This window comes from Sciurus carolinensis, chromosome 6, assembly GCF_902686445.1.
Source record: "Sciurus carolinensis chromosome 6, mSciCar1.2, whole genome shotgun sequence".
Classification (NCBI taxonomy): domain Eukaryota; kingdom Metazoa; phylum Chordata; class Mammalia; order Rodentia; family Sciuridae; genus Sciurus; species Sciurus carolinensis.
The window spans coordinates 99,500,473-99,572,561 of NC_062218.1; the positions used below are offsets into that span (position 1 = coordinate 99,500,473).

The 72,089-nt window shown below is 36.7% G+C and overlaps 4 protein-coding genes and 2 pseudogenes across 4 annotated transcripts; 5 read left to right on the forward strand and 1 right to left on the reverse strand.

The window, feature by feature from the left end:
• Positions 1 to 14,538: 14,538 nt before the first annotated feature.
• On the forward strand, positions 14,539 to 17,681 carry LOC124987573 (protocadherin beta-5-like). The gene has a single exon (XM_047556856.1). It carries the CDS (start codon positions 14,719 to 14,721, stop codon positions 17,104 to 17,106), a length of 2,388 nt encoding a protein of 795 aa, XP_047412812.1. The 5' UTR covers positions 14,539 to 14,718; the 3' UTR covers positions 17,107 to 17,681.
• Positions 17,682 to 24,782: 7,101 nt separating this feature from the next.
• On the forward strand, positions 24,783 to 28,440 carry LOC124986845 (protocadherin beta-5-like). The gene has a single exon (XM_047555649.1). The coding sequence runs from the start codon at positions 25,244 to 25,246 to the stop codon at positions 27,593 to 27,595; it is 2,352 nt and encodes a 783-aa protein (XP_047411605.1). The 5' UTR covers positions 24,783 to 25,243; the 3' UTR covers positions 27,596 to 28,440.
• A 12,913-nt stretch (positions 28,441 to 41,353) lies between these two features.
• Positions 41,354 to 45,885, forward strand: LOC124987635 (protocadherin beta-4-like). Its single transcript, XM_047556939.1, has one exon. The coding sequence runs from the start codon at positions 41,736 to 41,738 to the stop codon at positions 44,076 to 44,078; it is 2,343 nt and encodes a 780-aa protein (XP_047412895.1). The 5' UTR covers positions 41,354 to 41,735; the 3' UTR covers positions 44,079 to 45,885.
• Positions 45,886 to 55,671: 9,786 nt separating this feature from the next.
• Positions 55,672 to 59,352, forward strand: LOC124987640 (protocadherin beta-5-like). Its single transcript, XM_047556946.1, has one exon. It carries the CDS (start codon positions 55,839 to 55,841, stop codon positions 58,209 to 58,211), a length of 2,373 nt encoding a protein of 790 aa, XP_047412902.1. The 5' UTR covers positions 55,672 to 55,838; the 3' UTR covers positions 58,212 to 59,352.
• Positions 59,353 to 66,186: 6,834 nt separating this feature from the next.
• On the forward strand, positions 66,187 to 69,152 carry LOC124987644 (protocadherin beta-5-like; annotated as a pseudogene).
• Positions 69,153 to 71,801: 2,649 nt separating this feature from the next.
• LOC124986366 (protein FAM104A-like) overlaps positions 71,802 to 72,089 on the reverse strand; it is a 529-nt pseudogene continuing 241 nt past the window's right edge.

The window sequence follows — 72,089 nt, forward strand, 5'->3', positions numbered from 1 at the left end:
TGGGTTCAATCCCCAGAATCACAAAAACATTAAATAATAAAACCCATGAGTCAAAAAGAAATCCCATCATAACTTTCCAAATAGTTTTGGCTATGTAAAACAGCTCTTCCATCAACTTCTATTCTCCCCAACTATCTTATTGTGTGTTACTTTCCACATACTAGAGAAAACATCTGACCTTTGGTTTTGGGGGGATTGGTTTATTTCATTTAGCATGATAGACTCCAGATCCATTAATTTACCAACCAAGGTCATAAAGTCATTCATCTTTACGTCTGAGAAATACTCCATTGCCACATTTTCTTTATCCATTCATCTGTTGAAGCGCACCTAGGTGGGCTCCATGGCTTAGCTATGAATTGTGCTGCTATAAACATCGATGCGACTGTGTCACTGGAGTAAGCTGATTTTGAAACTGATGAAATATCCCTATGTACATGTAGGAATATATCACATTGAATCTCACCCTTGGGTACATTTGTAAGAAATTAATTTTTAAAAAATATGGGTAAATGGCAGAAAGATCAATGGAGGGAAGGGAACAGTAGTGGGGAGAAGGAAGAGGAAGGAGAGGTACTGGGGTGTCGCGTCCCTCGCCCGCAAGAAAGCACGACACAGGAAACTTCCTTCAGCAGTTTAATCAGGACCTTATTATTAGATAACCATGGTTTCTCTTTTCTCTACCTCTACTAAGAAGTCACGGTCATATTTATATGAATTATAAGCCAATCAGGTTACAGAATATGCGGGGAGAGCAAGATTACAATATAATACAATCAGAGCAACTAAAGGGCGTGTGCAAGCACGAGTCACTTTTGTCCAATCAAAGCAGTTCCTTCTGGCCCTGGCTCAATGCCGGGGCCACTTTATCAGCTGCTGGCTTAGTGCCGGGGCCAGTTCTTTCGGCAGCGTCAGCCATATGTTGCAAACCAGGTTGCCCCGGCTTTGTGCCAGTCCTTGATGTTGCAGTCTATGTTGCCCCGGCTTAGTGCCAGGGTACAGTCTTTTCAGCCTTCAAGCCGGAGTGGGGTCCGCGGCCCCCGACAGCTCCCCCTTTCTTTTAATATAATAGAAAGCATACTTTAGCAATAACCGATCTACTCCTGTCACTTGGCCCATGCTCATAGGTGCTTTTACGTATGACAGTTGGCATAACCAGATATGGGCTTGTTTATTAAAAAAGTGCTTCAGACCCTAGCGGAAACCAGCGCCATCTTGTCATGGCGGCGTGGCGGCTTGCCACAGCGCTCCCCCTTTATTATATTAAAAACACAGGTGAAGGTAGAGGCCCTATCCTACTGTGCAAAAGTGGCAGATAGTGAACGTCAGTCCCAAAGTGGCGCCTTCTCTAGGCCTGACATCACCCAAGCCGATGCCTTTTTTCGTAGGGTGGGACGTGGACATCAAACCCACATGCAATAGAGCATGCCTTCCTTGAGGTTTAAAAATAAAACTCTCAAGTGCAGTGCTTTGCCTCGCATCCTGTGTCTATGAAGTCATAGCGGTATGGAAAACCATACTTGGGGGAGCTTATCCAGCTTGTGCAACCGCAAGGGCCTGAAATAGGAAAATCGCCCTACTTGCCAATGCCGTACAATACAGGGGCACCATAATGAACACAAGATACACAGTAACAGTTCATCTCCTCCAATATCATTGTTACAGTTCAAGATTAAGGGTGAAAGTTACAAGGCAATTAAAGCTTTAGTTACTGCAAGGAATCTGTAGTATGTAAATACACAATCCCCAAAGAAAAGTATAAAGTAATAACAGCAGTACCTTGTAGACACCTAGCGTGAATGATAATTCTAACTCTAACAGAGATATACTAAAAATGTCACTTATTCCCATGCCAGATTAGCCAACCACACAGAAGGTGACACCCCTTGTTCAATGGCTAACACAGCTTGAATTAACATCGCCTTTTCACGTGCTTGACGCACTCTTAGCTTGCAAATAAACCAAAGGCAAAGGCAAATACCTGCAGAACAAATACATTCAAAGATCCCCACATTAACCCATTCTTTAAAATAACTAAAGGCAGAGGTGAGCCAGCTAGAGAACTGACTCAAAGTAACAGGCTCAACACGAGTGTCATTTAAAATCGCAATTTGCAATAATTGTTGATTCATCATCTTCTCAGCTTCTAGGGACCAGTTGCCTGCAAGAAAGGCGGAAATCAAGTGGCTTTGATTCTTTGCTTCTTCATATCTTACTGGAGTTATACACATGTGTTTATGATTCCCAATGCATCCAACTTGTGCAATGTTGAAAAGTTCATCCAACTGTACTTGTAGTAAATCTATCCTTTGATTCGCCGCCAAGATCCTTGATAAGATATGTCTGTTGACGCAGTCCTGGGATTCTAGCACCTGTGCAGTTTGCTGTATGACTTGATTAATGGTTTGTGCTGTTTGAACTTGATTGGTCATGGCTAGAGCAGCGGTAGTGGCTGCAGCAGCAGAGACAGCAATAGCAGTTATTATGGCTGCGGTAATGCCAAAGTCTCTCTTTTCTCTGAAGAGGTTCACCAACGGAAAATTATCTGGATTGACCTCCACTGGGACAGGTACAAAGGTGGGTACTTTTACAATCACAGCAACAGATTCACTACCGTTCCAACACTCTGAAAGCAGGCAGGTAATATTGTCATTAGAACAATTTAAAATCACTTCCGAACTGTTTGATAATAGAAATAGAAAAAGGGGGGGAAGGCGGCGAACAATGTCTGTCAGCCGCAGAATTATCATGTGCATCTAAAGTTAAAAAATTAATGGTAAAAAAAGCCAAAGACAAACGCTCTTTAGGAGTACAGCTTGCTCCTATTCCCCCTTTTTGTCTTTGTAAAAGTTCTTTAACCGTTCTATGAGCTCTCTCCACGATTCCCTGACCTAGAGGGTTGTAAGGTAAGCCATGAGTCAGTTGCACTCCCATAGTGGAGCAGAAAGAGGTGAATTGTTGACCAGTGTACGCCGGCCCATTATCTGTCTTTAAGGAGCATGGAAGGCCCCAGGCGGCCCAAGCCTCTAGGCAATGGGAGATGACATGATGGCCTTTTTCTCCTGCCAAAGCAGAGGCATGCATAACTCCAGAAAAAGTATCTATTGAGACATGAACATATTTTAGGAAACCAAACTCTGCAATATGAGTAACATCCATTTGCCAAATCGTAAGAGGTCACGAGCCTCGGGGGTTAACATCAAAAGAAGGGAGATGACGAAATGGAACACAATGAGAACAATCTAAGACAATCTGTCTCGCTTTTGCTCGAGGAATAGAGAAGCACTTATGAAGTGTTTGGGAGTTAACATGAAACTTATTATGAAAGTCTCAAGCACTGTCAAGAGAAGAAAGAAAACAAATTGTGCGGGTAGTGGCATCTGTCCTTGCGTTTCCTTCAACAATAGGTCCAGGGGGAGCCGTATGAGCTCTTATATGTACAGGATAAAAGGGTGCAGAATGGCCCAAAATCAAATTTTGTAACTGAGTAAATAAAGATGAAACCTTGTTGTTAGGATTGATGGCACCTACCGTTTACAACACCTTAAGTGTTCCTTAGAGAAGTCCTCTTATTCCCTGGGTTCAGGCTGACTGAGGGCAAAAGATCCAAATACTGGTGTATCTTGCCTTCTGTACTCCAATCTCTAAGTTTGATCTTAATCATCCAGCAAGCCAGTCTCACCAGTCATAAAGTAAGAGTACTGGGCTTTAACTTTAATGTCCATAACTTTACAGTTATTTACCCTTTTATCTAACTGGAGTCTGCATTAGTTCTGGAAGTTACCACTATTTGTTTTGGTATCTGTTACCACTATTTGTTAGGTGATGGCTTATTATCACAAGTTACCTAGGTTGCGTGTTCTTGAAGCAGCTACTTCTGCAAAACATTAATAGGTAACAGTTTTACAAAATGAAATAAGTAAGAGTAAAAATATATTCTGCTTGTATCATAGCTATTTTGAATTTTGACTGAGAACCACATTATATTCCCTATTTGAGATCATAGTAATTTTACAACAAAAAAAAACAATCTTTTGATCATAACTTTAAATAAGCTGAAGTCTGACTTATTTTGGAGTCACTTTAACATGCAGTAAGGTGGGAGGCAGAGCCTTATCTCAGGTAAGGCGTGGCTCCTTACAAATCTTAAGTGTTCTAATTCTACAACTAATTTTTGTCCCTTTTGCCATGACCAGCATGACCAAATTTTTAAGTTCAGTGAGGGTCAAAGGAGTATTAGAAAATAAAGGTTTATAAACACAGATTTTGAAGATTAAGCTGAGATCAGATGGAGCTCTGTTCTCTGATGGAAATGTAGATCTAAAGAGTTATGTTAGCAACATTTATACATGTCTTATTATTAAGTTAAAGACTATGTAAGCATTATTCTTTGTTTTTAGGAGAGTTACAGAGACTAGACCATCTACATAACTTTTTCTCACAACTGCAAAGTGCAATGTTAGGAACTCTGTGTAGTTCTCAAAGAAGTTCACTGTCCAAAGTTACTGTAAGGTGGGCAGGAACTAGAGAAGGGAACTGATGAAACACTGGTTATCTAGCAAAACAATTTCTTTCTGCCCAAGAACTGTGTGCTTGATATCAATGTAAGAGCTGATAGGACTCCTGTACAGAGCCTCCCCAGGGAGGTTACTGCCACAGCAGTTAGGCATCTTGTGCTCCTACATAGGAACACTTCCAGGCACCAGGCATGCTACAGTCATGAAGTCAGGGACCCCAATCTCAGTCATTGTTGTCCCATTTTTGCTATAATGCATTATACTCTTTCTTAAATGTCATTTTAAGAAGTTTATATATATTGATTTCTGAGTTCATATAAACATCAGTTAACACAGTCTAACATTATATCCAAAACAGGAATCAATCAAAGAAAGGCTGAGAGAGCTTTTAATTTTTTTTGTGTGTGTAGCAAAATGCTTTTACCTTCTACAATATGAACCTTTAAACAAATCAGGCTGTCACTAACTCTTAGATATATATTTACATTTAAATTTTTATCTCAGTGAAATAAGTAACCAATGTTACATATACCTTACTGATAATATGTCCCATAATAGAACATTAAACGATAGAAATAAATCCCCAATTAAAATTTACTCTTTATAAGTTTAAGATTACCATTACAGACAAGTTTAATCTGGAGAATAGCAGAGCTTAATAAATTCCTTGCTTTAAAAACTTGTGTACCTGAAAAATATGAACACATCTCATATACAACTAGTGACCATTTCATAATTACCTTGACACTTTTATCTTACCAAATTCAGTTTTTAAAGAAAAATGTAGACTCTGTAACATAGTACAATACTCTAACAGTTGTTTAACCATAATTGTATAAACCCCAATTTTTAAGACTAATTGTTTTAAAGAATAAAACTTAATAGACACAAAGTTAAGAGTAAATTAGTGTTTCTAAGAAATCCTTGCCATTTTACCATGTCATTTTACCATGTAGATTAAACTTTGGTGTATATCAGAACATTAGTATTTCACCTTAGGAAAAACCTTTAATAGCTTTAGCTGTCTCACATACACACAACCAACTCAGTTTCACACAAACATGTTGAAACTTGCCCTTTACTTACATGGACTTTCTTAGCACTTACTTAGCCCCTCATGTATTTCATCACACAAGCACTTTCTTACCCAGAAACATTTCCTTTTCCCTTTTACTAAATATATTTCCATACCCAGACCCTTTTATTTTCTCTTTCCTACCTGTTGACCCCTTTTTGTTCACATTCTGAAACAACTCTTATGAAATTTCTGAATTTAGATAAATTGCTCTATTTTTAATAAGATTAAATATTTTGTTGTTTATAGTACTCTAATTGAAACACAGTTGAAACCTTTAGAACCCTTTGTATATAGAATTGTACTTGTTAAGACATAACTCTTAGTAACCTTGTTTTTAGTTTAGTGATGACACAAAGCAAGTTTAAACCCTTTTTATTTACCAACCTATGAAAACACCAATAATGTTTAAGTATGATACTCCATGGAATTTAAGGAGTTAAGAGTACATGATGTTATTTAACAATGAGCATTTTAATTTTGTAAATTAATCAGATGTCTCTACAAACACATTTAAGTAATCCCATATATGTTAACTCTAATTTACTTATTCTGTAAAAACCAAGAAAGCAGGCAGGTGTCCTGAACAGTATTTGCTGTCTCTTTCCTGTTGAAGAAAAGTCCTAGAAACAATTGATATTAGACATTGTTTTTCAACATTTCATTAGTTTGACCACCTAGAGACTTGCAAGTTATTTTTAAAGACATGTCACTTTTAAGTTTACTCAATTTAAATTGAACCCTTTTAAATCACGTGAATAAAAGTATTTGGATCCATTTTTAAATTTTAATTTTAGGAGCACTCAGTTTTGATGCAGACAAGACATGACACCAGACAGCACAACATACAAATAACACAAAATCAAAGGCCTTGTAACTTTATAGGTGAATCTCCATTGCAATGTAACAGATGTTCAAAAACTTTAGTTGAATAAAAAATAGAACTGATCAAAAAGAGAAAAAAAAAATCATTAACCTAGGTATGCAAGATCAGAATTATGAGCTCAAAAATACAGCATTAAAGAAAAACAAAACAAAACAAGAATCCTGGAAAATGAGTTAATTCTGTGTAGCAGTCCAGAAATTTAAAACAGACACCCTTTTGTTTTCTTTTTCTTATCTTCAGGTTACCCCCCTTTCCCGCTGAGACTGTTGCAGTTTACATTCCAATGCAGGCTTCAGCAAGGCCAGGCAGGGGGGAGGGAGGATCACCCAGGACTTTTTTAACCCTTTTTCTTCCTGGTTGAGAAATCAGGTTAGGTTTGAATGCAGAAAATCACAAAACATTATTTCTTACTACTTTTGAGGAATGGAGCTGCTGAGATCTCTGCCTAGGGGGAGGACTGCTTCAAGGACATGGGTGTTCCCTCCCTAGGTGGCCATGGAGCTGCGTGGAAGGGATCAGGAGGGGGGCCTTTTTCTGTCTCTTGTGATAGTTTCTCTTGATCCAACAAGCCCTTATCTAAAAACCAAGGGGCTTTGTCTTCTACAGCTTTTAAAAACTTCCTAGCTGAGGAAACCTCTAAAGGTGCTCCATTAGCCTTTAATAAAGCCTTTAATAGTCCTTCCATGCGAAGGAAGGCAGCAGCTAAGCCTGCATTTGTTAATGGGCCACCTATTTCTCTACAAGCTTTCATCCATGCCTCTATGTCTTTGCTTTTAAATGGATTAATAGCATTTCTGCATTCTCTTGTACATTGTTCATATACTAATTGTTTAATTAAAGGCATAGCTGCATCAGCATTCCCGAAGATCTTCCCTGCTGCATCTACCATTCTAGCCACGAAATCTGAAAAAGCTTCTGTGGGGCCTTGGACAATTTTTGTTAAGTTACCTCGCACCTCTCCTTTATTAGGAAGTGCTTTCCAGGCAGCAATGCAGATCTTATTAATTTGTTCATAAACCTCTAATGGAAAGCCTGTTTGCTGATTGGCAAATCTACCCTGCCCCAGAAGCATATCCACATCCCAGGCAGGTTTGCCCATAGCTTGGTTTTGTGCAGCCTGTTCATTGGCCCCCTCTAACACGAAGGCTCTCCAGTCTAAATATTTACCTGGGGAAACACAAGCTTTCACTAAACTGGCCCAGTCCGAGGGGGTCATGCAGAATCTATTGAGCCCCTCTATTTGGGCGATAGTAAAAGCAGCATCCACACCATAAGTGCGGACAGATTCTGCTATATTCTTTATCGTTTTAAATTCTATGGGTTCCTGATGTCTTCCCCCATCATTGTCCTGGAATACAGGACAGGCAAACCTCAACTCTACATGGGCAGCCCTCCAAGCTGCAGAATTAAAAGCTCTACCCGTGCCTGGAACCCCTCCCACATATGGGGGAGGATCATAGGCTAGAGCTGGCTTCTGTTCTTCCTCATAGTCCTTTTGTCTAAAATCTTTTTGCCTCTTAGTTCCCCCTTCTTTTATCTTCACCTTCCGTAAGTGCTGCGTTAGCTCTTTTACTTTCTCATCACCGTCTGATTCTGACTCCCCTGTATCTTCTGGTGTTCTGAGGGCTTTTAAATCTGGGTACAGTCTCCTCTTTGGAATAGTTCCATAAACCTGCTCTCCTGCACTATGTTTACTGGAAGTACTCATAGAATCCTCGGACTTCTCCTCATGTAGTTGTTCAAGAACTGCCTGTCCTTTATGAATAGCTTCCTGACATCTACCATCAAGAATACATCCTTTTATTAATTTCCATAGCGGTATCACCCCTTTCTCCAATTGTCCCTGCTCCTGAAGAAAATCCAAATCTCTTCCCAACTTATCCCAACTAGCAGGAGTCAAGCTCCCAGAGACAGCAAACCATGGAGCCGCTTTATCAATTCTTTCTATGAATGTTTGTAAAGTACTGTGTTTGACCTTGAGCTCTTTAGAGCGCAACAAAATATCTAAAGGCTGTACTAAATCCAAAGGCTGTACTAACGAACTAAATGGAGAATTGCCCATAATAAAAGCAGTGTTCAGAGCCAGCAGAATGAAAGCGAAAGCAAAATTATGTAAAGTAAATCCCTGCTCTCTCTTTGTCTACAGAGGAGCGTCAATCCCCGCTCTCTCTATGGAGCGTCCCACTTACCTGTGGGATTAATCCCCGCTCTCTCTATGTCTACAGAGGAGCGTCCCACTATATGTGGACCCCACTTACCTGTGGGGCTTACCGGTGCACCCCCTGACCGCTGAAGGTTCTGAATTCCCGGGTTTCGGCACCACTTGTCGCGTACCTCGCCCGCAAGAAAGCACGACACAGGAAACTTCCTTCAGCAGTTTAATCAGGACCTTATTATTAGATAACCATGGTTTCTCTTTTCTCTACCTCTACTAAGAAGTCACGGTCATATTTATATGAATTATAAGCCAATCAGGTTACAGAATATGCGGGGAGAGCAAGATTACAATATAATACAATCAGAGCAACTAAAGGGCGTGTGCAAGCACGAGTCACTTTTGTCCAATCAAAGCAGTTCCTTCTGGCCCTGGCTCAATGCCGGGGCCACTTTATCAGCTGCTGGCTTAGTGCCGGGGCCAGTTCTTTCGGCAGCGTCAGCCATATGTTGCAAACCAGGTTGCCCCGGCTTTGTGCCAGTCCTTGATGTTGCAGTCTATGTTGCCCCGGCTTAGTGCCAGGGTACAGTCTTTTCAGCCTTCAAGCCGGAGTGGGGTCCGCGGCCCCCGACACTGGGGGTCTGCATTAGAACAAGATATATTCCATGCTTCTATAATAGTGTCTAAATGAATTGTACTGTTATGTATAACTAAAAGGAACCAATAAAGAATAATTTCACAATGGAGAAGTGGTGTACAAAATTTTAAAAAATGAACTGACACATCACAACAGAACTTGGGTTTTGAAACCTGAAATGCACATAATAGAGAAGCAAGACTAAAAAAAGCAAGAATACAAGCTTTCATCTTAAGAAACTAGAAAACAACTGTAAATCAAATGTGAATAAAGAATGAAGGTACACGCAAAACACAACAAGCCAAAATATGTAAGAGAGATGAGAAATATACAGTGAAAATCTGCACACCTGAAAGTCGGTTTCTTTGTAATTTTTAATAAAATGTAAAACTTTTTAGAAGCAAGAAAAAGAGAAAACACCAACTGTCAGTATTGTAAATGAAAAACAAACATCATTACCAATCCTACAGATATTTTTTAAAAAACTTAAAAGGGAATATTATGAACAACTTCATACCAATTGACAACTTATATAAAATATTCTTTATAAACCAAGTTTTCCAAAATTGAAGTGAGAAAAAAATAGAAAATCTGATAATTCAGATATATTAAATAAAGATTATATTAATACATTTTTCCTCTGAATGATAAACTCTTTTAAATAATTATGTAAAAATTAATGCCAGTTTATACAAACTAAGAATTGAGAAATTAAAGACATTTATGAAATAATTTGGGAACCAGCACAATTTGAGTAGTTATGGCATCCAAACCTGAATTTGACAGTATAATAAAGAAAAACAACAAACCTGTTTCTTTTACAAACATGTATGGAAATTTTATTTTAAATATTAATCAAATAAACTTCAGTGATGTATAAGAGGAAAACAATAGGTTAAGAGAAAATGGTGGTTATTTCAGGAATTCAATGCAGGTTAATATTGAAATTTGATGTATATAATTTACCACATTAACAGATATAGGAATAAATAAATGCAAATGTCATTTGATAAAATTCAGAATACATTAATGGTAAAATTGTTAGCAAATAAAAATGGAAAGGAACTTTCAAAGTGTCTTTTTAAACTCTCAATAAATATCATTAGTGATAAATTATTGAAAACTTTCTGCTGGAGGTCAAGAATGAGAATAGGATTCCCACCCTTACTACTTCAATTCAGTAGTTAACTATAGGCCTCAATCAGTGGAATAAGACAAAGAAGGACCAAAAGGCACAATGATTGAGAGGGAAGAAATCCTCTTTTTAAAAAAGGTATGATTATCACATAAAAAAGCGTGAAGAATCTCTAATTTATTAGCAATCATTAATGAAGTTAGCAATGCCATGGGATACAAGGTCAATACACAAATATGAGTTGTCTGTCTACATACCAACAATAACAAAAAATGAAAATTTTAGATATGATTTACAATGTTTCCAAAATATCAAGTACTTGGAAAGAAATCTAATAGAATATTCTTAATACTTCTATACTGAAAACCACAAACATTGTTGAGAAAATATAGAATATCTAACTAAATAGAGGAATATACAATGTTCACTAGTTGAAAGACTCGATAATGGGAATGATGGGAATGTTAGTTCTTCTCCAGTCAATCACTAGAGAAGACAAAATCCTAAACAAAATTTTAGCCAATTTCTTTTTGAAAAGAGATGCATAGACTATAAAGTTGTACAAAAATACAACAGGACAATAAGAACCAAAGTAATCATGAAGAAAAAGAATAAAACTAGAGATATCACACCTAAGGCATGATCCATGGAAGAAATAATTGATAGGCTGGACATCATTAAAATTAAAATTTTCTGCTCTGCCAAAGAGTCTACCAATGGAATGAAAAGACAGGCCACAGGCTAGGAAAATATTGACAAAAGGTATATTATAAAGGAATATTATCCAAAATATACAAATATTATAAACACTGAACAATAATAAAATCATCATTCTTATGTAAAACTGGCCAAAATAACAATTTACTGAATAAAATAGCTAGATGGCAAATAAGTATGTGAAAACATGCTCAATATTATATGTCATCAAGGAAATAAAAAATAAAATAACTTTGAGATACCACTGCAAAACCATAGAATGTCCAAACTCTAGATCATTGGAAAAACCACATGCTGAGGAAAATGGGAGCAAAAGCAATTTTCATTCACTGCTGATGGGAATGAAAAATGGTTCAGCTTGGCATCTTCTTACAAAGCTAAATATACTCTTACTATTTGATGCAGTAATCATGTGTCATAATATTTATCCAAAGTTGTTGAAAATTTAGATCCTCACAAAAACTTGCAAGGTGAAGTTTATAGCAGCGGTAATCATAACTGTCAAGATGAAAATGCCCATCAATAATTGAATGGATAAGTAACTGTGATGCAGTCAGACATTTAATATTATCATTCAACACCAAAATAGTCATCAAATTATTAAAGGCATGGAGAAAATCTAAATGCATTTTACTAAATGAAATAGTTAATCTCAAATGACTATATAATGGACTAATCTGATTACATGACATTTTGGAAAAGGCAAAACTGTGGAGACAGTAAAAATATCTGTGGTTTCCAGGGGGTCCAGATGAGGGAGAGATAGGTGGAGCCTAGGAGATTTTTAGGCTAGTGAAACTATCCTCTGAAGGTGAATACATGTCATTTTACATTTGTCAAAACTCATACAGTGTATAGTACCAGGAATGAACCTTAATTTAAACTAAAGACTTAGTGATAAAGATTAATGCAGGTACATAAATTGTAAGACATGTACAACTTTGACAGAGAATGTTGATAATGGGGAAGGTTGTGCCTGTGTGGGGATAGGCGTATATGGAAAATTTTTTGCCTTCTGATTTTTTTCTGTGGGTAAAAAACTGCTTTTTAAAATAGTCTATTGATGGGGCTGGTGTTGTGGGTCAGTAGTAGAGTTCTTGCCTAGCATGTATCAGGCACTGGGTTCAATTCTCAGCACCACATATAAATACATAAAATAAAGGTTCGTTGACAACTAAAAATATTTTAAAAATGAAATAAAATAGTCTATTGATTCTAAAATGGAGGACTTACCTCTCATAACAAACTCTGTTATAAGACTATGGTAAACAATAGAATGTGGTATTGTAAGATAAATAAGTAGAAAAATGGAATACTTGAGCCAAAATGTGGTCACCTGATTTAAAAGGACTATGTCATTTCAGAAATAATGAGGATAATTTTTTCAAAAACTGGTGTAGAGACATTTGGATATATATATATGAAAAATGACCCTAATATTATTCACTTGAAGAAAGTAATTTAAAATAGATTATAACTTTCATCATGCAAATTATAGTTATTAGTTTTTCAAGATACATCATAAAAGAATATTTTTATGCTTTGGAGTATGCAAAATATTTAAATCATACACACAAACTGCTAACTATAAATGAAATATGTTGACAAATCAGACCAAATTAAAAATTTCTTGATCAATGTCACTATAATAAATTTTAAATACAAGCATACAACCTAACTACTATGTATAGCCACTAAGCTTTTAAAAAATTATTTTAAAAATATAGGCGTGGAGTAGGAAACGATATTTTCAACACATGCATCTGAAAAAGATATTTCCAGAATACAGAAGACACTTCTCCAGAGTAATAAGGATACAGACAAATGTCCCAAATAGAAAAATATAAAAAGAATTTAACAAGCACATCACAAGAATGTAAACTAGTGGACAATGAATTTGTGAAAATGTGCATGATTTCATGAATCACTATGGAAATGCTAATTAAAACCACAAACATGATATTATCACACTTAAAACTGAAAAGAAAACATCAAATGTTGACAAGGATATGAAGAAACTGGAACTCCCAAACTTTGCTGGTATTACTACAACTACTTTTGAAAAATATTTCACAATATTTGAAAAATCTAAATATATGTGCATGCATTAATGCACAACAATCCTATTGTTGGATTCTACATACAACAATCCTATTGTTGTATATATTCAAAGCCTATGAATATATACAACATATATAGCAGTAGTACCAAAAAAACTCAAAGCTGGAAAAACCCCAATTTTCAGCAAGTACAGAATGTATAAATTATCAAGGTATATATTCCTACATCTGAAAAATATAAACCAATGAGTACAAAACACATTAGAACAACATGACAGATCAGTTTCACTTAATAATATGTTAACTGAAAGAAAGTTGACAAAATAGTAATACCCTATAGCTTCATTCACATAAGAGTTCAAAAGAAGGCAGAGATAGCTACAAGAACAGAAGTCAGGATAGCCCTTACCTTTTGGGAGGGAGGGTAAAACAACCAATGGAAGAAGGGGAATTCTTAGTTTTTGGTAGTGTTTCAATTTTCAATCTAGGATCTTGTAAAAGTATATAAACTTCGCTAAAATTCACTGATTTGAGATACACTGGTATATTCATGTATAAACATATTCATGTATATTCATGTATATACATATGAAAGATTGGTCAGATCTATCCTTTTATTCCATCTTCCTCTTGGACTACTCTACTGATCTTTCCTCTATTTTGATGTAATATCCACAACACCATGGCCATTTTTCCATTAGCTTCCACATATCAGAGAAAACAATCAAACTTGGACATTTTGGGGACGAACTTGGGACTGAATTAGAGAAAATTATTTTCCATGCATTTGTAATTATGTCAAAGTGTATTCTAATGTTATAACTTTAAAAAAATAAGTGTAACCTTAAAAAATAAGTAAGAAATACACAGACACACATACAAAGATGGTATTAAGTCAAAATCCTACCTTTAACAAACAATATTTCACTGAGTTGTACACTTATATTTTGTGACATATTTCTGATGGAAATTTATACATCAAAATTAATTTTTTAAAAATAGAAAATTTCTAATATCCATTAATTTCTTAAATATAATAAATTACAAACACAAAGTTTCTTCATGTACTCCAAAAATTAAGACTAATATATCAGTTTAGTTTCTTCTTACAGGTATTCATACACTTAAAATTAACTCCAAATGTTCATTTAGAACTTCTAATAACTTGGAGATGAAATAAAGATCGCTTTTGTGGCTTAAAAGGTGTGTATTGATACACACCAGGTTTAGAATCTGGAATGAAATGTCAAGTAATATATGCAATAGTAAGTGCGGACGCGTGGTGGCGCTGCAGGTTAAGAGTGTGAATAAAGAGATCGGGATTCCCAGGACGCCATTGAGCTGGGAATCAGAACTCTGAAAGCTCCTTAAAAAAAGGAGGCGTTTTAGGTGATCTCCACCACACAGATCTTCAGAGAAGGCATCGTTCTAAGTGCGTGTTACACAAAAACATTAAACTCAAGATTATTTAACCAAATCATCTCAGTGGATTGTATATCGAATTGAAGGAACTGCCATTCTGGACGGATTTGAACAATGGAGACTGCACTAGCAAAACCACTCCAGAAAAGGCAAGTTATTTTTCTTGCTATGCTATTGTTTTTGTGGGAGGCTGACTCTGAGGCAATTAGGTATTCTGTGCCAGAAGAAACAGAAAGTGGCTACTCTGTGGCCAACCTGGCAAAAGATCTGGGGCTCAGGGTGGGGGAGCTGGCCACTCGGGGCGCGCGAATCCATCACAAAGGCAGCGAACAGCTCTTGCAGCTCAATGTAAAGACCGGCGATTTGCTTCTACAGGAAAAACTAGACCGGGAGGTGCTCTGTGGGGTGATAGAACCCTGTATATTGCATTTCCAATTGTTACTAGAAAACCCGGTGCAGTTGTTTCAAGTTGATGTGCGACTCACAGATGTAAATGACCATTCTCCAGAGTTTCTAGACAGGGAAATGCTCATCAAAGTCCCAGAGAGCTCCCAGGCAGGGACAGTGTTTGCTTTGAAATCAGCTCAGGACTTGGACATAGGTAGCAGCAGTGTTCAGAACTACACAATCAGCCCCAACTCCAATTTTCGTGTTGTTACACACAATCGCGGAGATGGCAGAAAATACCCAGAGCTGGTGTTGGGCAAAGCTCTGGACAGGGAGGAACAGCCTGAGCTCATTTTAACCCTCACAGCGCTGGATGGTGGGGTGCCACCCAGGTCTGGTACAGTCACAGTACGCATTGAAGTAATAGACATCAATGATAATGCCCCCGAATTTATACACTCGCTATATGAGGTACACGTTCCTGAGAACAGTCCCATAAACTCGTTAGTTCTCGTTGTCTCTGCTCGAGATTTAGATGCAGGAACGTATGGCAGTGTAGCCTACTCTTTCTTTGAAGGTGATGAAGATTCTCAATCATTTCTAATACACGAAAAAACAGGGGAAATTTTTCTGCAAAGGGCACTGGATTTTGAGGTAACCCAACATTATGTCATAGAAATTGCAGCCACTGATGGAGGAGGCCTTGTGGGAAAATGCACAGTGGCCATAGAAGTGGTGGATGTGAATGACAATGCTCCTGAACTAATCATGTCGACACTCACCAGCTCTATTCCGGAAAACTCCCCTGAGACTGTAGTTGCCATTTTCAGCGTTTCTGATCCAGACTCCGGGGACAATGGTAGGATGGTTTGCTCCATACAAAACGACCTCCCCTTCCTCTTGAAGCCCACATTTAAGAACTTTTACACTTTGGTGACAGAGGGCCCCCTGGACAGAGAGAGCAGAGCCCAGTACAACATCACCATCACAGTCACCGACTTGGGGACACCCAGGCTGAAAACCGAGCACAGCATAACCGTCCTGGTCTCCGACGTCAACGACAACGCCCCTGCCTTCTCGCAGACGTCCTACACGCTGTCGGTGCGCGAGAACAACAGCCCCGCCCTGCACATAGGCGGCGTCAGCGCCACAGACAGAGACTCAGGCAGCAACGCCCAGCTGACCTACTCGCTGCTGCCGCCCCAGGACCCGCACCTGCCCCTCGCCTCGCTGGTCTCCATCAACGCGGACAACGGGCAGCTGTTCGCGCTGAGGGCGCTGGACTTCGAGGTCCTGCAGGCGTTCGAGTTCCGCGTGGGCGCCACAGACCACGGCTCGCCCGCGCTGAGCAGCCAGGCGCTGGTGCGCGTCGTGGTGCTGGACGACAACGACAACTCGCCCTTCGTGCTCTACCCGCTGCAGAACGCCTCTGCGCCCTGCACCGAGCTGGTGCCCAGGGCGGCAGAGCCGGGCTACCTGGTCACCAAGGTGGTGGCGGTGGACGGAGACTCGGGCCAGAACGCCTGGCTGTCGTTCCAGCTGCTCAAGGCCACGGAGCCCGGGCTGTTTGGCGTGTGGGCGCACAATGGCGAGGTGCGCACCGCCAGGCTGCTGAGCGAGCGCGACGCGGCCAGGCACAGGCTGGTGGTGCTGGTCAAGGACAATGGCGAGCCGCCGCTGTCTGCCAACGTCACGCTGCACGTGCTGCTGGTGGATGGCTTCTCGCAGCCCTACCTGCCGCTGCCGGAAGTGGCGCCCGATCGCGCGCAGGCCGACTCGCTGACAGTCTACTTGGTCATCGCCTTGGCTTCGGTGTCGTCTCTCTTCCTCTTTTCGGTGCTGGTGTTTGTGGCGGTGAGGCTGTGCAGGAGGTGCAGGGCGGCGCCGCTGGGTGTGTGCTCTGTGCCTGAGGGCCACTTTCCTAGCCACCTGGTGGATGTTAGTGGCACTGGGACCCTGTCCCAGAGTTACCAGTATGAAGTTTGTTTGGCTGGGAACTCTGGGTCTGGTGAATTCAAATTCCTGAAGCCTATATTTCCCAACTTCGTGATTCAGGACCCTGGGAGGGAAGTTAAGGAAAACTCCAACTGCAGAAATAGCTTTGTATTCAGTTAATTTTATATTTTTTTCTTGATAAGTTGGCAAAATTCCTATTGCAATTTCTTTCTTTAGTAATTCTAGTTCTATTAAAATATTCTTTACCAGTAATCCAGACCTATGCATATTTCTGATAGCTCTAAATTTGTTCTTATTGGCATTATTCTTAGCATTTTTAGTCATAAGAGGTATACATTTTGTACCTAGGTGATCTCCTAACGGTTAGTTTTCTGTAAATTAAGGAAGTAGTTGAAAACAATTTATTTTAATGAACTTCCTACTTTCATCAACCATTTAAAGTCTTGAATGAAATCTTGAATTTCCATGTATTTGTGGCGCCCATCTTTAACACGTAAGTTTATCTTTCAATTCCAGAGTGTTGGCATTGAACTAAATTTATGGTTGGCTGTACTACCAGGTTAGCCCACTGAGTAACCATGATGATAAAATCTAGTCTACTTGTTTTTCTCAAATTGCATGTCAATATCACATTTCATTAAAATCTTAATACACAAAAGGTGTGGCCCTTTTCCTGTTGTGTGCACCACATATCTAAGACAATGATATTTTATTTGGTTGCTACTTACCTAAAACATTGTAATTCTTCCATAATACTAAGATTTAAGATATTTAAATAAATCTCATTTAAGATAAACTAAAGGAAGATGATCATATAATTTGCCATCCCCTTCACCAAATAAAATTGTTAAATCCGTGCTTCACATAATCATATTTAAAGAATAATCTCAGAGCCTGAATTATGCCCTGAATCCCTTCAAAGAATTTAGGATGCTTCAGGGTCCTGTTCTTTTGCTTCATAAATAGATGACAAGTGGAATAACTGTGCACATTTCCTTTGGTTTTCCTGAAGATTCTCCTGCCTTTTCAATAATCAGGAAATTTCTTTTACATTTTCACTATTCTGTTTAGTTCTTATTGACTGATCAAAGATTTTACACTTTGTAGTTGTGAACAGTCTTTATCAACAACATAATGATTTCTTCATGATGTTTAATTATGTTCACTTTTTTGTTCTTTGTCATTTGAATTTAATTTTCAATGACATCAAAGTTGCATTTTTAAGAACTAAATATTATTTTTTCCTTGAGTACTTTGAAGAGTAATGAATTTATCTGAATTATAATAGTTCTCAGTTTTGTTCAATAAGTGTAGTAAGTTGTTTGTGTGATTCCTTGCTGGTTAAACGTATATGGATATAAGACAACATTATTGAACTTCTGGCAGAATAAGAGGAGTTAAAAAGCTAATTTTATAATGTAACATTTATTTTTGAATCTTAAATATCATTTTACTGGAGATTAAGTACTTCTGCTTTTCCTTGAATTACTAATTTTTCTGAGGATATAATAAAAAAGAAAAACTACTGACATTTAGATGAGTTTTGAAACAAAGATTTTAGCCATCATTCAATTGAAAAGTTGAAGTGAGGAAGAGATAAAAGTGAGAATATAATTAAACACAAACATATATACAAGATCTAAATATGGTGGTTAACTTTAATGATTTCTCCCTTTATTATAACCTATTTAAAGGAATACCTTTTGTGTATGACAAGTAATATGTCTGGTTAAAGTTTTCACCAATATATTTCAAGATCATGAAAATTCGGTTTCACTTTTCATAAGTCTAATTTGTATAACCACACAAAGGACAAATGATCATTTGATACCCGCCTTATTCCTGTGTGCATTCATAAAGTTTGGATCATTCCTTTCCAGCTAGGGGATATAACCAGAATGTAGAAAAGATCAACATTTTGAAATTCAGTCACTAGGATTTAGTAGTGAACATGTTCCAAATCATATTCACAACATGCCTACCATATGAAAATACACCAATTTTCATATGTTACAGAACCAAGATAGAGAATGGAGGCTAGTATCTTCATAATGACACCCATGTCAATATGCTTTTTCTCAAATGCTTCTATTGCAGATGCATCTTTTATAATTCCTTTTCTGTTGTCTTTGATGAGTTTAACATGTGCTATTTGGGGTGCAGAGATTGTACTGAAGTCAATACACTTTGAGATTCCCTCTTCTTTCATGATATAAAATTACAAAATTTATTTTTAAAGTGTGAGGTTAAAACATTCATGTATTTACTGGGATTCTGCTTCCAGGTTAGATGCAGTGTCTGGAAGCATAAAACAACATTAAAACTGGCCATAAGTCAAAAATCATCTCTTTATAGCAACAGAAAGCAGATGATATAATAAGACCTGAATGGACTCAGATTTTTGAGTAGGAATATTCCTGGGGATGAGAACTAAATCCTACAACTTTCCCCCAAACAAATTGTGTAAATCTGAAAATGAACAACAGTCTTTTATTAGGAACAGAATAACTTCAGTAGCCTTTGGAAGACTGGAGGATTCAAGCTCAGGACCAGTTTCCCCCTCAAAGGACTTGGCAAACTCAGAGCATCTCAGGGAATACTAAAAACTTAAGTGGAAAATTCTTGAAAAGTAGAGTAAAGTGTTTCATGTTATACAATGATTAGAGTTTGGGATTTCCATAGGAAGGGACTATAGAGGATATACTAAATTCTCAAGTGACAATTCTGTAGGGCTAGATGTTTATCAGGACTTCAAAGAATCTTGATTGAGCCCAGTGCCTGTTTTATGACAATTTGTTTAGATAGGGTTCTGTGAAGCTACCAGAAGAAAAAGTGAGCTCTTCCTGGAGGAAGAATAACATCAACTTGATCCTGAACAGTTTTTTTACATAAATATCCAAAATTTAGCAAAAAAATTAGTAGGTTCATATGCATGAATATGTGCACATGGGCACACATAATCATACAACTGGATGGTACAGATAAAACAACAAAAACGTAACTTCCCAAAATACATAGATGATCCAGATATTAGAATTAATTGACACATTAAACTAAGTAAGGCTAATGTGCTAAAAAATGAACAATAGAGAAAATAGATATAAAGAGAATTTCACCCAACAATTGAAAATTTCAAATGGAAAATAATTCTACAACTGAAAGATATAATGTCTGATATAAAACTAAATGGTTTATTGTCATTGACATTAAGGAATACAGTATCAGTGCATGTAGTCAGGTCAATATGAACTATAGAAATACAAATAGAAAAATAATGAAAAATATAGAAAAGAACTTTAGTGACATGTGGAATACAATGAAAAACTCAAACAGAAGTATGGTTTTCCTAGGATAAGGAGAGCACAATAGTGGATAATAAGCAATATTTAAACAGATAATGATAAGATTGATGAAATTGGTTCCACTTCAAGATACTCAGTGAAACCTAATTGGGATAAATAAAAAACAAAACACAACTAGGCATATTGTAGGAAATTTGCTCAAGACAAAGCAATAAAAATTAAATCAACCACATACAAATGATCTGTTACTTTTAAAGAAGCATAAGTAAAATGGAAATCTTTTAACATAAATCAATGAAACCACAGGCAAAGAATAAATGTCTTAAGGACCTTGAAGAAAATTATTACCAAACTAGAATTCTATTACCAGAAAACATGATCATCAAACAGGATATTCTGATACATTTTTTTTAAAACAATCAAAACCTGAAGAGAATTAATCAGTCACATTTGCATTAAAAGAAATGCTTTTAGTGGACATCATCAGGCAAAAGAAGAGACTTAAAGGGAAGGGTAAATATAAATGAGGATTGATTTAATGTTGATTGTGCTAGTTAGTCATGATAGTTTCTTAAAGGATTTAAAATATATAAGACATTTAAATTCATAATAGCAAAAACATCAAGTTACAAGTATAGAGTTAAAGATTTCTAATGTGCCAAGCTTTATCTCATGAATGTAGAAAAATTTTTGGTAGATTCTTGTATATAAAAGTTGTGCCCTGTAATAAAGAATAACCAAAAATAAGTGAAGGTAAATAAAAAATGACTAGTGCTTCAATAATCTAAAAGAAGGATAAAACCTTAGAGGTAAATGGAAAAATAATTAGATTTATATGTAGCTTGAAAGATATTAGATATTAGATTAATTATAATTGAATTAAGTAATTCAATTAAATAATTAAAATATTCAGACTACACTTAAGAAAAACTCGAATATATGCTATCAACTAAATGTGTGTGAGGGAGAGAGAAAACAATGAGTGAAGGTAAAAAAATGGGTTGATGTGTTTAGTATGCTAGTCAAAATAAATTTAGTGTTGCTACATTCACATAAGACAAAGGAGGCTTTAAGGATAGATTTGTTGCTAGTGATAAAGACAGTTGTTTCAAAATAACAAAAAGGCAAAGAAATATACCAGAAAAAAATGAGGTTAGTGACTGAATGTTTCTCTATGGGCTAACTACAAAATACAAAAGATAAGATGGCAGAATACAAATACAACGTAGACAAACCACAACCATATCAGGAGACTTCATATAACTGTCCATTCCTAACAGAATAAGAAAACAAAACACACACACACACACACACACACACACACACACACACATGAAATTTGAAGTGCTGAGCAACAAAATGTCATATTCAAATACATGACACACATAACACACTAAAACACACGTTCTTCTTACGTACATATAAAATATAAAAATTGTCTATATTCCAGATCATAAAACAAGTCTCATTTTTAATAAAAGGAATTGAAATCGCTCAGCATGCTTTTTGACTGTAACAGAAAAAGATAGAGATTAAAATATGACAAGAAATCCCCAAATATTTCCAAATTAAATAACACAACACACAACTCAAAAAAGAAATCACAACAGAAATTTCCAAAGAATTTGAACTGGGTAAAAAATTGTCAAGAACTGACATATCAAAACACAACTTGGAAATGGAAAACTAAATGCACATATTAGAAAAGAAAATCAATAATGGAAGCTTTGGTCTCAAGAATCTAGAAAAGAACAGCAATTCAAATGTGAATAATGTAGTTGCACATACAAAATACACAAGACAAAGATACAACAAAGCAAATTGGTAAACCAGAAAGTGGGTTCTTCATAATTATTAGCAAAATTAAAACTTTTAGATTAATCAAGTAAACCAAGGAAAATACCAATTACCATTATTAGGAGTAAAAACATGAAAAATCGCTATCAATCCTACAGACATTTTAATAAAAAGTAGATTTTGTGAACAATTTCCTGCCCACATAGTGTATCTCTGTACCCTATGATCATTTTTTTTTTCCTGTGACTATAAATCTGTTCTTTAAAATAGTCTATTGTTTTTGGCTAGGTGCAGTGGTGCACACCTGTAATCCCAGTGGCTGGGGAGGCTGAGGCAGGAGGATCAAGTGTTCAAATCCAGCCACAGCAAAAGTGAGGCACTAAGCAACTCAGTGGAACTCTGTCTCTAAATAAAATGCAAAATAGGGCTAGGGATGTGCTGCGACCAGCACAGTCAAACTCTTGGTTCCAGTGAGGGGCAAAGTGTGATTGGAAACTCAAGATTCACAAACACAGATTTTGATGATTAAGCTGGGATCAGGTGGAGATCTTCACTCTGATGGAGATGCATATCTAAAGAGTTATTTATATATGTCTCATCATCAGGTTAAAGACTATGCAACCATTATTCTTTGTATTTAAGAAAGTTACAGAAACTAGGATAGCTATGTAGCTTTTCCACAGTTGCAATCCACAGTTGCAAAGTTCAGTGTTGGAACTTTGTGTAGCTCTTGAGAAATTACATTGTTAAAAGTTACTGTCAAGTGGCAGGAACAGGAGAAGCAGAGATGGTAAAACATTGAGGTTGTCTAGCATAAGAATTCCTTTATTCCCAGCAGCTATGTGCCTAAGATCAAGGTCAGAGCTGATAGGATTCTTGCACAGCTTCCTCATGCAGGGCTAAGCATCCTGTGCCCTTGCACAGAAACGTTCCCAGACACCAGACATACCACAGCCATGAGGTCATCAAAGACCCCCCCACTCTCAGTCACTGTTTTCCCATCCTCTGTCACTGCTCTCCACAGGGATGTGGCTCAGCAGTCAAGTGCCCTGAGTTCAATCCCCAGTACACCAAAAAAATACTATTGTTTTAAAAATGAAAGCCTTACTTTCAAATAATAAAACCCATGACAAAGATATATTGACTAAGGCAATGTGGTATTGCAGGATAAACAAATAGAAAAGTTGAATACTTGAGCAACCTGAAATCACCTGATTTAATAATGAGGTTTCTGAAATAATTGGGAATGGATTATCATTGCCATAGCTGGTAAAAAGGCATATGGATATCTTTTGACTCTAACTAGATTCTTACTGAAAAAAATAAGTTTAGTTTGATTATAGCTTCCGATGGGAAAAGGTATAGTAATTAATATTTCAAAATCTATCATATAAGACTTTTGTGTACACAAATATTTACATAGAACACTAAAATGCTAACCAAAAGTGAAAAGTATTTGTAAATCCAAACAAAGTTAAAGAAGTTTTCTTGATTCAATATGCCATAATAGAAATTAAAATATAAACAAAATATAGAGTGGGAGAAGATATGTGTAATATATAAAAAGAACCTATACCCATAATAAAAAAAAGTACTTCTACAGACCAAAAAAGCAAACATAGTAATGCCCCAATAATAAAAATGACAAAAGACTTGAATAAGTACTTCACAAAAATTTGTCCTAATGGTAAATAAACATGTGAAAATGTAAAAATTTTTGTTAATCACCAGGATATTCAAATCAGAATTACAAAACGATATTACCAGACACTCAATAGAATATGTAGAACTGAAATTACAACATTAAATGTTGACAAGGATATGGAAAACTGGAACCCTCAAACTTTATTGGTACTAGAAAAACTACTTTTGGAAAATGTTTCACAGTATTTCCTAAAACTGAATATATGTGTACATCTTAATGCACAGCAATACAACTAATATGAATATATTCAGAATATATACATGGACATGGTCACCAAAAGACAAGTACAAGAATGTTCATAACAATACTACTAAAAAGAAGGGCTCAAAACTGGAAAAACACTAATGTTCTTGAGCTGGAGAATACATAAAGAAACTACGATATATTCATATATAAAACTATTATAAAGCAATGAGAATAAAACAAATCAGAAGGACGAACCACTTATTAATTTTATAAACAGTGAATGAAAAAAGACAGACATAAGAAAGTAATGCTCTATAACTCCAATTTATGAAAGTACATAAAAGCCAAAATATGACTAAGACAATAGAATTCAGGATAGTGCTTATGTTTGGGGGGCAAGTTAGTAATCAGACAATGGCAGGAGAGGACTTCCTGAGTTTGGGCAGCATTCTATTTTTAATCTACATTCTATTTATAGGAGTGGATCCACTTCCTTTAAATTCAAAGTGGTACACTTACATTTGTGTCTTTTTGTAGATATTTTGGGCCCCAACATTAAAATAATTTTGGGAAAATTTCAGAATTTGTAGGTGTCCATTACCAATTATCTTTTTAAATATAATCAGGTTATGAACCAACAAAGTTTCTTCTTGTACTTAGAAGGTACTTTTTGGAGATTAACATCATTTTTGTTGTTTGTTCCTTGTTTGGTTGGTTGTGGTACCAGATATTGAACTGAGGGGCACTTAACTATTGAGCAATACGCAGCCTGTTTTATTTTTTATTTTGGGAAAGCATCCCTCTAAATTCATAAGGATGGCTTTGAATATGCAATGCTCCTGCTTCAGCTTCCCTAGCTCCTGGAATTGGAGTCGTGCGTTAAACAAGTATTCTTGCACGGAAAACTTACCCAGCAAATATTTGTTTAAAACTTAATAACTTGAAGGTACAATTAAGCGTGATTTTGTAATTAAAAGGGTTTTGAGCAGAGCAGGTTTACAATTTGGAATGAAATGAGAAGTAATACATGCAATAGTAAATGAGGACGCCTGGTGGCGCTGCAGGCTAAGAGTGTGAATAATGGGCCCTGCGGATGTCCTGGACGCCATTGAGATGGGAATCAGAACTCTGAAAGCTCCCCCAAAGAAGGAGACACATCAGGTGAGCTCCAGGAGACAGATCCTCAGAGAAAGCATTATCTAAGTATATGTCAGAGAGAAGTATTTACTCAAGATTATTTAACCAAATCATCTCAGTGGATTGTATATCGAATTGAAGGAACTGCCATTCTGAACGGATTTTAACAATGGAGACTGCACTAGCAAAACCACTCCAGAAAAGGCAAGTTATTTTTCTTGCTATGCTATTGTTTTTGTGGGAGGCTGACTCTGAGGCAATTAGGTATTCCGTGCCAGAAGAAACAGAAAGTGGCTACTCTGTGGCCAACCTGGCAAAAGATCTGGGGCTCAGGGTGGGGGAGCTGGCCACTCGGGGCGCGCGAATCCATCACAAAGGCAGCGAACAGCTCTTGCAGCTCAATGTAAAGACCGGCGATTTGCTTCTACAGGAAAAACTAGACCGGGAGGTGCTCTGTGGGGTGATAGAACCCTGTATATTGCATTTCCAATTGTTACTAGAAAACCCGGTGCAGTTGTTTCAAGTTGATGTGCAACTCACAGATGTAAATGACCATTCTCCAGAATTTCTGGACAGGGAAATGCTCCTTAGAATCCCAGAGAGTGCCCAGGCAGGGACAGTGTTTGCTTTGAAATCAGCTCAGGACTTGGACATGGGTAGTAACAGTGTTCAGAACTACACAATCAGCCCCAACTCCAATTTTCGTGTTGTTACACACAATCGCGGAGATGGCAGTAAATACCCAGAGCTGGTGTTGGGCAAAGCTCTGGACAGGGAGGAACAGCCTGAGCTCATTTTAACCCTCACAGCGCTGGATGGTGGGGTGCCACCCAGGTCTGGGACAGTCACAGTACGCGTTGAAGTGGTAGACATCAATGATAATGCCCCCAAATTTTTACAGTCACTGTATGAAGTACAGGTTCCTGAGAACACTCCCATAAACTCATTAGTTCTCGTTGTCTCTGCTCGAGATTTAGATGCAGGAACATATGGCAGTGTAGCCTACACACTATTCCAAGGCGGTGAAGTTTCTCAACCATTTGTAATAGATGAAATAAAAGGAGAAATTCATCTGCAAAGGGCATTGGATTTTGAGGCAACTCAACATTATAACGTGGAAATTGTAGCCACAGACAGTGGGGGCTTTTCAGGAAAATGCACTGTGGCCATAGAAGTGGTGGATGTGAATGACAATGCTCCTGAACTAATCATGTCAAAGATCAGCAGCTCTATCCCAGAAAACTCCCCTGAGACTGTAGTTGCCATTTTCAGCGTTTCTGATCCAGACTCTGGGGACAATGGTAGGATGGTTTGCTCCATACAAAACGACCTCCCCTTCCTCTTGAAGCCCACATTTAAGAACTTTTACACCCTGGTAACAGAGGGCCAGCTAGACAGAGAGAGCAGAGCCCAGTACAACATCACCATCACAGTCACCGACTTGGGGACACCCAGGCTGAAAACCGAGCACAGCATAACCGTCCTGGTCTCCGACGTCAACGACAACGCCCCTGCCTTCTCGCAGACGTCCTACACGCTGTCGGTGCGCGAGAACAACAGCCCCGCCCTGCACATAGGCGGCGTCAGCGCCACAGACAGAGACTCAGGCAGCAACGCCCAGCTGACCTACTCGCTGCTGCCGCCCCAGGACCCGCACCTGCCCCTCGCCTCGCTGGTCTCCATCAACGCGGACAACGGGCAGCTGTTCGCGCTGAGGGCGCTGGACTTCGAGGCCCTGCAGGCGTTCGAGTTCCGCGTGGGCGCCACAGACCACGGCTCGCCCGCGCTGAGCAGCCAGGCGCTGGTGCGCGTCGTGGTGCTGGACGACAACGACAACTCGCCCTTCGTGCTCTATCCGCTGCAGAACGCCTCTGCGCCCTGCACCGAGCTGGTGCCCAGGGCGGCAGAGCCGGGCTACCTGGTCACCAAGGTGGTGGCGGTGGACGGAGACTCGGGCCAGAACGCCTGGCTGTCGTTCCAGCTGCTCAAGGCCACGGAGCCCGGGCTGTTTGGCGTGTGGGCGCACAATGGCGAGGTGCGCACCGCCAGGCTGCTGAGCGAGCGCGACGCGGCCAGGCACAGGCTGGTGGTGCTGGTCAAGGACAATGGCGAGCCGCCGCTGTCTGCCAGCGTCACGCTGCACGTGCTGCTGGTGGATGGCTTCTCGCAGCCCTACCTGCCGCTGCCGGAAGTGGCGCCCGATCGCGCGCTGGCCGACTCGCTGACAGTCTACTTGGTCATCGCCTTGGCCTCGGTGTCGTCGCTCTTCCTCTTTTCGGTGCTGGTGTTTGTGGCGGTGAGGCTGTGCAGGAGGAGCAGGGCGGCGCCGCTGAGTGTGTGTTCTGTGCCTGAGGGCCACTTTCCTGGTCACCTGGTGGATGTCAGTGGCACTGGGACCCTGTCCCAGAGCTACCAGTATGAGGTTTGTTTGCCTGGAGACTCTGAGACTAGCGACTTCAAGTTCCTGAAGCCCATATTCCCCAAATTACTTCCCCAGAGCTCTAGGGAAGAAATTCATTAAAATGCTATCTTCAGCAATAGTTTTGGATTCTATTAATCTTATTATATTGCAATACTTTTTTACTATTTATCTCTAATATTTTCTGGATTATGAGTTACCGTGTGTCATGGGGAAAAAGTCTCCCTTCAGGTATACCTTTGATTTCCCTTCTGTAGTAGATTTTTTAGCTTAAATTTATATTGTCCAATGTTGGAAAAATCAATCTTTCTTTATTACATTTATGCACTGTCATTACAAATTCATGCTAAGGGTTTTTTTCTGATATTTTTAGTCTTCTTTTTGCTATTTGCTATGCTATGCTATACTGGCTTAATAAATTCCACTTGTAACTTTTCCATATGTCCTACTCATTCTGTGTCATCTCACTCCAAGGATTTTAGATGTTAAATTGTAGAAAAGATTACCTCATTTTATTCATTTTGTTTTCAAACGAATACATAAGATAACAAATCCCATATGTGGAAAGCATAATAAAATGCAACAATACCTTTTGTTTTCCAACCCTAAGCCTCCTTGGCAAACATTTTTTGAAAAAACTTAATTTATGTGTAGCATACAGAAAGAAAAGTGAAAGTAATGTTCAGCTGGATGTATTTTCACATAGCCAATATAATTGGCACTAGCAACTTGAGAAAATGGATCATTTGTATTGCACTCAGCTCAAATTACTTCTTCAAATCACTGCTAACCAGTTTATAAATGATATACTTACTTCCCACAACATAATTTATTTTTTCCTCTTTGAACTTATATAAATGTAGTAAGTATGAACTGATTTGTGTCTGGTTGCTTTTGCTCAATAATATATGAAATTTATTCATAATTGTTTTAATTTTTCATTCTCATTGCTGTATTTTGCTTCACTGTATTAGTCTACAAACATTTAATAAATATCCTGTAGACACATATGAGTCGGTGCATGGATTCACTGTTATGAATAACCCTGCTCTGAACATTCTTGCAGTCTTTCCACAAGTATATGCAGTTCGGTTGGATATGTATACCTAGGGATAGAATTGATGCTTATTTAGTAAGTACATGTCCTCGGTTAGTAGATATTTCAAAATAGTTTCCCAAATTGGTTGTGCCATTTGCACTATTGAAAATGTCTACATGTATCCATTTCTTTGTATTTTTGCCAACACCTGGTATTGTCTGTTTTTAAATTTTATATCATTAGAAAGCATTTTTAAACCTTTTCAAAAACACCTCTTACCTTTACTTCCTTAGTATTAGTTAATATGTTTGTAACTGTTATGGATTGAATTGAGCTTCCATCCCCACCAGTTTCATATGAAATCTGAATTCCTACTACTTCAGAATGTGACCATGTTTAGAGACAGGGCCTATGAAGAGGGAAGTACATTAATACTGTTCTTGCCCTAAACAAATAAAACTGGTGTCTTTCTAAAAGGAAATTAGGACATAGAGAAAAAAACCAGACACATGCATGCACAGAGATGATCATGTCAAGTTGCCAGAATAAGATCATCATCTGCAGGCAAGAAGAGGGGCTTCAGAATTTAAAAAATTATTTATCTAAGACTTATATCCTCCAGAACTGTAAGAAAATAACTATGTGTGGTTTAAGTGACCCATTCTGTGGTGTTTGTTATGGCAATCCTACAAACTATATTAGTAATTTTTCAGACATTTTTTCTTTAGACAATTTACTCTTATAACTTCTGGGTACTACACTTAAAAATAACTTTAATTATTTGTTCTTCACTTAGATCTATATTACTATTTTGTGTATTTCTCCTGTCAAATTGAAACCTCCATTTACTATCTGTTAACAATAGCTTCACTGATTTTTTTTTTGGATGAAATGAAGACATTCTTATTCTTTCTTCTGTATTTTTCTTCCTTATGTATTCCAACCTCCCTCAGTGAACTGCTATCTTTAACCACATCTTGTCTATATATATGTTTTGGAAACTGAAAATACATATTGAATTTTACTTTTAATGATAATATAAATTATTAATTCCCTACAACCAAAGATTATCAGGAACACAGTTTATCAAAACAAAGTTGGGAATATTGACTTATTGTAGTGATGGAAACTGTAGAAATAAGAAATAAGAAACTTATAAAGGAGTTCTAGGATTTGGGTTTGTGGTTGGAAATTTGGGGGAGGGTTTGAGAAAGTATGGGTTAGCTCTGGATTGGATGCTTTAAGAAAACGGAAATGAATCTATGATTAAGTTTCTTAGTGAATTTCATTGAGGAAGTGAGGAGAACAAAAGTGAAATGAAAGTATAATTGGTGAAAAAGCAGCTTTCACTCATATTTGCAAGGCAGTGGAGGTCTTTGGTCATTGTTTTGGTTTGAACAATATTATTCTGGTCTCTGCTCAACCATGAAGTCATTTTATCTTGATCTTGCTCACTCAGAATCACAAAGGTCTTTTCTGATGTTGATGTTGGGTGAGATTGCTCATGTCAGTGGGAGATCTTGACCTATCTGTGAGTGTCAGGACTGTTCCTAGTTATTAGAGGCTAATTCTTTCTCAAATATTGTTTATTATACATTCATAGTACTCGGAATAAGGACTATAATACCTTCTCCGTGGATCTACAGTTGTGCTTCCTGTGTCATTGAAAACAGAATGTTCCTAAAATCAAGACCAAATGAATCCACCTTTTAAATTCCATGAGTTGCCTTTACCTTATCTTCCCATTTTTTTCAAAATCTCAATTATGAATTCAGCTTCCCATATTTCCTACCTGGAGTCCTCTACGTTTTTGCTTCTCCTAGAATTAAATGGTCTCTGTATCTGTCCAAAACTGCCCTCTGGTCTTCATTCTCTCCTAGTTGATTTCATGATGTGATGGGACCCTCATCCACTTCTTTCCTTTTTCATTCCCTCTCTTTGCTATAGTACATCCAAAAAGAGTATGTACAGAATAAACTTACTGTGTTTTACATGTCTGAAAATGTATTTAGTTTTCCCTCATACTTGACTGATGATTCAGTGAGATAGAGAATACTTGCTCTGAAATTTAAAATCATTTATTTATTATTAATCCATAATTTTTAAGAAAACTTACTTAATCTGAATCTTGATAAGTTTTATTCTCTTCTCTCTCACACTTATTATATAAAATATATAAATTATATGTATATGTAACATAATATATGTAATTTCTGTCTCCTTCCCTCTCAAATTTTAGAAGTTATCTATTAGGGCAGTTTGAATTTCACAATAATTTTATGATTTTTTCATTCAATTTCTGGACGCTTGATGTAATTTTGTATCCCAACAATTCATTTATGCTCATCTCTGAGATATTTCCCTCTACTATTATTTCCTTACCAATTTTGTCCTAACTTTATCTTGTTATTTCTGAGATTTGAGCTTGTCAGATATAGAACATTTATAATCAATTCTCTATTATATTAGTGTTTTATTTTGTTATGTTTTTTACTTTATATTCTGACATCTCTCACTTTCAGTTCCTTGTAGTGTATTATTAATTTTGGTGTCATATTTAAATCCGTAAGAACTTTATTTGATTGATACTTTTCCATGGTATCATTTCAGATTTTCCACAACTCACTTCATTTCCTGAATTATCTATTTCCTACAGAGTCCATTTTTCGTTTTCCTTTTCCTTTTTATCTCATTTCTTTCTTGCTGTTCTTTTGTTATATATTCTGATTTTCATATATCTTGTGAGTCCTGGTTATCAGTTTATATGTAATAAAGAACTAGATAGATTATTTTCAACAGCTGCTCTTTTATATACATTCTCTCTCTTTGTATTACAGGGTAGTTTCAACTCAGGCTTCTTTCCTGAATAGAAACTCTGACCAGAATGCTCTGTGAGAAGCAATGCAGGGCCAGGTTGATAATGTCAGATGTGACTTTATGGTGGGTTATGATGAGAGGGCAGGGAAGTCTTTCTAGGAAGTGACCCTTAAAATGCCTATAAAGGCTCTAATCTGGGATTCCAAAATCTCCACTAAATGTTTGTGTTCCCTAGAAGATTCTTTTGATTTCTTTAGAAAAAATGAGCCTTAAGATTTTGAGGGAAAAATATTTTTTAAATTTTATTACATATTGTATATAGTATGTACTATATACTTTCTATATATATAACTGTTAACAAGTTCATTATATGTACCTCATTTAATCCATCAAATAATTGTGTAATCAGTATTCTTTTTTAGAGTGAACAAACAAATGTACAGAGGTAAACCAGTTTGACAAACATCATTATCTTAATCAATTCAGGCTTCTAAAATGAAGTGCTATAGACTCAGTAGCTTATAAACAGCTGAAATTTATTTTTCACAGTTCTGGAGTCTGGCAGTCTGAGCTCAGGGTGCCAGCATGGTTGAATTCTGTTGAGGGCCCTCTTGCAGATTATACAATGCTGAATTCTCATTATGTCCTCATTATATTCTCTTTATATCACATTCCCAAATAGAGAGTACTTTCTTGGGTCCCTTATATAGGGGAACTAATACCATTCCTAAGAGATCTATACTCATGACCCATTTACTTCTGAAAGGCCCTCTTTCCTAATACTACCACATTGGGAGTTAGGATTTCATCAGCCATCTAGCTAGTAAGAACTAAAATGATAATTCAAATCCAGGCAGACTGACTCCAGAGAAATTTTTCTTTTCTTAAATTTTTTCCTACTTTGAAATGTATTAAAATTTCCAAAAAGTGTATGTAATGTATATATTCATTTTAAAATAAATAATAGTAAAATGATCATCTATGCATCTGCTTAACACTTAGAACAATGACAACTGGAAGTACCTCTTAGCCTCCATATTAACATCTTTCATCCCTATAAAAAAAACTCATGGCTTGAATTTTTAAATTAATTTTTTATTCTTCATAACTGCAATTGATATGCATAAGTTCTTCAGTAATATGCTGGTTAGTTTTGTCTGTGTTTGCATTTTATGTGAATGGATTCATGTAGTATGGATCATCTGTGGGTTTGCTTTTTAAAATCTTGGATTTGAATTCATCCATGTTGATAAAATTTTGTATTGTTTTGTAGTATATACGTACATTCTCGCTTTTAAATTCATTTTGCTCTTGATTGACTTTTTAGTTGTTCTGAATTTAGTCACTGTTAACAATGGTTATATAAGTACATCAAGGAAGGTACTCTTTGAGTCCTGTCAAGAATCAGTAAGATATCAAAGTGAATGTAATAGACAATTAATAGATACCCCAATGCCAAAAGGGCAGGGATATTAGAATTATCTGAAAGAAAATTTCAAAACAGATTTGATGAAGTGCTTCAAACAGTAGTTATGAACCCAGAATAGCCAAAGCAATCCTTAGCAAGAAGAGTGAAACAAGAGGCATCACACTACCAGACCTTAAACTATACTACAGAGCAATAGTAACAAAAATGGCATGGTACTGGCACCAAAATAGACATGTAGGCCAATGGTACAAAATAGAAGACACAGAGACGAACCCACCTAAATATAGTTATGCCATGCTAGACAAAGGTGCCAAATATATACATTGGAGAAAAGATACTCTTTTCAACAGATGGTGCTGGAAAAACTGGAAATCCATATGTAACAAAATGAAATTAAACCTTTATCTCGCACCCTGCACAAAAATCAACTCAAAGTGGATCAAAGATTTAGGAACTAAACAGACCCCACACCTAATAGAAGAAAAAGTAGGCCCAAATCTTCATCATATGGGCTTAGGACCTGACTTCCTTAACAAGACTTCTAAAGCACAAGAAGCAAAATTAGGAATCAATAAATGGGATGGATTCAAACTAAAAAGCTTCTTCTCAGAAAAGGGAACAATCAACAATGTGAAGAGAGAGCCTACAGAATGGGAAAAAAATCTTTACCACATGCACCTCAGATAGAGCACTAATCTCCAAGATATATAAAGAACTCAAAAAACTTAACACCAAAAAACAAATAACCCAATCAATAAATGGGCTAAGGAACTGAACAGACACTTCACAGAAGATGATATTCAATTGATCAACAAATATATGGAAAAATGTTCATCATCTCTTGCAATTAGAAAAATTCAAACTACTCTAAGATTTCATCTCACTCCAGTCAGAATGGCAATTATCAAGAATACAAGCAAAAACAAGTGTTGGTGGGGATGCAGGGGAAAAATGTACACTCATACAGTGTTGTTGGGATTATAGACTGGTACAACCACTTTGGATAGCAATATGGCGATTCCTAAGAAAACTTGGAATGGAACAATTTGACCCAGCTATCCCACTCCTCAGTTTATACCCAAAGGACTTAAAATCAGCATACTACAGTGATGCAGTCACATCAATGTTTATAGCAGCTCAAATCACAATAGCTAAACCATGGAACCAACCTAGATGCCCTTCAACAGATGAATGGGTAAAGAAAATGTGGTACATATATACATTGGAATATTACTCAGTCTTTGAAAAGAATGAAATTATGCCATTTGCAGGTAAATGGATGGAACTGGAGAGTGTCATGCTATGTGAAATAAGTCAATCTCCAAAAACCAAAGACTGAATGTTTTCTCTGATAAGTGGATGATGATCCATAGTGGGGGATGGATAGGGAAAAATGAAGGAACTTAAGATTCTACAGAGGGTAGTGAGGGGAGGGATGGGGAATGTGGGGGAGGGGAAGGACAGTAGATTGTGAGACAGATATTATTATCCTATATTCCTGTATGAAAAGAAATTTTTTAAAAAATATTTTCACTGTCTAAAAAAAGAAAGTAAATAATTAAAAGTTTTAAAAAGTAGTTATGAACATCGTTGAAATAAATGAAAAATAGAGTTTCAACAAAGAAATATAAACTCTCACAAAAAAGAGAAAATATAAGGGAATACCAGTGGAAATTTTAGAAATCAAATATACAATAATTGAAATAAGAAACCTCAATGGATAGATTCAAGAGCAAAATGGAGAGGATAAAGAAAGAATTAGTGGACTTGAAGATAGAACAATGGAATTTATCTAATCCGAATAACAGAGAAAATAGACCATAAACAAACTAACAATGTAAGGAGCCCAAGGGACAATAACAAAAGAGGGAACATTTGTGTCACGAAATTCTAAGAGGAGAGAGTGAAATTGAAAAGAAATAATGGCTGAAAACTTTCCAAATTTGTAAAAGACAAACTCAGAGAATCAAAACTCCAAATGAATCTCAAACAGGATAAACCCAAAGAAATCCACACCAAGAGACATCATAGTCAAATATCTGAAAACTAAAAGCAAGGGAAGGATCTTGAAAACAGTGAGAGAAAAATGACACCTTGCCTATAAGACAATAACAGTTTGAATGACAGTAGATTTCTCCCTCAGAAACCATGGAGGTTAGCTGGCAAGGTGGCACATACCTATTATTCCAGCAACTCAGGAGGCTGAGGAAGGAGAATCACAAGTTCAATGCCAGCCTGTACAACTTAGTGAGATCCTGTATCAAAATAAAAATTAAAAAGGTCTGGGGATGTAGCTCAATGGTAGAGTATTCCTGGGTCCAATCCCCACCAGTAAAAAAAAATTCAAATGCTAAAATAAAAGAACTGTTAACCCAAGCTCTGATACCCAGTTTAGATATCCTTCAGTTAAAGATCTATTGCCAGTAGACCTATCCATAAAAGAGGGGCTAAAGGAAGTTCTCTACACAAAAAGGAAACAATATCTTTTTAAAATTAATTTCTCACAGGTGTACACAATGAACTGTGGTATATTCATACATGTACATAGGATAGTTATATTAGATTTATTCCACTCTTTCTTTTTCCTATCCTCCTCCTTTCCCTTCTGTGCCCTTTGTCTAATCCACTGAACTTCCATTCTCCACCCCCAGACTATCATGCTAAATGAATAAACCAATCCACAAAAAGCCAAAGGTTGAATTTTTCTCTGATATGTGGAAGGAAACAACTTTTAAAGGAATGTTACCACAACTGAGAAAGAAGAAAGAGCACAGGAAATAAACATATATGTAAATAAAATAAGACTTTCCTCCACCTTTTGTGTTTTCTAAATTATATTTGGTGGTTATTCATAATTGCCTGATGTGTTTCTAAATGTTCATAGAGGAAATATCTAAGATGATTATGTTATAAATGAAAAGAGTAAGGTAAGGTAAGTTCTCTACACTTTAAGTGGTAAAATAATGATTCTAGGAAACTAACTCATATATATATATATATATATATATATATATATATATATATATATATGTATGTATGACCTAGAGCAACCAGTAAAAAAGATATACAAAGTGATACAATGAAAGGCATAGTAGATATATCGAGATGAAATCATAATGAAGTGTAGTTAGGAAAATGTAGATAGGAAAAAGAGAAACTGAAGTTCAGAGGTAAGTTTTTGATTAGCATGAGTGAGGTCCTGGGTTTGAGCCCCACCACCACAAAAAACACAACAAAACAAAAGGAACAACAAAAAGCAGAGATCAAACCGAAAATATAAAATGGCAGCCTTAAACTCTAGCATATCGATAATTAAATGTAAATGGTTTAAACACACAATAAAACAAAGATACTCAAAGGTTGGGTTTAATAAATCACGACTATACACTCTCTACAAAACATTTCAACCATGATGATACAGGCAGACTAAAAGTTAAAATGGAAAAATATTATAATAATATTAATAACAGTATAGCAGAACTGCTATATTAATGTCAGATAAAGTAGATATCAAAGTAAAGAAAATTACCAGAGGTAGAATGAGACATAATAAAATGATAAAAGAAGAAACTGCAGGAATCCTAAATGTGTATACAGCAAAGCTGCAAGACGTGTGGAGCCAAAGCTGACAGAATTGAAAGGAGAATAGACAAATCTACAATTATAGTTGGAGACTTCAGTGGCCTTCTCTCTATCTAATTGATCAATGAGGTAGAAAACCAGTAGATACAGAACTTAACAATAATATCAACTAATGGCATCTCATCTCTACAGATTATTCCATCTAACAACCTCAGAATACACTTTTTTTTTTCAAATACTTACAGAACATATACATGATAGACCACATCCTGGGTTGCAAAACATACCTTAACCAAATTAAAACTGAATCAGGCAGAATGGATTCTCCAACCACTATAGACTCGAACTAAAAATCAATAAAGCATAGGTAAAAGGAAAATAGCCACCTGGGAGCTTAACAATACATTTCTAAATAATCCAAGAATCAAAGAAGTAATCTTGAGTGAAATTTAAAAGTTCACTCAGTTGAATGGAAAATACAAATATAACATAGCAAAATTTGGAAGACACAGCTGAAGCAGTGCCAAGAAGGAAATGTATAGTACTAAATGAATACATTAGAAAAGAGAAAAGTCTCAAATTAATATCCCAGAATTGTGCCAGTTCCGACTTCCATCTCAGTTCTAGAAAAGAAAAAAGAATAGAGAAAAACATGCAGAAGGAATAAAATAATAAAGGTAATAGAAATCAAGGAAATTCCATTAAAAAATAATTGAGAAAATAAAGGAAACCAAGTACTAGATCTTTGGAAAATATCAATAAAATTAAAAACCCTGTAGTAACACTGATCTAAAAGTCTTACTCGAAAATTTGAGTTTTCAGGTTTTAGTTAGCATCAAATCTACAATATCTTCAACCCTTTCAGCAGTATGTTAGCAATTGAGAGGCTTAGTTATGCAACTTCTTATATGTTAATTTTTCCTGAATTGATGTGTTTTTCTTTGTATGTAACTCAATCAGAGTTGTCAAAGATTCAGGTCATCCTTAAAGGTTAGTTTTTTGCTTTTGATAAAGTTGAAGAATATTTTAAAGTTGTAATATAATTAAAGGAAAACAAATATTTGAAGCAAATAATGAAAATCAATTTGATCAGCTGTGTAACAATTATGTTAACTATGTGAAATTTAGTTTAATATACTTCACATCTCATCAGTAAAAGTAGTATTTCTGGACACTGGTGATAATCCAGTTAAATTATTCTAATTATTCTTCAAAATATCTATCACTTCAGTTTAGTATACATAATCATAGGGAGCATGGAGCATGATATTTTTTTAATATTGTCTTCCTTTCCATGTTGTGTAAAGAGAAGACCAAGATTTTGTCACCCAGTTATTAATATTAAATGGAAATGATTTAAGATTATTCCCACTGAAAGAAGGAAATGTTCTGTGATTTTAAAGAGGTGTGAATTACACTGATAGATTCACTATTAAACTGTTAGTTAAGGGGTGGGAATGTAGTTCAGAGTTAGAGTGATTGGCTAATATGCTCAAGGCCTTGGATTTGATCCTTTGCATTGCAAAATAAATAAATAAATAAATAAATAGTTCATTTTAATTATGTAAACATTATCTCAAGAGAAGAACTGTACAAAGATATTTGGAGGAGGCAGATTGGAGGGAAAGTTGTACATGAAACAATGTTGTGAAAGTGGATGCTGTGTACATGGAGGTTTATTATGTTTACTTTGTATGTGTTGGACATTTTCCATGATAAAAAATTGTTTTATTCATTGTGAGAACATGTATATGGAAGCAGAGTCAATTCAATTCCACACAAGTAAATCAAATAAAAGCAAATGAGAGTAAAGCAGAGAAGCATTCCCCTGTAGGAATCTAATATAATTCACTTTCTATTACAAGGAAGTTTCTTGACATATCCAACTGATATCTTTGGGAGAACATTGAGATATTGTCTTCTTTTTATCATAACTACTGTTGTTCTCAAAGACATTACAACAGTCTAAATTGAGTTTGACACATGCTGTACTGTTGACTAAATTTGCTTTAAAATGATAAACAAATAAACAAGATGTATCTGAGTATGCCTGGTGGTGCTGTAGTCATAGAGAGTGAACAAAGGACTCTGAAGGACAAAGATGCTGCTAAGCTGCAATCAGAACTAAGAAATCCCACCCAGAAGAAAGAAGCATTTATAAATAGCTCTGCTTTAGAGAATAAGCCAAATACACCCAAGATCTTCATGACAGTTGGTTTTAGTCCATCTCTCCATTTTGTTGTTCATACCTTCATGGAACATTCCATTCTCAGTAACATTTATGAGGTGACTCCTAGAGGCCAGTCACATTGATGTTCTCTATCCTTCTGAGATATCGGTTGTTCTGAGTTTAGATTTTATTTAGCTTTATTTATTGTACCTAGAGTTGAAAAAAAATTAAATCCCCATTTGCTTAATTGTTCTTTTTACTGTGTAGGCATAATTTCATAACCAAGTAAGATTTTTGGTCATGCCATTTATGAGTCATCTGATTTAGAGAATTTTTTATTTTACCATTAGTGTTGCTTACCATCTTTTTGATTCATATAATATGTTGATGTTTCACAAATTATCTGAACTCACACTACTCATCAGAGATAAGTTGCACTCTTAAAGAAATATACACATGCATACTCACACACACACAAATATACTATTTCACCAATTTCTTTCTTTCTTTTAATGCTTAGTTTGCTCTCTACTTTTCCTCTTTAAGAACAAAACAATGCTTAAGTCATTGTGAAATTTAAAAAACACTCTCATGTTTCAAAAATATTCTATTCAAAACTTACCAGTATGGATTTAGTATTTTGAACTTTAGGATTACTTGTATTATAATTTCTTTTAAAAGATCTTTATCTTTTCTTTAGTGGTGTTTAAAGTTCTTGCCGATGTGTTACCAAAAAACTGTTAAAAGATCCTACCTAAGTTCCTGAGTACTATTTCTTCTCTCTTTGTGTATTTAAAATGAGAAAGAAAAACACTAAATATTACACTTTAGTTTTGGCAATCAATTATATAAATAGTCATAAAGAATCTTTCAGAATGGATAATTCACCTTGCCTGACTAGGATGCTCAGTCTTTATGTCATCAACTTTTCTCTCATGAAAATACAAAATAGATTTTTCCTGATATGTTTCACATTTTGGGGGAATAATCCATGCCAAAATATGCTGGGCCATCCTTCTAGGCTTCCATTCTTGTTTGTAACTTTAAACCCTTTATTGGAAACTGATACCATTTAAAAATTTTTGTAGATATGTATTTCATCCAATATTTAAGACTACAGGTTACTCATTAGACATGCCATTTTTATTTTTGTCACCTGAGTAATGATCTCAATGTAAACATTAAGTACTTGTTTTTCTTCCAATTTCTAAGGTGGATAAGCATCTCTCTTTGCTGATAACTGCAGGAAAAGGGAAAGAAAACTTTTAAAATGTTCTAATAATAATTCAAAACTTGCATACAAATATATTTTCACCTACCATATCTATGTGCCCGAGGCATGGTTGAAGTTTGGATCTACTGTAAATTTTCTGAAAGGTTGTTATTCACCTCAAAAAGGAATAATACAAGGGGGATTCTGACCAAACTGTTAGAACAAAATCTGACTCAGACATGTAAGAGAATGAATTCTGAAACCACAACTCTGGCTTCAAACTTTGGTTCTGCTATTTGGACAAGTTATTTAAACTTTAAATTTCTTCATCAATAAGTGTGACTGATTAAAAAAAATTACAAACTCATGGGATTCTATTTGAGATAAAACTGAGTTAGTAAATGTAAAATACTTGGAGTAATATGTGACACATAGTGTCATACAATGTTAGTATTATTTAGGTCTCATTGGCTTTCAGATTGCAAAAGGATCTGAGAAGAGCTGAGTTGAAATACTCTTGTGAACGTAGGAGTAAGAACTCTATTTGTGAAAATGGAGGAATAAGAGCTCAAAATAAACTTTGAATTTGGTTTTGAAATATGACTCGAGTCTAGAACATGGATACTATATTTAGAATTTTTTCTCTTTGTTTTAAACACAAGATTTTTTCCATTTGTGTTAAAAATAGTATTTTTATTCTTTTCAGCATGTATTTTTTTTTAATTTCACTTGACACTGGTGCATATTGTATCCCCTCCAAATTAGCTTAAACATGAAAATAAATTCTATGGTGTTATTATCCTTATTGTCAATGCTATATCATTTAGGAGAGTTAATAGAAATAGAATTTAAACAAATTTCAGTAGTGCCTAGCATGTACTATATTCTCATTGCTCAGAATTCTGTATTCAGTTTCAGACATGTTCGTGGATGAATTATGATCTGAAAATTATCTGCTTATATAGATGGAAACATAACTGAGTGGATTAATAAATTTATTAAATTGGTATTTACTTAATGACTACTATAATCTATGCTTTCAAAATAATTTTAATGATACTTTATCATGAACAGAACCTGACCTTATTGAAATGTATTTAAAAAGTTCATTTAACATGAATTTTAAACTATGGTTACAGTAACTAAATAATAAAATTAAATTAGATATTTATGTGGGGGAAATGCAATATGTGGTAAGATAAAAGATAAAATATACCAATTGTAACCAGTAAGCTGATTAACTGTGTCTCCATGGTGCCAGTGCTTTCTTGCTGTATCATCATAGCACATCAGGGTGGAAAAATAAAACCTATACTTTGTAAAATAGTTATTTTTGGATCATGTGATATAGAAGATCCTAAAATTTGCATTATCATAAAATCTTCAATTCCTAGAAATAAACACATATAATTACAATGAATTAAACTGAAATAACTTTTCAGTTTAATTTCAGGTAAGTATTATGAAACTTTATCTCCTTGGTTAAATTATGCAAAAGAGAAATGAAGTTGTTAAGTTCCACAAATAAGAGTGTGAGAAGAGACTGAGATATCTTCTTGCTTTGTGTTCACCATAATTCTAGTTCACGCACTGGAATAACCTGGCCAATTACAAAATTCAATCAAAAACAACGTTTATTTTTTTAAAAAGTACACTTTTTAAAATGATTTTCTTTTGGAAATATCCAAAAAGAGCTTTGATTTGAAAATATTGTGCCAATTCATCATACAAGACGCAGGGTGGCGCTGCAGACTAAGATTGCGAATACAGAAAACAAAACCTCCCATACCCTTTTGTGTTCAAAATGCTGTAAAAGATATGCGAGAAGCTTTGCAATACTACTGAGTTGCGAACGAATTCGGGCAGCAATATACAATTTAAGCTCACAATCAACTTTATGAGGGTTCCTCCAAATAGGAAATCAAGGGTTAAATATCTCTAGTCTTTTTGGGGGTTCCTGAAGATCTTGGATGTAAGCAACCGGACTCCAACATGGAGAAGCTACAGCGAATTCCATCCAGCAGGCAAGTGATAGCCTTTATTTTTATGATGTTTTTGTCTCTGATTCGCCCAGAGTCTCTTCGTTATTCTATAAAGGAAGAAACAGAAAATGGCTCCTTTGTAGCCCATCTGACCAAGGACCTGAGCCTGGGAACTGGGGAACTGGCAGCCAGGTCTGCTCGGGTTGTGTCTGATGATTATAAGCAACGTTTGCTGGTGGATCCTCAGACAGGCGATTTGCTTCTGAGGGAGAAAATAGACCGGGAAGAGCTGTGTGGCCCTATTGAAGAGTGTGTACTGCACTTCCAGGTGTTTCTTGAAATGCCAGTGCAGTTTTTTCAGGGAGAATTATGGATCCAGGACATAAATGATCACTCTCCAGTATTCACCGATGGGGAAGTGCTCTTGAAAATACCGGAAAACAGCCAGGCAGGGACTATATTTCCATTGAAAGTAGCCCAGGATTTGGATGTGGGTAGCAATGGGCTTCAAAAATACACCATCAGTCCCAATTCTCATTTTCACGTCCTCACACGAAATCAGAGTGAGGGCAAGAAATACCCAGATCTGGTACAAGACAAAGCTCTGGATAGAGAGGAGCAGCCTGAGTTCAGCTTAACCCTCGTGGCTCTGGATGGTGGGTCTCCACCTAGGTCTGGCACAGTTACAGTTCGAATCCTGATTATGGACGTCAATGACAATGCTCCTGAGTTTGTGCATACTCCATATGAGGTGCAGATCCTGGAGAACAGCCCCTTAGATTCCCCAATCTTCAGCGTCTTAGCTAGGGATGCAGATGCTGGAAACTTCGGGAATGTTTCCTATGGTTTGTTTCAACCATCTGATGACATTAAACAAACTTTCTCAATAAATGAAGTCACAGGAGAAATCCGACTGAGGAAGAAATTGGATTACGAAAAAATTAAATCTTACCATGTGGAAATTGAGGCTATAGATGGTGGAGGCCTTTCTGGGAAAGGCACTGTGTTCATAGAGGTGGTGGATGTGAATGACAATGCTCCTGAACTTAGCATATCATCACTCACCAGCTCCATCCCAGAAAATGCTCCTGAGACCATAGTCTCTATATTCCGTGTTGGAGATAGAGATTCCGGAGACAATGGAAAGATGATTTGCTCTATTCCAGATAATATGCCCTTCATTCTGAAACCAACATTCAAGAACTTTTACACCCTGGTAACAGAGGGCCCGCTAGACAGAGAGAGCAGAGCCCAGTACAACATCACCATCACAGTCACCGACTTGGGGACACCCAGGCTGAAAAGCGAGCATAGCATAACCGTCCTGGTCTCCGACGTCAACGACAACGCCCCTGCCTTCTCGCAGACGTCCTACACGCTGTCGGTGCGCGAGAACAACAGCCCCGCCCTGCACATAGGCAGCGTCAGCGCCACAGACAGAGACTCAGGCAGCAACGCCCAGCTGACCTACTCGCTGCTGCCGCCCCAGGACCCGCACCTGCCCCTCGCCTCGCTGGTCTCCATCAACGCGGACAACGGGCAGCTGTTCGCGCTGAGGGCGCTGGACTTCGAGGCCCTGCAGGCATTCGAGTTCCGCGTGGGCGCCACAGACCACGGCTCGCCCGCGCTGAGCAGCCAGGCGCTGGTGCGCGTCGTGGTGCTGGACGACAACGACAACTCGCCCTTCGTGCTCTATCCGCTGCAGAACGCCTCTGCGCCCTGCACCGAGCTGGTGCCCAGGGCGGCAGAGCCGGGCTACCTGGTCACCAAGGTGGTGGCGGTGGACGGAGACTCGGGCCAGAACGCCTGGCTGTCGTTCCAGCTGCTCAAGGCCACGGAGCCCGGGCTGTTTGGCGTGTGGGCGCACAATGGCGAGGTGCGCACCGCCAGGCTGCTGAGCGAGCGCGACGCGGCCAGGCACAGGCTGGTGGTGCTGGTCAAGGACAATGGCGAGCCGCCGCTGTCTGCCAGCGTCACGCTGCACGTGCTGCTGGTGGATGGCGTCTCGCAGCCTTACCTGCCGCTGCCGGAAGTGGCGCCCGAGCGCGCGCAGGCCGACTCGCTGACAGTCTACTTGGTCATCGCCCTGGCCTCGGTGTCGTCGCTCTTCCTCTTTTCGGTGCTGGTGTTCGTGGCGGTGAGGCTGTGCAGGAGGAGCAGGGCGGCGCCGCTGGGTGTGTGCTCTGTGCCTGAGGGCCACTTTCCTGGCCACCTGGTGGATGTCAGTGGCACTGGGACCCTGTCCCACAGCTACCAGTATGAGGTGTGTCTGGCAGGAGACTCTGGGTCTGGTGAGTTCAAGTTCCTGAAACCGATATTCCCCAATCTCTTGCTTGAGGATACTGGGAACTAAGGAAAACCCCAAATGCTCTTATAGCTTCGTATTCAATTAATCGTATTCAATTCTGTTAAATTCCCATTAACCTGGGCAACTACCCATTGCAATGCCTTTCTTTTTAGCGTTGTTCAAATATTTATAGCACTTTAACAAACAAATTCATGTCCCTGATAGTACTTCATTTGTGTTTTGTAACTGGTATTTAATGTAATTAGCATTTAAATTACACTATTATTGACTATGTCTTTTCTCCCTACTTGACCTTCTCTTAGAATAATATTTCCCTAAGTAGAAATTACTCAAGTAGTACTTAAACAAATTTTATGTTTAACAACTTCTTAAATTAATGTTAAAGCTTTAATGAAACCTTGAATTGCTATTACTGGTGGTGCCTGTCTTTACCTTTTAACTTCAACTTTCAACTCCAGAGTGTTTGAAATTCTATTTTATTTCATTGGTACCTGGGGTGGACCCTCGAATTTGTTGCATGCTAAATCAAATATGCATTCCATTGAGCTTCACTCCCACTGAAATTCTTTATTTTTACCTTGGCCTTTCTGGGTGAGTATACTACCCTCTTAAGTTGTCTGAAGAAATGTAAGCATAAAACTTAGCATACTTGTTTCTCCCAAATTGTATATAAACATTTAGTTTGTTAAGATGTTAATATACTAAAACTGTGACCCATTTCCTGTTATGAGCACCACCTGTTAGAGATTATCTTCAATATTTGGTTATTGTATATCTAGTGCGTTATATGTTTCGTAAATATTAGTATTAAACTAAAAATATTTCTCATCTACAAATAGCAAAAAGAAAATCTAATACAATGTCTTAATCATTTCACTAAATGAAACTCTTCAGGGGCTGAGGGTGTGACTCAATAGTAGAGCATGCATGCATACATGGAAGACCTGGTTTCGATTCCTAGCCCCAAAGCAAATAATAAAAATTTTAAAGAAATACCGTTAAATGGCTTCTTGCTATAATCCTGTAAAAAATAATCTTAGAATTTGAAATAAATTTGAAAATTATTCAAAGAATTTTGAACTCCTGAGGGCATCAAATATGTTCTTGCCCTTCCTTTTGGCCTATGAATACAAGTGTAAGCAAAGGATTCTTTTGTCTGTCAAAAGAGCTACATCCCCAACCCTAATTGTAGTTTAATGTACTTTTCTGCAACTTCTCCCCCCTCTTCCAAAAGTGTTAGGAAATTTCTTGTGAATTTTAGGAATTTTACTTGATTCTGATTATTATTTGATCTCAGATTTTTCACTTTACATTACTTTGTGGATATGGAAGATCACCAAATAATGCATTCTTTTCAATGTTTGATTATATTGTTTTGTTCCTTAATGTAACCTTTAGTTATTTTAACTTAGTTTAATTTGTAATCCTATAGAAGTTGCATTATAATATTCATATAATTTTAATTTACACATTCAATATGTATAAATATTAACATTAAGTTATTTCCAATTTAAAATGAATATTTACGGAACACTTGTCATTCACTAGGCATGCAGTTACCAAATAATTAATGTAATCTCTAACATCATATATCAAAATAAGTAATATTTTGTCTGTGAATACATTGGAACAGCAATTAATTTACCTGAATTTTAATTGTTTTATGTTGTGTTCCATAAGCCAAGTAGGTGGATAATGTGATTTCTAACTAGTAAATTCACATGAATAAAATTATAGGAAGAAATTGTTGAACTTTTTGCAGATTATGAACAATTGAAAAGATTGCTTTATAATCTAACACATTTATTTTTAAATCTCAAGTATCATCCTACTGCGGTTGAAAGTACATACATTTTTTACTGAGTTACTTTTTTTCTTAATGATACAATGAAATAAACAAAGATAAATTACTAACCATTTGTTATTCTTCAAATATAATTTCTGCTTCCATCCATTTAAAAATTTAAGTGAGGAAGAGACAAAGTGAGTGTTATGATTTGGATGTGAGGTGTCCCCCAAAAGCTCATGTGTGAAACAATGCAAAAAGGCTCAGAGGAGAAATGATTGGGTTGTGAGAACCTTAACCCAATCAGTGATAGGGATTAACTGAGTGGTAACTGAAGTGGTAGGGTGTGGCTGGAGGAGGTAGGATTGGGGCTTGACTTTGGGGTATATATCTATATCTGGCAAGCAGAGACCTCTGAAACTGTGAACCTCCAAAAAACTTTTCCTCCTTTAAAATTGTTCTGGTGGATCTTTTAGTCACAACAGCAAAATAGCTGACTAAAACAATGAGAAAAAAAAACACAAACATGTAAGATGCAAATGTAGAAGTCAACACAAATGACTTCTATATTTATTAGTTATTTAAATAGTTTTTATGTATGATAATAAGAAATCTGATTGAAGCCTTTACCAATGTATTTCAACACACAAAATTCCAAGTTCAATTTTTTTTTATGCTAGGCTAGTATAATTTGTAGAATCACCTAAATGAGACCAAACAAATAAACACCCAGAACCCACTTCATCCCTGGAAAAAGCATGGATTATTCCAAACCAGCAAGGGTCTACCACAAGACTGTAGAACAGGTCAACTTTTGAAATTTGATTATTGAAATTTAGTAATAAACATTGTAAAAATTCACAACATGCACACCATATAAAAATATGCCAGTTTGGTTATCACAGGAAAAATATAGGGAATAGAGGAAAAATACCTTTATAATAACACCCATTTAAGCATTTTTTCTCTCAAGTGCTTTCTCCCAAATACACACAACTTTTATAATTCCTTTGCTGTTGTTTTTTAGGCACAGCATGTAGTGAGTTTATTGCATTCTTTTTCGGGGACAAAAATTCTATCAATGGCAATATAGCCCATATGACTCAGATTCCCTCTTATTTTATAATCAAAAATTGCAAAAATGTGTTTTTTAAAGTGTGGAAGTTAAAACTCATGCATGGGGGGTGGGGGTGCCTGGGTTCAATCCCCAGCACCGCTAAAAACGAAACAAAACAAAACAAAAAAACACTCATGCATGTATTTGGTGGAATTCTGCTTTCTGCTTCCAGGTTAGATGGATTATGGCAGCAGAAAGAAACCATAAAAATTGACTAAATATCAGAAATTATCTCTCTTACAGCAACAGACTGCAGATGATATGTTAAGAAATTAATGGCTTTAAGATTTCTGAGAATACAACCGAGGGATGAGAACTAAGTCCTATAGTCAACTTTCCCCCAAGGAAATTTGCTAAGTTAGAAAGCAACAGATTCTTAACAGGGACAGACTAACTTCCATAACCTTTATTATGCTGGAAGACTCAAACTCAGGATCAGTTTTCCCCCTCAGGACACTTGACAAAGTCAGGACAGCTCAGGGCAGACCTCTGAAAACCCAAGTAGAAAATTCTTAAAAAGCACAGTAAAAGTTTCTTTACTATTGAAATTTTAGAGTTTGGGATCTGTCATAAGAAGAGGTATAGAAAACACACCTATTTCTCAACTGAAAATTCTGTAGGCAATGTGCTTATCAGTATGGCAAGGAACCCTTAGAAAGCACAGTATGTTTCAGTTAATGCAATTTGACTAGTTAGGGTTCTATCAGGCTAACAGAGCTAAGGGTGAACCCTCCTGTGGGACCATAATATATCACTTTGATCCTGGACAGCTTTTTACATAAATATCCAGAATTCAATAAAAAGTTACAATCCTTCTACATACAAAACTGATGATCTGAGTAAAGCCAAGAAGAAAAACATAATACAAATGACCTACCAATAATGCAGATAATAGATTTAATGTTAAAATAAGTATGAATAATATGTCAAAAATAAGGAACAATGGAGAAAATAAACATAAAGAGAATTTCACCTTAAAACTGAAATCTTAAAATGGACATTCATTCTATAACTTCAAAATTATAATATGTGACATAGAACTGTTGAAATAGTCTAATGTCATAAATACTAAAGACTGCAGGATTAGTGGACACAAGACAGGTCAATATAATATCCAAAAGGAACACAAAAATAATGAGAAACAACATTAGTGGTTCGTGAGATGTAATGAAAAACTCTAACATACATATGATTATAATCCTAGAAGGATAAGAGTGAGTAGAGTGGCAATAAGCAATATTCACACAGTTAACAACCAAGAATTTTCCAAAATTGTGTCTAACCCTTCAACATACTCAGAGAAACTCAATCAGGATGAAAATTTTAAAAAGTCCAAAACTCAAGATTAATCACAGTCACTCCTGCACTGAAGGAAATACTTCCAGTGGAATTCATTAGCCATCCATTTCTTAACATATCATCTTCACTCTGTTGCTATAGAGAGGTAATTTCTGATATTTAGCCAATTTTTAAGGTTGCTAAAGATCCAAGTCAAGGAGAAAAAAAACTCAAAGGCAATCACATAAAATATCACATATTAATTTTAAAGGAGCATCAGTAAAGCTGACTTTTAACATAAATCCTGAAACCTGAAAAAGTCAAGAAAATTATTAGCAGGCTAGAATTCTATCACCAGCAAATATTTACTTCAACAATGAAATTGTCATAGAAACAAAAACTGAATTATCACTGTCACATCTGCACTAAAGGAAATACTTCCAGTGGAATTCATTAGGCAGAAGGAAAACAGTCCTAAAGGGATCACAGAATTGCAGAAAGAAACAAAAAGACGGGAAGGGTAAATATAAATGAGTATTGATCTAATGTTTATTATATTGGGTAGTATTAGTAGTTTTTTAAAGGATTTAAAATATGTACTAAATTTAAGTTCATAACAACTTCAACATTATGAGAGGTAGAGACCCAGATTTACAGAGCTCTAATGTTTTTTATGAAAATAATGCAGGTATTAAGGTCAATGATTTGTATTAGATTCTTATTGATCAAAGAAGCATGCTGTGATTTCTTGAATAACCACTTAAAGATTAACCAGAAAAACTATTTTAAGGGAAAATTTATATAACAAATATTGAATACCAAAAGAAGAACAAAAGTTCAGGGATAAGTCAAAAAAATAATTAGATGTTAATTATAGATGGAAGATATCAGATATTACATTAATAATGCAATTAAACAACCAACATTGTACACTAGATTTAGAAAAATTCAACTATTTCTATCAAATGTATGTGCATGTGAGAGAGAGAACACAGATTGAAAGTTTAAAAATGGAATAAGGTGTATAATACAAATACTAGCCTTTTAGTATAACTATATTCACAAAAGACAAAGGAGACTTTAAGGAAAGATACATTGCTAGCAATAAAGAGAGATGTTTCATAATAATATGGAAATATACCAGAAACATGTAAGCTTTAAGACTGAATATTTCCCTGTAAGATGAATAGAGAGTAAATGAAAAAGTCAACTGATGATGTACAAATGAAAAGTAGACAATTCACAAACCTCTCAATTTCTGATAATATAGACAAAGCACATATGCACATATGCAGTCACACAATACACATACACATACACATATAAGAATACTGAAGATATAAACAGCACAAACATCATATTCAAATACATTGACATCCATAGCACACTAATACATATACATTCTTATTACACATATGAAATATGAAAATTGCCTATATTCTGGGTTATAAAATAAGTCTCATTTTTAAATAAAAGACATTGAAATGATTCAGCATGCTTTTTGACTACAAAAGAATATGGCAGAAATTAAAATATGACAAGAAATCCCCAAATGATTCAAAACTAAGTAATAAGGGCTGGGAATATAGCTGAGTTGGTGGAGTACTTGCCTCACATGCACAAAGCCCTGGGTTTAATCCCCCACACCACAAAAAGAAAATCAAATAATAAAACCCAATAAGTCAAAAAGAAATCCCATCAGAAATTTCCAAATAGTTTCAACTATGTAAAATTTAAGAACTGACATATCTCTTCCACCAAATTTCTATTCTTCCCAACTATCTTATTGGGTGTTAGCTTCCACATACCAGAGAAAACATCTGACCTTTGGTTTTGGGGGCACTGGTTATTTCATTTAGCATAATAGTCTCCAGATCCATTAATTTACCTGCCAATGCCATAAAGTCATTCATCTTTATGTCTGAGAAATACTCCATTGCCACATTTTCTTTATCCATTCAACTGTTGAAGCGCACCTAGGTGGGCTCCATGGCTTAGCTATGAATTGTGCTGCTATAAACATTGATGTGGCTGCATCACTGGAGTAAGCTGATTTTGAAACTGGTGAAACATCCCTATGTACATGTATGAATATACCACATTGAATCTCACCCTTGGGTATATTTGCAAGAAATTATTTTTTAAAAAATATGAGTAAATGGCAGAAAGATCAATGGAGGGAAGGGAACAGTAGTGGGGAGAGGGAAGGGGAAGGAGAGGTACTGGGATCTGAATTAGAACAAGATATATTCCATACTTCTATAATAATGTCTAAATGAATTGTACTGTTATGTATAACTAAAAGGAAACAATAAAGAATAATTTCACAATGGAGAAGTGGTGTACAAAATTTTAAAAAATGAACTGACATATCACAACAGAACTTGGGTTTTGAAACCTGAAATGCACACAATAGAGAAGAAGCAAGACTAAAAATAAGCAATAATACAAGCTTTCATCTCAAGAAACTAGAAGTCAACAGCAAATCAAATGTGAATAAAGAATGAAGGTACACACAGAACACACACAAGCCAAAATATATAAAAGAGATGACAAATATAAAATGAAAATCTGCACATCTGAAAATCGGTTTCTTTGTAATTTTTAATAAAATTTAAAACCTTTTAGAAGCAAGAAAAAGAGAAAACACCAACTGTCAATATTATAAATGAAAAAGAAACATCATTACCAAATCTACATATATTTTTTTAAAAAAATTAAAAGAATATTGTGAACAACTTCATACCAATAAATTTGACAATTTGTATGAAATATCCTTTAAAAACCAGGTTTTCCAGAAATGAAATGAGAAAAAATAGAAAATTGGATTATTCAGATCTATTAAATAAAGATTATAGTAATATAGTTTCACATCAGAATGAGGAACTCTTTTAAATAATTATGTAAAAATTAATGCCAATTTATACAAACTAAGAATTGAGAAATTAAAGACACTTCTGAAATCATTTGGGCACCAGTGAAATTTGAGTAGTTATGACATTCAAACGTGAATTTGACAATATAAGAAAGAAAAATAACAAACCAATTTCTCTTAAACATATATAGAAACTTTCTTTTAAATATTAAGAAAATAAACTTCACAAATTTATATGAGGAAAACAATAGATTAAGAGAAAATGGTGATTATTTCAGGAATGCAATTCAGGCTAATATTTGAAATTTGATCTATGTAATTTGCCACATTAACAGATATAGGAGTAAATAAGATGATCAACTCAGTGGATATACCAAATTATCATTTGATAAAATTTGCAGCACATTAATGGTAAAATTGTTAGCAAATGAAAATGGAAGGAATTTTTCAAAGTGTCTTTTAAAACCCATAATACACATCATTAGTGATAAATTATTGAAAACTTTCTGCTGGAGATCAAGAATGAGAATAGGATTCCCACCTTTACTACTTCAATTCAGTAGTTTACTATTGGCCCCAATCAGTGAAATAAGACAAAGAAGGAACAAAAGGCACAATGATTGGGAGGGAAGAAATCCTCTTTTTAAAAAAGGTGTAATTATCACATAAAAAGCATGAAGAATCTCCAATTTATTAGTAGTTATTAAATAAAGTTAGTAATATGTCATGGGATACGAGGTCAATTTACAAATATGAGTTATCTTTCTATATACTAATGATAATAAAAAATGAAAATTTTAGATATAATTTACAATAATTTCCAAAATATCAAGTACTTGAAAAAAAACCTAATAGAATATTCATAATACTTTTACACTGAAAAATCACAAAATATTTTTGAGAAAATATAGAGTATCTAACTAAATAGAGGAATATACAATGTTCACTAGTTGAAAGACTTGATAATGGGAATGATGGGAATGTTAGTTCTTCTCTAGTCCATCACTAGAGAAGACAAAATCCTGAACAAAATTTTGGCCAATGTCTTTTTGAAAAGAGATGCACTGACTATGACGTTGTACAGAATACAACAGGACAATAAGAACCAAAGCAGTCATGAAGAAAAAGAATTAAACTAGAGCTATCACACCAAAGGCATGATCCATGGAAGAAATAATAGGTTGGACATCATTAAAATTAAATTTTTCTGCTGTACCAAAAATTCTACCAATGGAATGAAAAGACAGGTCACAGACTAGGAAAATATTGACAAAAGGCATATTATAAAGGACTATTATCCAAAATACACAAAGATTGTAAACACTGAACAATAAGAAAATCATCATTCTTATGTAAAACTGACCAAAATTACAATTTACATAAGAAAATATAGATGGCAAATAAGCATATGAAAACATGCTCTATATCATATGTCATCAGGGAAATGCAAATTAAAATAACATTGGGATACCACTGTAAAACCATAGAATGTCCAAACTCATGACAAAACCACATGCTGAGGAAGATGTGGAGCAAAAGAAATTCTCATTCACTGCTGATGGGAATGAAAAATGGTACAACTGCTTTGGAAGACGGCTTGGCATCTTCTTACAAAGCCAAATATACTCTTATTATTTGGTGCAGCAATCATGCTACTCAGTATATATTCAAAGGAGTTGAAATTTTAGATCCACACAAAAACTTGCAAGGTGAAGTTTATAGTAGTTATATTCATAACTGTCAAAATGAACATGTCCACCAGTAAATAAATGTCTTAGTGAACTTTGACATAGCTAAACATTGAATATTATCATTCAACACCAAAATAAATAAATAGCCATCAAACCATTAAAAGGCATGGAGAAAATCTTAAGACGTATTGCTAAATGAAATGGTCAATCTCAAATGACTCTATAATGTGCTACTCTGACTACAAGACATTTTGAAAAGGCAAAACTGTGGAGACAGTAAAAATATATCTGTGGTTTCCAGTGGGTCCAGGTGAGGGAGACATAGGAGGAGCATAGGAGATTTTTAGGCCAGTGAATTTACCCTATATGATACTCTGAAGGTGAATACATGTCATTTTACATTTGTCAAAACTCATACAAAGTACAGTACCAGGAATGAACCTTAATTTAAACTACTGACATAGTGATAAACATGTGTAAATGTAGGAACAGCAATTGTAAGACATGTACAACTCTAACAGGAGATTATGATAATGGGAAATATTGTGCATGTGTGGGGACGGGTATATGGGAAATCTCTTTGCCTTCTGATTTTGTTTCTGTGGGTCTAAAACTGCTCTTTAAAATAGTCTATTGTTTTGAAAGTGGAGGAATTATCTCTCATATAACAAACTTGACAATAAGGCTATGGTAATCAATAGAATGTGGTATTGCAGGATAAAGAAAGAGAAAAAAATGGAATAATTGAGCTGACTCATGCTCACCTGATTTAAGACAATGATGTTACTTCAGAAATAATGGGGATCATCTTCTCAATCAATGCTTCAAAGACATTTGGATATTTACATGAAAAATGACCCTAGCATTATTCACTCAAAGTAATTTAAAATTGATTATAGCTTTCAATATATATAGTTATTTGTTTTTGAAAATATACATAAGAATATCTTTATGCCTTGGAGTATGCAAATGATTTAACTAGTACACAAAAACTGATAACTAAACATAAATATGTTGATAGATCTGATCAAACTAAAAACTTCTTGATCAATGTCATCATAATAAATTTTAAATACAAGCATAGAACCCAACTTCTATGTATAACGACTGAGCTCTCGAAAATTATAAAAAAAAAATACAAGCATAGAGTGGAAAAGGTATATGCAATTCACAAATCTGAAAAATATATTTCCAGAATATAGAAGATACTTCTCCAGACTTATAAGGAAACAGGAAAACGTCCCAAATAGAAAAATATACAAAAGACTTGGAGAAAGCACTTCATGAAATTGTAAAATAATGGCCAATAATTTTGTGAAAATGTGCATGATTGCATGAATCATCAGGGAAATGCTAATTAAAAATCACAATATGATATTACCATACACTGAAATGAGTTGTTAAAACTGAAAAGAAAACATCAAATGTTGACAAGGATATGAAGAAACTGGAACTCCCAAACTTTGCTGGTATTACTACAACTACTTTTGGAAAACAACAATCCAAAGCCTATGAATATACACAACATATATAGCAGTAGTACCAAAAAAATCTCACAGCTGGAAAAACTCCAATTTTCAACAACTGCAGAATGTATAAAGTATCATGGTATATTCATACATCTGAAAAATATAAACCAATGAGTACAAAACACATGAGAACAACATGACACAGATCAATTTTACTTACTAGAATGTTAACTGAAATGAGGTAGACAAAATAGTAATACTGTATGGCTTTGTTTGTATAAACATTCAAAAGAAGACTGAGATATCTATGATAATGGAAATTAGGATAGTGCTTGCCTTTTGGGAGGGAGGGTAAAAACAATGAGAAGAATTCTTGGGTTTTGGTAGTGTTTCAATTTTTAATCTGGGATCTTCTTATAATAGTATATACATTTGTTAAAATTCACTGACTTGAGATTCACTGTGATATATCCATGTATTACATATGAAAGATTGGTTAGATTAATTCTTACTGTTATTCCCCTATCCTGTCCCTCCATTTTCCTCTTAGACTACTCTACTAATCTTTACTGTATTTTAATGGAATGCCCCCAATACCCCAGTCAGTTTTTGTTAGCTTCCCCTTATCAGAGAAAACAAATTTGAACATTTTTGGGACCAGCTCTGAACTGAATTTTCCATGCTTTTGTGATTATATCAAAATACATTCTAATGTTATATATAACTTTAAAAATGAGTATGAAGGACATACACACACACACACACACAAAGATGGCATTTAGTCAAAAGCTCTATCTTCCATAAAAAATATTTCATTGAGTGTACCCTGAGTTGTTCACTTATGACCATTATGATTATGACATTTTCTGGAGGAATGTTATACTTTGCAATTGATTTTTCTAATATTGAAATTTTAAAATATCCATTATCATTAATTTCTCAAATATAATAAATTATAAACACACAACTAAAGTATCTTCATACTCAAAAGAACGTGAAGGCTAATATATCAATTTAGTTTGTTTTTACAGTTATTCTTTCACTGAAAATTAACTCAGAAAATGTTTATTTATAAATTCTAATATCTTGGTGATGCAATTTAGGGCACTTTTGTGGTTAAAACAGTGTTGATAGGGTCAGGGGATGCAACTAATTGGCAGAGGTCTTACCTACCATGTGTGAGGCGCTGGGTTCGACCCTTAGCACCACATAAGAAAAAGAACAAATAAAAATGAAATCATATCATAAAAACAAAAAGGGTATTGATACTCAGCAGGTTAAGAATTTGGAATGAAATGGCAAATATTATATGCAATAGTAAGTAAGGACGCCTGGTGGCGCTGCAGGCTAAGAGTGTGAATAATGGGCTCTAGATGCCCAGGACGCCACTGAGCTGGGAATCAGAAATCTGAAAGCTCTCTAAAAGAAGGAGGTATTTCCGATGAGCTACAGGAGACAGATCTTCAGAGAAGGCATCATTCTAAGTGCATTTCAGACAGAAATTTTTAACTCAAGATTATTTAACCAAATCATCTCAGTAGATTGAATACCGTGTTGAAGAAACTGCACCTTCTGGATCCATCTGAACAATGGAGACTGCACAAGCAAAACCTCCGCAGATAAGGCAAGTTATTTTTCTTGCTATGCTATTGTTTTTGTGGGAGGCTGACTCTGAGGCAATTAGGTATTCTGTGCCAGAAGAAACAGAAAGTGGCTACTCTGTGGCCAACCTGGCAAAAGATCTGGGGCTCAGGGTGGGGGAACTGGCTACTCGGGGAGCGCGAATCCATCACAAAGGCAGCAAACAGCTCTTGCAGCTCGATGTAAAGACCGGCGATTTGCTTCTACAGGAAAAACTAGACCGGGAGGTGCTGTGTGGGGCGATAGAACCCTGTATATTGCATTTCCAACTGTTACTAGAACACCCGGTGCAGTTATTTCAAGTTGATGTGCAACTCACAGATGTAAATGACCATTCTCCAGAATTCCTAGACAGGGAAATGTTCCTTAAAATCCCAGAGAGTGCCCAGGCAGGGACAGTGTTTCCTTTGAAATCAGCTCAGGACTTGGACATAGGTAGCAACAGTGTTCAGAACTACACAATCAGCCCTAACTCCAATTTTCGTGTTGTTATTCACAATCGCGGAGATGGCAGAAAATACCCAGAGCTGGTGTTGGGCAAAGCTCTGGACAGAGAAGAACACCCTGAGCTCATTTTAACCCTCACAGCGCTGGATGGTGGGGTGCCACCCAGGTCTGGGACCGTCACAGTACGCATTGAAGTGGTAGACATGAATGATAACGCACCCGAATTTTTACAGTCCCTGTTTGAAGTACATGTTCGTGAGAACAGTCCCATAAACTCCTTAGTTCTCATTGTCTCTGCTCGAGATTTAGATGCAGGAGCATCTGGGAGTGTAGCCTACTCTTTACTTGAAGGTCATGAAGTTTCTCAACCGTTTGTAATAGATGAAAAAACAGGAGAAATTCGTCTGCAAAGGGCATTGGATTATGAGGTAAATCAACATTATATCATAGAAATTGCAGCCACTGATGGAGGAGGCCTTGTGGGAAAATGCACAGTGGCCATAGAAGTGGTGGATGTGAATGACAATGCTCCTGAACTAATCATGTCGACACTCACCAGCTCTATTCCGGAAAACTCCCCTGAGACTGTAGTTGCCATTTTCAGCGTTTCTGATCCAGACTCCGGGGACAATGGTAGGATGGTTTGCTCCATACAAAACGATCTCCCCTTCCTCTTGAAGCCCACATTTAAGAACTTTTACACCTTGGTGACAGAGGGCCCCCTGGACAGAGAGAGCAGAGCCCAGTACAACATCACCATCACAGTCACCGACTTGGGGACACCCAGGCTGGAAACCGAGCACAGCATAACCGTCCTGGTCTCCGACGTCAACGACAACGCCCCTGCCTTCTCGCAGACGTTCTACACGCTGTCGGTGCGCGAGAACAACAGCCCCGCCCTGCACATAGGCAGCGTCAGCGCCACAGACAGAGACTCAGGCAGCAACGCCCAGCTGACCTACTCGCTGCTGCCGCCCCAGGACCCGCACCTGCCCCTCGCCTCGCTGGTCTCCATCAACGCGGACAACGGGCAGCTGTTCGCGCTGAGGGCGCTGGACTTCGAGGCCCTGCAGGCGTTCGAGTTCCGCGTGGGCGCCACAGACCACGGCTCGCCCGCGCTGAGCAGCCAGACGCTGGTGCGCGTCGTGGTGCTGGACGACAACGACAACTCGCCCTTCGTGCTCTACCCGCTGCAGAATGCCTCTGCGCCCTGCACCGAGCTGGTGCCCAGGGCGGCAGAGCCGGGCTACCTGGTCACCAAGGTGGTGGCGGTGGACGGAGACTCGGGCCAGAACGCCTGGCTGTCGTTCCAGCTGCTCAAGGCCACGGAGCCCGGGCTGTTTGGCGTGTGGGCGCACAATGGCGAGGTGCGCACCGCCAGGCTGCTGAGCGAGCGCGACGCGGCCAGGCACAGGCTGGTGGTGCTGGTCAAGGACAATGGCGAGCCGCCGCTGTCTGCCAGCGTCACGCTGCACGTGCTGCTGGTGGATGGCTTCTCGCAGCCTTACCTGCCGCTGCCGGAAGTGGCGCCCGAGCGCGCGCAGGCCGACTCGCTGACCGTCTACTTGGTCATCGCCCTGGCCTCGGTGTCGTCGCTCTTCCTCTTTTCGGTGCTGGTGTTTGTGGCGGTGAGGCTGTGCAGGCGGCACAGGGCGGCGCCACTGGGTGTGTGCTCTGTGCCTGAGGGCCACTTTCCTAGCCACCTGGTAGATGTCAGTGGCACTGGGACCCTGTATGAGGTGTGTTTGGCTGGCAACTCTGGGTCTGGTGAGTTCAAGTTCCTGAAACCGACATTCCCCAACCTCTTGGTTCAGGACACTGGGACAGAAATTAAGGAAAAATCCAACTGCAGAAATAGCTTTATATTCAGCTAACTTTTGTATTTTGTTCTCACTAATTTTGGCAATTTCCTATTGCAATTTATTTCTCTTTAGTATTTCTAGTGCTATTAAAATATTCTTCACCAGTAATCCAGACCTATGCATATTTCTGATAGGTCTAAATTTGTTCTTTTCATTGACATTATTCTTAGCATTTTTAGTCATATATAGTATATATTTTGTCCATAGGTGATCTTAATGTTTTCTCATATCTGTAAATTAAGTAAGTAGATAAAGACTTCTTATTTGAATGAACTTAATGAATTTCATGAATCATTTAAAGGCTTGTATGAAATATTGAATTTTCACGTAATTTTGTCACTCATCTTTAACATCTTTTAAGACTAGCGTGTTGGCCTTGATCTAAATTTATGGTTGGCTATAAGTACTACCATGTTAATCACACTGAGGAGCCATGAGCATAAAACCTAGTGTACTTATTTTTCTCAAATTCCATGTCAACTTTTCACTTAATTAAAATATTTATACACAAAAGTGTGGCCCTTTCCTGTTGTAAGTACCACATATACAAGACAATGACATTTGTTTGGCTTTTACTTACCTAAAACATTTTAATTTCTCCATAAATACTAAGATTTAACATTTTTAAATAAATCTCATTCAAGATAAACTAAAGGAAATTTAACCTGTAATATGCCATTCCCCTTTACTAAATACAACTGTTAAATCACTTTTTCATAAAATCATATTCAAAGAATAATCTCAGAGCCTGAATTATGCCCTTCAAAGAATTCAGGACTCTTGAGAGCATCATATATTTCCTTGTCCTTTTGCTTCATAAATAGGTTACCAAGTGTAATTTACTGTGTATATTTTCTTTTGGTCTTCCTGCAGTTTCAAATTTTAGGAAATTTCATCTGTATTTTGGCTATACTGTTTATTTCTTTTTGGCTGATCAAAGATTTTGCACTTTGTAGATGTGAACAGTGTTTATCAACAATATAATGACTTCTTTTTGAGGTTTCATTATCTTCTGTTTTATTCTTTAATGTTTTTTAAATTTAATTTTTCAATGACACCAAAGTTACAATTGTATGAACCATGTATTATTTTGTCCTTGATAGATTGAGTGGTAATTCATCTGAATTATAAATCTATGTTGCATACAACAAGTCTAGTGAGTTAAATTTATATGAATATAATTAAATTTATATGAACTGGTTAAATTTATATGAATGTAAGTCAATTTTATTGAACTTCTGGCAGAATATGAGTAGTTAAAAGCTTATTTTATAGGGTAAAATCTAGTTTTAAATCCCAAATATCATTTTACTGGAGTAATCTCCAGTAAAAAGTAAAAAGTAATCTCCAGTAAAAAGCGCAAGTATTTGTGCTTTTCCCTTGATTATGAATTTTTCTGAAGATATGAAAAAAGAAAAAATTACTGACATGTATGTCTGTTTTGAAATAAAGTTTTTAGACATCATTTAATTGAAAAGTTGAAGTGAGGAAGAGACAAAAATGAGAACAGAATTAGATACAACCATTATATAGGATATAAACATGGTAGCTAACATTAATGATATCTCTCCTATTTATTATCAGCAACTTAAATGAATACATTTGATGTATGACAAATAATGTCTGGTCAAAGTTTTCAACAATACATTTCAAGATCACGAAAATTCAAGTTCACTTTTCATAAGTCTAATTTGTATAATCACACAAAGGAGACTGGACAAATGATCATTCAGAACTTACCTCATTCCTGTGTGCATTCATAAAGTTTGGATCATTCCTTTCCAGCTAGGGGATATAACCAGAATGTAGAATAGATCAACATTTTGAAGTTCAGTCACTAGGATTTGGTAGTGAACATGTTCCAAATCATATTCACAACATGCCTACCATATGAAAATACACCAATTTAACTGTTACAGAACCAAGATAGAGAATGGAGGCTAGTATCTTCATAATGACGCCCACGTCAATATGCTTTTTTCTCAAATGCTTCTAATACAAATACATCTTTTATAATTTCTTTTCTGTTGTCTTTAGGTTGTTCTCTTTAGTGAGTTTTAACATGTGCTATTTGGTGTCATGACCAGCGGGACCAAACTCTCAGGCCTGGCAAGGGGCAATGGGGGACTGTAAAATAAAAGATTTACAGACACAGATCTTGAGTATTCAGCTGGGATCAGGTGGAGCTCTGCTCTCTGATACAAATGCAGATCTAAAGAGTGACACCAGCAGTCTTTTTTATATATGTCTCCTTATCAGGTTAAAGACTATGCAACCATTATTCTTTGTATTCAGGAAAGTTACAGAAACTAGGGCATCTATGTAGCTTTTCCACAGTTGCAATGTTAGGAGCTTTGTGTAGCTGTCAAGAAAGTCCATTGTTTAAAGTTACTGTAAAGGGGGCAGGAACTAGAGAAGCAGAGCTAGTGAAACATTATGATTGTCTAGCATGAGAATTCCTTCCTTGGCAGGAGCTGTGTGCCTGAGATCAAGGCCAGAGCTGATAGGACTCTTGCACAGCCTCCTCATGCAGTGAATTGACACAGCAGCTAAGCATCCTGTGCCCTTGAACAGAACATTCCCAGGCACCAGGCATGCCACAGCCATGAGGCCATAAGAGACCCCCAATCTCAGTTACTGCTGTCCCATCCTCTGTCACCACTCTCCACAGTTTGGGGGGCAGAAATTCTAAGGAAGTCAGTGTGACCAATACTACCTTAAGATCCCCTCTTCTTTAATGATAAAAAGTTATGAAATATATTCTTAAAGTGTGAGGTTAAAACATGCATGTATTTACTGGGATTCTGCTTCCAGAATAGATGCAGTATCTGGAAGCATAAAACAACATTAAAACTGGCCATAAGTCAAAAATCATCTCTTTATAGCAACAGAAACCAGATGATATAATAAGACCTGAATGGACTCAGATTTTTGAATAGGAATATTCCTGTGGATGAGAGCTAAATCCTACAATTTTCCCTCAAAGAAATTGTGTAAATCTGAAAATGAACAACAGCCTTTTGTTAGGAACAGAGTAACTTCAGTAACCTCTGGACGACTGGAGGATTCAAGCTCAGGACCAGTTTCCCCCTCAAAGGACTTGGCAAACTCAGAGTAGCTCAGGGAACACTAGAAACTTAAGTGGAAATTTTTTGAAAAGCAGAGTAAATTGTTTCTTGTTATACAAAGATGAGAGTTTGGGATTTCCATAGGAAGGGACTATAAAGGATATACTAAATTCTCAACTGAAAATTATGTTTTGCTAGATGTTTATCATGATTTCAAAGAATCTTGATTGAGCCCAGTGCCAATTTTAAGACAATTTGTTTAAATAGGGCTCTGGTGAAGCTACCAGAAGAAAAAGTGAGCTCTTCCTGGAGGAAGATAATACCATCTTAATCCTGAACTTTTTTTTACATAAGTATCCCAAATTCAGCAAAAGAAATTAGTAAGAGCATATGCATGTATATGTGCACATGGACACACATAATCACACAAGTGAATGGTACAGAGAAAATAGAGCAAAAACAACCCCAAAATGCAGGGATGATTCAGATATTAGACTTATTTGACAAACATGTTAAACTAAGTATAGCTAATGTGCTAAAAATAAGGAGCAATAGAGAAAATATAAAGAGAATATAAATATATAAATAATATTATAAATAATATAAAGAGAATTTAACCCAACAATTGAAATTTAAAATTAGAAATTGATTCTGTAACTAAAAATGTAATACTTGATATGAAACTAAAAGATTTAATCTCATAGGTATAAATGAATACAGTGTCAGTGCATGTAGTTAGGTCAATAAAAATATAGAAATACAAATAGAAAAATAATGAAAAATATAGAAAAGAACATTAGTGCCATGTGGAATATATTGAAAAACTCAAACATACCTATTGTAATCCTAGGATAAGAGAGAGTAAGAGTGGGTAATAAGTAATATTTAAACAGAAAATGACAAGATTTATAAAAATGATTCCCCTTCAAGATACTCAGTGAAATAAAAATTAAACCAAACAAATTAAATGATCTATTACTTTTAGAAAAGCATAAGTAAAATGGAGATATTTTTAACATAAAACAATGAAACCAACAAGCAAAGAATTAATGTTTTAAGGACCTTGATGAAAATTATTAACTGACTAGAATTACATTATCAGAAAACATAATCGTCAAACAGGATATTCTAATACTTTTTTTGAATTAATCAGTCAAAACACACTAAAAGAAATACTTTTAGTGGAAATCATTAGGCAAAGGGGAAAGAGTCCTAAAGGGATTACAGAATTACAGGAAGACATAAAAAGAGACAGGAAGGGTAAATACAAGTTAGTATTGATATCTAAATTTGATTATAGTAGGCAGTCATGGTAGTTTCTTAAAGGATTTAAAATATATATGACATTTAAATTCATAATAGCAAAAATATCAAGGTAGAGGTCTAGAGTTAGGGATTTCTAAGGTTCCAAGCATTATCTCATGAAAGTAAAAATAATTCTGGTTAGGTTCTTGTAGATAATAGTTTTATATAATAAAGAATAATAAAAAATAAATGAAGGTAAATAAAAAATAACAAGGATTTCAGTAATCTAAAAGAAGAACAAAACCTTAGAAGCAAATGGAAAAATAATTAGATTTCTTTGTGATTGAAAGATAATATTACATTAATTTAAATTGGTTTCAGTAATTCAATTAAACTATCAAAACGTTCAGACTACCTTTAAGAAAAACTCAAATATATGCTATCAGATAAATGTGTGTGAGAAAGAGAAAACAGAGTGAAAGTTAAAAATGGGATAATGTGTTTAGTACACTAAACAAAATAAACTTAATGTAGCTATATTCACATAATACAAAGGAGACTTTAAGTATAGATACATTGCTAGTGATGAAGACAGTTGTTTTATAATAATAAAAAGGCAAGAAATAAACCAGAAATATGTGAGGTGCAGGACTAAATATTTCTGTATAGGCTACTACAAAATATAAAATGGTAAGATGGCAGAATACAAATTCAAAGTAGACAAACCACAACCATATTGGGAGACTTCATATAACTCTGTCCATTCCTAACAGAATAAGAAGACAACACACACACACACACACACACACACACGCATGAACAATGAAGTGCTGAACAACACATACATCATATTCAAATACACTGACATAACACATTAAAACACACATTCTTGCATGCATATAAAATATAAAGTTGTCTATATTCTAGATCATAAAACAAGACTCATTTTTTTGAAAATTTTTTAGTTGTTGATGTACCTTTATTTTGTTTATCTTTTTGTGGTGCTGAGGATTGAATCCAGTGCCTCACATATGCTACACAAGTGCTCTACCACTGAGCCACTACCCCAAACCAGCAAGTATCATTTTTAGTAAAAGGTGTTGAAATGACTCAGCATGCTTTTTGATTGCAGCAGAATGTCAGAAATTAAAATTTGACAATAAATCCACAAATGCTTCAAAATTAAATAACAATACCCATGAGTCAAAGAAGAAATCACAAAAGATATTTCCAAATAGTTTGAACTGGGTAAAAAGAACTGTCAAGAACTGATACATAAAAACACAACTTGGTAACATAAAGCCTTAAATGCACATATTAAAAAAGAAAGATAAAACCAACAATGGAAGCATTGATTTCAAGAAGCTAGAAAAAGAACAGCAATTCAAATGTGAATAAAGAAGGTAATTACACATACAAAATACTCAAGCATAAATGAATAAAATAGATGACAAAGCTTCAACCCAGCAAATTGTTAAAAATGAAAGTGGGTTCTTCATAATTTTTAGTAAAATTGAAACTTTTAGATGAATCAAGTAAACCAAGGAAAATACCAATTACCATTACTAGGATTAAAAAAAGAAACATCACTATGAATCCTATAGACATTTTTAAAAACAAAAAGATTTTGTGAACAATTTTCTGCCAACATGGTGTATCTCTGTACCCTATGATCACATTTTTCTGTGACTCTAAATCTGTTCTTTAAAATAGTCTATTTTAAAAATGGAAGCCTTACTTTATAAAATCCATGACAAATCTATATTAACTAAGGCAATGTGGTATTGCAGGATAAACAAACAGAAAAATTGAATACTTGAGCAGACCTGAAATCACCTGATTTGTGACAGTAATGAAGCTTCTGAAATAAAAAGAGGAATGGATTACCTTGCAATATATGACATAAAGTAATGTGGAAAACTTTTGACTGTAACCAGATTCACTTGAAAAAATAAGCTTAGATTGATTACAGCTTTAGATGGGATAAAGTATAGTAATTAATATTTCAAATATATCACATGAGAATAAGACCTTTCTGTATGCAAAGATTTAAATAGAAAACAAAAGTGAAAAGTATTTATAAATCAAACTAAATTAAAGAAGTTTTATTTATCAAATATACCATAATAGAAATTAAAATACAAAACAGAGTGGGAGAAGATATTTATAATATATAAAAAGGACCTATACCCATAATATAAAAAGTACTTCTACAGACCAAAAAAGCAAATATGGTAATGCCTCAATAAGAAAAATGACAAAAGACTTGAACAAGAACGTCACAAGAATGTGTCCTAATGGTAAATAAACATGTGAAAATGCAAAAAATTTTGTTAAACACCAGGATATTCAAATCAGAATTACAAAATGATATCACCAGACACTCAATAAAGTTTGTAGAACTGAAATGACAATATTAAATATTGACAAGGATATGGAGCAACTGGAACTCTCATACTGGAAAAACTACTTTTGAAAAATGTTTTACAGTAGTTCCTACAACTAAATATATGTGTACATCTTAATGTACAGCAATACAACTAATATGAATATATTCAAAATATATACATAGATATGGTTACCAAAAGACAAGTACAAGAATGTTCATAACAACACTACTGAAGAATGGGGCTCAAAACTGGAAAAATACTAATGTTCATGAGCTCAAGAATGCATAAACAAAGCATGATGTATTCATACATAAAACTATTATAAAGCAATGAGAATAAAACAAATCAGAATGATATACCACCTATTAATTTTTAAAAAATAATGTTGAATGCAAAAATACAGATATTAGAGAGTAATGCTCTATATGTATGAAAGTACATAAAGCCAAAAAACTATGACAATAGAATTCAGGATAGTGCTTATGTTTTGGGGGAAATTTAGTAATCAGACGATGTCAGGAGAGGACTTTCTGATTCTATTATTAATCTACATTCTATTATAGGAGTGAATGAACCTCCTTTAAATTCACGGAGTGGTACACTTGCATTTGTGCCTTTTTCTGGAGTTATATTAGGCCTTAAAATTAAAGTAATTTTGTGAAATTATAGAGTTTTTAGGTGTCCATTACCATTTGTGTTTTTAAATATAATCAAATTATTAGCCAATAAAGAATATTTCTTCTTGTACTCAAAGGGTACTTTTTGGAGATTAACATCATTTTCTTTATGTTTTGCTTGTTCGTTCGTTCGTTTGTTTGTTTGTTTGTTTGTTTTTGATAGCAGATATTGAACACAGGGGCACTTAACCACTGAGGGATATCCCCAGCCCGTTTTATTTATTTTGAGTCAGAGTCTACCTAAGTTGCCAAGGATGGCTTTGAATATGCAATGCTCCTGCTTTAACTTCTCTAGGAGCTGGGATTGGAGGAGTGCTTTACTTAAAGTATTCTTAAACTGAAAATTCACTCAGAAAATGTTTATTTAGAACTTCTAATAACTTGAAGATACAACTAAGCGTGATTTTGTGATTAAAAGGTATTGAACATAGCAGGTTTAGAATTTGGAATGCAATGGCCAGTAATATATGTAATAGTAAGCAAGGACGCCTGGTGGCGCTGCAGGATAACAGTGTAAATAATGGGCTCTGAGGATGCCCTGGACGCCATTGAGCTAGGAATCAGAACTCTGAAAGCTCCCCCAAATGAGGAGGCATTTTAGGTGAGCTCCAGGAGACAGATCTTCAGAGAAGGCATCGTTCTAAGTGCATTTCAGACAGAAACATTAAACTCAAGATTATTTAACCAAATTTTCTGAGTGGATTGTATACCAAGTTGAAGAAACTACATCTTCCGGACGGATTAGAACAATGGAGGCTGGGCTAGGAAAACCGCTGCAGAAAAGGCAAGTTATTTTTCTTGCTATGCTATTGTTTTTGTGGGAGGCTGACTCTGAGGCAATTAGGTATTCTGTGCCAGAAGAAACAGAAAGTGGCTACTCTGTGGCCAACCTGGCAAAAGATCTGGGGCTCAGGGTTGGGGAGCTAGCCTCTCGGGGAGCGCAAATACATCACAAAGGTAGCAAACAGCTCCTGCAGCTCGATGTAAAGACCGGCGATTTGCTTCCACAGGAAAAACTAGACCGGGAGGTGCTGTGTGGGGCGATAGAACCCTGTATATTGCATTTCCAACTGTTACTAGAACACCCGGTGCAGTTATTTCAAGTTGATGTGCAACTCATAGATGTAAATGACCATTCTCCAGAATTCCTAGAAAAGGAAATGATCCTTAAAATCCCAGAGAGTGCCCAAGCGGGGACAGTGTTTCCTTTGAAATCAGCTCAGGACTTGGACATAGGTAGCAACAGTATACAGAACTACACAATCAGCCCCAACTCCAATTTTCGTGTTGTTACTCACAATCGCGGAGATGGCAGAAAATACCCAGAGCTGGTGTTGGGCAAAGCTCTGGACAGGGAGGAACACCCTGAGCTCATTTTAACCCTCACAGCACTGGATGGTGGGGTGCCACCCAGGTCTGGGACCGTCACAGTACACATTGAAGTGGTAGACATCAATGATAACGCACCCGAATTTTTACAGTCCCTGTATGAAGTACATGTTCGTGAGAACAGTCCCATAAACTCCTTAGTTCTCATTGTCTCTGCTCGAGATTTAGATGCAGGAACAAATGGGCGTGTAGCCTACTCTTTCTTTGAAGGTGATAAAGTTTCTCAACCATTTGTAATAGATGAAAAAACAGGAGAAATTCGTCTGCAAAGGGCATTGGATTATGAGGTAAATCAACATTATATCATAGAAATTGCAGCCACTGATGGAGGAGGCCTTGTGGGCAAATGCACTGTGGCCATAAAAGTGGTGGATGTGAATGACAATGCTCCTGAACTAATCATGTCAAAGATCAGCAGCTCTATCCCAGAAAACTCCCCTGAGATTGTAGTTGCCATTTTCAGAGTTTCTGATCCAGACTCTGGGGAAAATGGTAAGATGCTTTGCTCCATACAAAATGATCTCCCCTTCCTCTTGAAGCCCACATTTGAGAACTTTTACACCTTGGTGACAGAGGGCCCCCTGGACAGAGAGAGCAGAGCTCAGTACAACATCACCATCACAGTCACCGACTTGGGGACACCCAGGATGGAAACCGAGCACAGCATAACCGTCCTGGTCTCCGACGTCAACGACAACGCCCCTGCCTTCTCGCAGACGTCCTACACGCTGTCGGTGCGCGAGAACAACAGCCCCGCCCTGCACATAGGCAGCGTCAGCGCCACAGACAGAGACTCAGGCAGCAACGCCCAGCTGACCTACTCGCTGCTGCCGCCCCAGGACCCGCACCTGCCCCTCGCCTCGCTGGTCTCCATCAACGCGGACAACGGGCAGCTGTTCGCGCTGAGGGCGCTGGACTTCGAGGCCCTGCAGGCGTTCGAGTTCCGCGTGGGCGCCACAGACCGAGGCTCGCCCGCGCTGAGCAGCCAGGCGCTGGTTCGCGTCGTGGTGCTGGACGACAACGACAACTCGCCCTTCGTGCTCTACCCGCTGCAGAACGCCTCTGCGCCCTGCACCGAGCTGGTGCCCAGGGCGGCAGAACCGGGCTACCTGGTCACCAAGGTGGTGGCGGTGGACGGAGACTCGGGCCAGAACGCCTGGCTGTCGTTCCAGCTGCTCAAGGCCACGGAGCCCGGGCTGTTTGGCGTGTGGGCGCACAATGGCGAGGTGCGCACCGCCAGGCTGCTGAGCGAGCGCGACGCGGCCAGGCACAGGCTGGTGGTGCTGGTCAAGGACAATGGCGAGCCGCCGCTGTCTGCCAGCGTCACGCTGCACGTGCTGCTGGTGGATGGCTTCTCGCAGCCCTACCTGCCGCTGCCGGAAGTGGCGCCCGAGCGCGCGCAGGCCGACTCGCTGACAGTCTACTTGGTCATCGCCTTGGCCTCGGTGTCGTCGCTCTTCCTCTTTTCGGTGCTGGTGTTTGTGGTGGTGAGGCTGTGCAGGAGGAGCAAGGAGGCGCCTCTGGGTGTGTGCTCTGTGCCTGAGGGCCACTTTCCTGGCCATCTGGTGGACATCAGTGGCACTGGGACTCTGTCCCAGAGCTACCAGTATGAGATGTGTCTTTCTGGAGCCGCAGGAACAAATGAATTCAAATTCCTTAAACCGATATTCCCAAATTCCCGCCCCAGAGGGCTTGTGAAGCAACAGTAGGAAATGCCACCTTAGGGAATGTCCTTCAATTCCCTTAGAAATCTGATTATGGAATATTTTTGTCATTTTATCCTAACTTACCTAGATACAGAATTTGATTGTCTCCTGGACAGTAATTTAATTTTTGAATATAGTTTTCATTTTCCTGTTGTAATGTATTTGTCCATTTAACTTTATCCTAATTTGAAGAATATCTTTATTGCACTCATTTATACCTTGTCATTCCAAACCTATGCCTGTTGCTGATTTTCCTGAAATTTGTTCTTCCTTTTGGTATTTGTTGTGATGAACCATCTTTATAAAAATGAAATGTTAGCTCAGCAGTATGTTGCATGCCTGTAATCTCAGCTGCTCAGGAAGCTAAGGTGGAGGATGGTGAGTTCAAAGCTAGCCTCAGTAACTTACTGAGGCCCCAAAACAACTAGTGGGACCCTCGCTCTAAATAAAATAGTAAAAAAAAAAAAAAAAAAAAAAAGACTGAGGATGTGACTCAGTGGTTAGGCACCCATGGGTTCAATTGGTGGTTCAAAAAAATTGAAAGGTGAAATTTCAAAATAATTTTTTAAAGTGGCTGTACCAGTTTAAAATACTGTCAGCAGTGTCACAATATACAGATTCCTTCCCATTCTTGCCCAAACCTGATATTGTCTTTTTTTTTTCATTTTGCCTCTTTTGAAAGCACTTTAAAACCTCTTAAAAATATATCTCAAATGTATATATCACCAAGGAAAATATTTGTAAGTGTTATGGGCTAAATTGTACCCCCCTCCAGATTCAAATGTTGATGCCCTAACCCCTAGAACTGGACTGTATTTAAAGGTAGGCCATTTAAAGTGGTTATTACATTAAAATGGAATCATTTGGATTAGCTCTAGTTCAATATTATTGATGTTTTTATAAGATTAGCACATAAAGGAGTTGGGGGGTACACAGGCAGAGAGAGATAATTCTGTGAAAATACCAGAAAATGGCCAGTCATCTACTAGTCAAGAAGAGAGGAGCCTCAGAATGAAACCACCCCTGTCAACACCTTAGACTTCTAGCCTCCAAAATTGTGGGGAAATAAATTCCCTTTTTTATCCTCCCATTTTGTGGTATTTGCTATAGCAGCTCTAGTAAATTCATACATTTTTAGACAATCTTCTAAAATGATTGCAGAGTAGCTACCACACTTACATAACATCAAAGGAGTCAGACATGATGTTTTCATGTGTATAATCCAAGTTACTTGGGATACTGAGGTAGGAAGAGAGGTTGAAGGAAGAGGATTGCATTTTGAGACCAGATTGGGCAACTTAGTGAGATCCTGTCTCAATGTAAAATATAAAAAGGGTTGGGGATATAGTTCAGTGATAGAGCACCACTGGAATCCCCAAACCACAACACAACAACAAAACAAAATACATCAACTTTACCTATCCATTCTTCACTAAAGCTATGTCACTATTTTTGAGTACTCCTCTGGTCCAACTGAAACTTTCATTTACTGTTCCATTAATGACCATTAAGTTTGTTTTTCTTTATGAATGAAATGAGTACCATTCTTATTCTTCCATTTGTATCTGTTTTTCTGCAGTTTTCAACCTACCTCAGTTGGTACTTCTACTTTTAAATAATCAAATTTGATGTTTTTACATCCATATATGTTTTTTATATCATCATTACAACCATAGCTAAGAATTCCTTGTCATATCTACAGATAGGCTTTAGAACCTGAAAATATGTTAAAAGACATATTTAAAGACAATTTATATTGTCTTTATATCTTTAAAGACAATATAAATTATAAATGTCCTGCAATCAAGATCACCAGGAACACTATCAAAACAAAGTTGAATTAACTGATTCATTGCTTTGAGAGAGACTGCACACAAGAAGCCATGAGTCACCACAGTTACAGGGTTACTTTCTTATTCCTTATAAAGGAATTGTAGGATGTGGGTTTGTGATAGGAAATTTGGGGGAGGGTTTAAGGAAGTATGGGTTAGATCTGGATTGGATGCTTTAAAAAAATGGGAATGATTCTACAATTAGGTATCTTAGTGAACTTTATTGAGGATTCGAGGAGAACAAAGTGAAATTAAAGTATAATTGGTGAAGAAGCAGCTTTCACTAATATTTCTAAGGCAGTGGAGGATTTTGGTCTTTGTTCTGATTTTAACAATATTCTTTTTCTGGTCCCTGCTCAACCATGAAGTAATTTTATTTTGATCTTGCTCAATCAGGATCACAAAGGTCTTTTTTAATGTTGGTGTTGGGTGAGATTGCTCATGTTCAGCAGGAGATCTTGACCTACCTGACAGTGTCAGGACAGTTCCTGGTTATTAGTGGCTGATACTCTCTCAAAATATTGTTCATTATACATCCATAGTACTTGGAGTAAGGACTATTATTCCTTCTCCTTGGATCTACAGTTGTGCTTTCTGTGCCATTGAAAACAGTGTTCCTAAAATCAAGATCAAACCTTTTAAACTCAATGAGTTGACTTTACCCTGTCTTTGCATTTTATTAAAATATCAATCATGAATTCAACTTCCTATATTTCCTACCTGGAGCCTCTTCTTGTTTCCATGGAAACCAGATACTCAACTAGTTTATTGAATTAAAAAAATTGAACAAAAATGTAAAAGCCTTTACATAAGTTAATTTCTAATTGAGAGATTTGGAGGTCAGTCTGAATTGGACGCACTATGAATGCAACACACAGATAAGATTTCCTCATAACCACTGCCTTGACACGGATATGATAACTTCCTCAAAAGAATCCTATAAAAAATTGCTTTAAAGCCCTCTGAAATTGCAACAGTGCAGTAAAACCACAAGTAGACAATTGCCTGTTGACTTATTTCAAATATAGACTGAAAAGCCAACATACAGGACTGGAGTTGTAGTTCAGTAGTAGAAAGCTGGACTTGTGTGTGTGAGGCACTGGGTTTGACCCTCAGTACCACATAAATAAATAAAATAAGGGTATTGTGTCCACCTACAATTAAAAATGTAAAAAAAATTTAAAAGTTAATAGGCACTTTTTGTGTTCAATTTTTTAAAACAAATACTAAGTTGAAATATCAAATCTGCACAGTGCTGTCCTTTCACAGAAGGCAAGAAACTGCCCATGCACATGTCAGAGGCTGTGAAAGTGGAACTCCTTCAGGGTCTGACTGATGTGGAAGGGCCTTGGCACAGTGCAGATGGGCTGAGGGGTGTTGGGGCTATATCCAGAGATGACCTGGCTTAAGCTGCTCTCTGCCTGCTGGTCCTTATTGGTGGCCGTTGATGCTGCTACTGCTGCTGCTGCTTCCACTACTGTCACTGCTCCAAGACTGTGTCCCAGGAATCCTGAAAGACAAGGTTCCCTCTACTCCTTTTGGTCCTGGGGGGCAAGGGAAGATGGTTGTCTTCTTCACTGCCA

Bases quoted from the DNA above. Each gene is read 5' to 3' on its own strand.
- LOC124987573 (XM_047556856.1), top strand. From the start codon at position 14,719: ATGGAGACTGCACTAGCAAAACCACTCCAGAAAAGGCAAGTTATTTTT.
- LOC124986845 (XM_047555649.1), top strand. From the start codon at position 25,244: ATGGAGACTGCACTAGCAAAACCACTCCAGAAAAGGCAAGTTATTTTT.
- LOC124987635 (XM_047556939.1), top strand. From the start codon at position 41,736: ATGGAGAAGCTACAGCGAATTCCATCCAGCAGGCAAGTGATAGCCTTT.
- LOC124987640 (XM_047556946.1), top strand. From the start codon at position 55,839: ATGGAGACTGCACAAGCAAAACCTCCGCAGATAAGGCAAGTTATTTTT.